Raw genomic sequence first — 72,089 nt, forward strand, 5'->3', positions numbered from 1 at the left:
TTTAGTAACCTAGATACATTGCGCAGTACTAAAGCTGGAAAATGAGGACAGAGAGAGGTGCTGTTTAACAGCATGGCTGTAAACATATGAATCTGTTTATAAAATCGGAATTTGTTTTAACTTCTGTGCTGGTAACTTGGTGAGGCAAAAAGGCAAACTGTAAACACAGGCACCAGTGTAATGATAAGAAAATGGAATTCATTAAGGCCTAGAGCTGTATTGCAATCCATTTGAAATCTAAAAAGGCAGAATAATGAAGCAAGCCACAATGAGCGGCCTGTTTCTTTTTGCGTTTTATGCTGGAATCAGGCAAAATCCTAAAGAAAGCATTCACCTTCTGCAGCGGGGCAATTCGGCTGTCTCTAGGACATCATGTGTACTTCTTGTTGATTACTTGCTCTTCGGGAACAAAATCACTGCCCAGTGTTTTTCTGTTGAGGTAGTATTATTGGCTGGTATCTGATTGTTTCGCTCTTAATGTCTACAGTCTCACTCGACCCACAGAATCTCTTGACCTTTAAACGAAACTCACGTGGAGATGGAACGGACTCTGTTTCGGCCAAACTCTGCGATTCCGATTCTCGACGACCCTCGTGCACCCTGACCCTCAGCCGCCTGGTTAATGGCGGCCATTTGTGAGTTAACAACTGGAAACAAAGCAGGAAAGCAGTCAATATCGCCGACAAAGACGGTGAGTGATCCAGCAACGCCACCACAAAGCTATTTAGTTGAATAACCGCACTGTATATAACGCCGGCGGTAATGCAGTGAGTGTCACTGGGGGTAATTATCTTGTCACATTTGTACGATGCAGTGCGCCCTGCTCCTGGTTTAGACATTTAAGTCTTATCACTTCATTACACTGTGGGCTCATTTAAATGATCTTTAATTATTTATTCTGAATGCAGATAAGATCCACACTCCCTGCAACCCTGAACTGGATAAGCGGACGGGCAGGCAGATAGATGGATAGATGGATACCGCCTACAAGCTCACTTCATTATTTGAAGTACTATCCCTTTTCCTTTAGCGTTTGGTTGAAAAGGAACTTATGAGACGTGCCTTATTTATTTTGCATTATAGTTCTGCACAAGTTACATTTTTGCATAAAATGCCCCCCCCCCAAGTTGCCACATCACGCATTACAAGCCTGTCAGTGCCTTAATAACTAATTTCCATGTAGATTAAAAGGGCAGCGCTGGCCCACTGCATACGCATCTGGCCCAAGCTAATAGGATTAGCTTTGACCTCGGTGGCATGGCCTGGGGATCAACAAGTGACCGCCAGGACGAGTGACAAACGGGACACTTCTGATCCGAAGATAATTCGCTGGATGGAAAGACAGAAACAGTTACGAAATTGTCCTGCGGTTTCCTGAACCTTATTTGTTACAGGAATGGTTATTATTTGAACGGGGCCCTTTGTCCTTAAGTGAATACGAGAACTGGAACGCCAGCCCGCGAGACGCCGTGCTGCTTCGCACGCTACGCGTTTCAGAGGCACCTCACAAAAACTCCTGGCGCCTTCTTTACGCTCAGGCCACACGGATCTGGCCGGAAGAAAGTAAATGTAAAGAAACTACTTGGCTTAACCTCACCGGTCGACATGGCAACGGCGGCTCCCACTCATTTGTATGCGGGTGTCATATAAAGCACCTCGAACGCTTTAAAAAACACACACGCAGGTCTGCCGAGTGTAAATAGCCATCTTTCGCTGAAAGATACATGACAGCAGCTACATATTTGTATAATGTGGTTACGATGACGTGCTTGGAAACAATTAGACATTGTTTCCTGCAAACTATGTTGGGAAGCAGATTTCTTTCAAAGCTTTAAGTAGGATACAAATTTTTCTTTGTTCTTTCCGCCTGGGGCAAAAAAAAGCCTCTCATATACCGAACGGCGTCTCAGGAAGAACAGCTATTGCTGCCGGAAAATGCCGCCGACAGGAATCTCGCCCCGGATTTGCTGTGATGGCTTGATCGAGCGCTTTGATGATACTGTCCTCTCGGGTGATTATGGATGATTTAGTCTCTGCCTGTGTTTTCTGTCTCTTTTTGATGCCAGGCAGTCCCAAATGGCCTAATTTGATGTGTTTATGGCTCACTTGAAAATTTATGGATTGCCCCCCCTCCCCAAAAGCTGGTGGATTGTCTTACAATCCCTAAGATATACAGTACTTACTATGGTCCAAGGACCATCTTGGAAATTCATTACTCAACAAATGAGGCAAGAACATAATGGCATTTCCCCAGTGATAGCCAGTTAATGGCCTGTTTATATGACCTATACAGCTAGAGTAATCGGTAAATGCAGATTTATTGTCGACCCCATGTTCGGTGTTGTAGCCCCAATCATATTTTTTTTAATTCATAAAAAGAGTATAAAATCTGTGCTGAAATTTTGGGTAGGACATTTTTCTGGCTTAAATGCGTCGTCAGCAGTTAAGTAACTTCCACACAATCCTAAGATTATTTGTGTTTTGTGAAAATTTTACATGTCATTTATTTAGCAGACATGTCTGTCCAAAGCGATGTCCGACTGAATAAAGTTGTGGGACAGAGATCTGGTTCCGGCAATCTCCAGCAGCTGGAATTAAGGGCTTCGCTCAAGGGCCCAATGCTGATATGATTGTTCTGCCCTGCATGGTATTCGAACCCACGAGCCTCTGGACACAGACACAGACCTCTGACCTACACAGGTGTGTACGTCTTTAAAAAAGGAGAGCATGATAGGATGTGTGTAAAAACACATTCCAGTGTACCTGTTGTTATACTTGCACAAATGGCAAATAAAACATCATTTCATTTTCATTTGATTGCCTGCCACTGCTGTTTGTGGTATTTATTGATTTTATGATGCAGTTTGTATTTATTCTGCAACCTAGTGCACTAGAGTACCTTGCAGGGAAAGGGCCATTTATATGTAAGAATTGGTAAAGATCATCTGAGGGCTAAAAGGGAAACTAATTAAAACAAGGAACAGTCCCGATCCCACAGCCCAGATTTCATGGAACATCTAACGAGTGCTCAGTTCCCCGGGGATCAATTCCCTTTCTGGCCGAGATAAACAGGAGGCATTTAGCTCCTGATGTGTGAACATAATGTTTCCTGCCTTGTAAAAGCTGCATTTGTCAGTGCCACAGCGCTTTATTCTGCAGATAATTGTGGCCTATTATCAAATAAGGGCCGCCTGGAGATTTCCTCTGGAAAAGAGAGCGCCTGTGAGTGGAATGCAGGCTTCTATCAGTGTGAAAATAAAGAGGCGGTCTTGTTTTAATAGGCTAGCTAGGCCGCTCTTAAAGCGATACGTCCTATAAGCTAAATATATACTTTCCTTAATAACTGTAAAACCACACTTTCTTTTTTTAGATTCACTTAAGCGAGCATTAGTCTATGATTAATATGAATTTGAAGTTGTCTGCTTCAAGGCTTCGTTTCAGTTCAGGTTTAAGGTTTTTGGACTGAAAAACATGGTTTTCTCTAAGAAAATAAATGCGATGGAGAATAAGATATTCAAAGTTTTTTGATGATTTTGCTTATGTTCATTTCACACCATTGACACTACAAAAATAGGTAAACAGTGTGAGTTTGCAATGTCATTCACATATTTTCCTCAGATTATTAAATAAATACTTTTATTTCATAATAAGTTGTATACACAATCTGCATTGTGTACTCAAAAAGCCAGCTCCAGTTTGCTGAATTGTGGTATTTACTTCCTGCACACCCCACACAGTTAGTCATCTAGTGATGGAGGGAGGGTAGAGCTGGGGGCTGTGGTTTGTTCATATTTGTTCAGATCTAATATTAAATGAGTCTAATGTGGTGCACCAAGCATTTAAGAAGAGGAATCACTAATATTCACATGTTTGCCTTAGGTTACAATATTGGAGTTCAGTAGTATGACATACAATAATGGGAAACTGTTAAAAATGAACAACCCCATCATAATAACACAATTCATGGTTCTTTATGCCATTTTAGACTTCAAAGTAAAGTAATTAATTGTGATTATAGCTCATATTTGACATTTAGATACCTTTAATGCATTTGCGGAAATGAGTAACTGTTTTCTCCAAGGTAATGTAATGTATCATTAGCTGCATGCATTCGCATCAACAACTAGTGACATCCAGCTGACCCTGATTGGACTGGGCACATCATTAGGGTCTAAAAAGTATCAGCTGGCTGGTTGGTGGGTTGAAATTGAGGGTGTGTCTGAAGTCAAATACCTACATAGTATGTACTCAGTTTTGTTAGAAATCAAGTACCGCTAATGTAGTACATACTATATATACGAACAGTACGCACTTGTACATATGGCAGTTGCCAACTTGCACATACTTGACCTGGATGTTTACCAATGATGTAGCTTGCTCCCCCCAAAAGTTAAAAACTGTTATAAACTATCAACAAAAAATAGATGTTCTAAATAACTTATGTAGCTGGGTATTGTTTTATACTTAAATTTGTACAGAGCCAGCACTTCATCCACCGTCTTGGCACAAATTTCTGAGCAAGCAATGTTCTTCGTCTTTGGTTGCAGCTCTAGTAGTCCTGTGGGTTAGTATAGCATCCACTAATTGCACACTTTGGAATTCCGCAGAATGGAATACGTTATCTAGATATTGTCTCAAGGATACTGGTCAATTTGCATACTACATTTCACCAACTATATAACATACACGTACAGGCGATCCCTGGAGAATGTCTCATACTTATGAACGGATTGTCACAAAGACTATTATTTTAGAAAATTCAGGTTAAATACAATGGCTCGTAATAACCAATGCATGTGCTATTTTGTGGATGTCATGAAAACATTGTGAGGCTTCAGCAGTTGGTCAGCTCGAGGTACAGTACAGTACCATATACAGTTATGTTTATTATTACTGCATAATTACTATTATTGCTATGTACTGTATTATTTTCTGCTCATACCTACAAATTTGATTTAAGGAACGAATCATGTTCGTAACCTGGGGACTGCCTGTATTTGATTTCAGATGCACCCTGAGCTTAGTATTTTAAATCTCTTCAGAACTTTTTTTATGATCCTTAAGTGGTATCGTCCAATTTTAGTTTTATCGTTTTTAAAGGACTTTATTAGTGACTAGCTTTGAGGTCCCATGAGGTCCATCACCGCACAATGTGCCATGAATCAATCAGATGAAGGTTGTTTCCATGCTTTTACTGCTCCCTTACATGTAGTTAAGTGGTAACCATCTCTCAAGTAGAAAATAAACCAAAGTCTTTATTTGTGATGCCCATCATTTACTATACGTAGTATTATAAAAATCTAGCTACAACATCTCACATCAGCTTCAATGTAAAAGCACAGTACAGATGTTACTCTTGCAAATGTGACTATGATTCTACCATTCACATAATTATACCAGTATATCATAATTTATGGTACAATCCTACCCTGGTATTTAAACAGGGATTTGATTAGGCCAACAGTTTTATGTAGTTTTTATAATTGCTTGAGCTTTTGAACTGACCGTTCCTAATTCTTTAACCATGCAGGAAAAATAGTGCTTAAGCATAAACTTATGTGAAAAACAACTATTTGAAGCACAATGGGCATGTCTGACCATTACCTTCACCCCATACCATTGGCCAATTCATCTGTCATTCACCCTTGAGGAGGCAGACCACAGTACATTCTTCTCTAACAGGACAGATCACAATTTTTTCTTCTAAAAGTCCTAATATCTAGGGTTTCTGGACTCGTATTGGGTAGTATTGAGATATTTCATTCACTGTGTTCATGCACACAACCCCTTTCCTTCTGTCTTCTTATGCTAAGATGAAGTCAAAGAAATTGATGTATTTAGCATCTTTGAATTGGGGAAAGAGATTTTCTTTTTAATTTTTCAAAGAAAAATTCTTTTGCAAACTCAACTCAGTGATGCAACAAGCATCTATTTGAACTAAAATGGCACCATGTAGATCTTTTGCATTATCAGTTTTGTATCAATAAGTGGTAGGCCGATAAAGAACTTAACAGCAAATTGTGCGTGAATTTTGAAGAACAACATAGGTGACAAATGTTATGCATGGTGCCATAGATGTCCACAGTGTGTCTTAGTAATTTTTGTTTTAAATAGTGTTTTTTCCCCCCAGCGTTCACCCCAATTGAGTCATTTCCAGGTCTGTAAACACCGCTGTCTGGATCACTTCCACGGCTGCCTGGATGCCTCAGAGGCAGGGTCACTTTGAATTAAACATCCGTAATGAAACTGAACGCAAAGAGGAAATTATGCAAACTGTAATGCAAGGAAAGAAAGAGGTTAATAGGATTTTCTGTTGTTAAAAAGGGCCTGGACTCTAATCCATGCTGGAGGGGTGGCTGAATACAAGTAAAAACACATCTTCCTAAGTTATTGTGGCTTAGTGATAGGATGCAGGAGACTCCAGTTTCTATATAAAACAACAAAGGAAAAAGTCTTGGGTGTTTAATGTTCCAAATTAAGTTTGTCAATAAAAGAGACTTTGTAGAGGAGGGGTTTGCTGAAAACAAATGTGGTTTTTGAAATTTTGGGAGGAAAAAATGGTGAGATTGATCTGTCCTATCAGAGAAGCCTGTACTGTGGTCCGCCCACTCAACGATGAATGACGAATGAAGTGGCCAGTGGCAGGGGGTCAGTGTAATGGACAGACATGCCCACTATGGTTCAATTAGTCCATTTTCATATAGAAAAATGGTTTGTGCTTAAACATTAATGTTTCCCTCATAATTAAAGAATTAGGAAAGGTCAATTCAAAAGGTCAAGCAATTATAAAAACTGCTGACACTGCTGTCCTGCCCAACTCCCTGTTTCATGGCAGGGCTGCACCTTGAATTATGGGATGCTACAATAATTATGTGACTGTTAAAAATCTTAGTCACATTTGAATGAAAAACATGTGCTGCGTTCTTATGTTGAGGCTGATGTGGGATATTGTGACTTGTGAAATAAATCTAGCAACCCAATAAATATCTGCCCTTCTGGAGATTGCAGGTTTTGCAGAATGTGGATCATTTCATGTATCTTTCTTTTCCCATTATCCTAATGGACAAATGGACAAAACATTAAATGTAAGGGTCCCATGCATAACCACCTTGATCCCTGAATGTACAATCTCAAAGACCTTGATATTTTTTTAATATAAGGAATCCTGTAAACTGGAGGAAATTAGCTAGAAAGGTCCAAAAACTAACGGTGAATTTAAGCCAGAAACTACATCTGCTGTGAAGGCTGGTGAACCGTAATGAAGCAGTGACTGAAAAACGTGCCTGTCAGTTCATCCTCTCTTCTAGAATTTTCTTCTGCTGACCGTGCCACAGTGCAGGAGGATGGAGGCTTATCTCTCGTCATGCTTTTTATCTGCGGATTCTCGCTGAGCGTTTTCCGTCCAGCACCAAGCCTGGGAAGCGACTACGACAGCATGAAGGGAATCCTGCAGATTTGAAGCACAGCTCTATGCACTGCATGTACATGTGATAACACGCCTTTCCAAGCCATTTCTACCCAGCCAATTAGGAAACAGCGTTTTTATTGAAAGCAACTGCAGCTCCAACTGCAAGAATCATTTTATTTCTGATTGGCCAAAGTCATTCTCATAATTAGGTGCAAATAAGTATTCTAAAACTATGTTTGAAGAATTGCATTCCAATTGCATGCCTGCCTGTTGCATCATTTAAACGGTTGAAGTTAAAGGTCTGTGGCTGGATGTACCGGCTGGGTCTCCCAAGCTACAGAACTGGGTTTATGCAGGACAGCAGGAGCACCTCTGATTCTGGAGCTGTAGTAGGAAGTGGGGAGATAGAACCTGAAGTGCTGTTTGTCAGTTAGGATGTCCAGAATAATTGTACTCATGAGAACAAAGTGGTCTGTATACATTAATAGTGTTTAAGTGAACTGTACACAGTAATAGTGTTTGTAAGTAATCTATATGTGTAAAAATGTTTATAAATAGTTTATATCTGTAAATAGTATTTGTGAGTACTCTAGATGCATTAATAGTATATGTAAGTGGTCTGTACATGTAAATAGTATTTGTGAGTACTCTAGATGCATTAATAGTATGTGTAAGTGGTCTGTACATGTAAATAGTGTTTATCATAGGAGTTTCATGGACCAGCAAATTGTTTTGTTATCGGTAGAATTTAAATTTAAAAATGGATGCAGATCTATGAGGCTGTGTTTTTCCATCTCTTTTTTAGATTCCATTAGCTCCAGGTTATTATGGTTTTTAGAATGATTTATTCACATTTAATTAAGAGGCCGACCCTTTGCTCTCAAACACTGACCCATGAATCCATATATTTTCCCTAAGCACTGTAAGTTAAGCTTGACCAAAGGGATGGGAGACGATGTAACACACTGAGTGTGGTTTACTGGTGATGTAACTTTGCTCTGATCCTGTGTGGCATTCACTTCATTTCTACTCTTTCGTTTGTAACCCCTACTTGTCTTTTTCATTTCTGCTTACTCATCTTGCAGAAGTGTTTTCCTCTGCCTGCTGAGGAATTTACTGCTTGAATGAATCACATTTTCCTTAGGTGACTCTTTTAAAGCTGTCTGTGGTGTCAAAAACTAACACTTGACAGATTCTGTGACTATAACCCAAGAGCTACTACTGTAGGTTTCTATGCTGTTTGCTAAGCACAATAACACTATAATCTGAAGAACTGAGTTGAGTCAGATCAAGCATGGTGAATTTACATGGGGAACATGACCAGACATGGGTGACATCATTGAGACCAGAAGGGGTCGGAAACAGAACCTAAGCAGGGGCTGTTTAGTCTTGATCGAGCCCTCTGAAACCTTCAATAGTGAGACAGAAAAGCCACCATGGATGGTGCAACCAGTGTGCTGAAAGTCAAACCAGTAAAGGTAGCATCCCTGTGGAGGTTGACAAAAACAGACTATGAGCATTTTCTGTCCAGACTAGGACTTCACTCCAAGATCAAGGGTTTTCAGAGTCAAAGTACCACAGAAATTCTGCAAGCTCCTGATTGACCCTCTCTGTCTGCCTATTTGACTTGAGGATGAAATTCTGATGAAAGGCTCACCAATAACCTCAGAAGATTCCCGAATTCTTTCCACTAGGGGTGTAAACCATTGTCCCCAAGGCAATTTTGATTTGATTATGATTATTGAGGGAATTATTCAGTACATTGGAAGGTTTTCATTTCTATCAAGATTTGATTCCATTAATTCAGTGGTTCTCAGTTCTGTTCCTGGCGCCCCTCCCCCCAGAATGTTTTCATTCCAATCCACACTGCTTTCAGCCTGCCACATTCATTATTAAGGACCCCATTAATCCAGTGGTTCATAATTCTGTTCCTGGCGCCCCTCCCCTCAGGATGATTTCATCCTGCCACATTCATTATTAAGGACCATATAAGTCTAATTAAGGTGGGGTTGGAATGAAAACATTCTGGTGGGGGGGGGTGGGGGGGGGACATGAACATGATTGAGAACCACCACATGCATTGATTATTTTATTTTTTTATGACCTAAAATAACACATTTATAACATCACTGAAAAAAAATTCACAAATATTACCATGGGAACTTAATTACATACTACAGATGGAATATAAAGAAAGCAGAATCTCTGAACATTTTTATTATTGTTATTAAACAGGGAGAACAAGCCAGTGTTAAACTGTCAATTGGCCAACCATTGAGCTGTGCAGAAAAAAATCAAACAAATTAAAGGAAGTGCTACCTGATGGGTGGGGGGGGGGAGGAGTTTGCTGACAGATTAGTGGAATGATGTTACATTGTTTTTTAATCTGTGGAAAATGAAGGTCAATTATAAACATGTCCTCTTCTAAGTGATGAATGAACAGATGAAATCCCTCATCCTCCACTGCAGAAAATGGCTGATCATCCAATGTAATCATCTCCATTATTTTAGTAGTTGAGTAACTCTGGTGCTGTTAAGAAATATTGGCCAAGATCTTAATCTTTATCTTAATCTTTAGAGCTCTGCACTACAAAACAGGAGCAAGTTTCCCAAAAGTGTCCTACTGCAAAGATCATCAGGTAGTGCTTCCTTTTATGAATATTAATTAACTTTCCTCTGCCATCCAACCATTCAGAAAATTGTGTCCTGGCACTGCGATGTCATGCATCTAACGGTGGTATGTGAACACAAACGTGTGAACCCCGGAAATAGTAGCATCATTATTTTACTCCCAAAAATTGATTCTGACTTTACAGATCAATGCATTGAGCCGCCACCTTAATAACCGATTCATCGTGATGCATCGATGCATCTCTGATCCCCTAGTTTCCACAGTCAAACAGCAGACTGGGGATCCTTCTCAGAGGCAACGTGTGCTGGAATACCATGAATCTGAGCAACTTGCTAGATCAGGATGTTCACCAGTGCTGAAGGTACACCAGTCCTGAGATGTCCTACTATGCCTGGATAAGGCCACCATTGTAACACAGCACAGCTGATGCTCAGTCCGTCATCTGCAAGAGAAAGCATGTGGATGTATTTTGCCATCCTTCTTAGAGGCCATAGAAAGCACTTCCCAGACTCCTATATATGAAAGATCTGTCTGTATCACAAATGGGTTTAGGGTATCGCAAAGAAAACAATATCTTCAAGTCCAGGAAGGCAGCTTGCGCCTCTGAAGTCTAGAGGATACCCCTGGGTGACCCGTGAGTGAAAGCCATTATGAGCTCCCCCACCAAAGCTTCTAATAAAAATGGCAGTAAAAATTGGCAAGCTCCGTGAATGGTTGGACCTGTTTTAAAGTGGTTAGCTATGGCCAGCTGGTAATGGCCAGGACCTTGGCTGGGTCTATAGGGATTGCAGGGGAGATGTGATATCCCCTGAATTAAACATGGCAAGCATGGAACCTTCCAATTTATTTCTCCAATTTAGCAAACATTCTGGAGTAGTCTGGAAAGTACGGGAAAGACACGTTAGACATGTTCCTCTGGTGAGAGGATTAAGACAATGACTAGGTAGACAAAGACAAACTGAGTATATCTCTGTGGGGTGTTGACAAGACCAAAGGGCATGACAAGGTACTCTTAGTGACCACCATGGATGTTAAAAGCTGTTTTTCTCTCATCATTCTCCCTAATACACTATAGATTGTATGCATTTCACAAGTTGAGCTCAGTAAAGATGATTCCAGAGTACTTCTAAAGGAATAAAGGCTAGGGGCAGGGGATAATGATTCTTGGAGTTTGGAGTTCTGGGCATTGGGCGTGCAGATGTTCTGTGGAGCCATAGCAAAGACACTTCTGATCTTCACTACTGATCACTCACATATATCTCTCCTCCCTGGTCAGACAGGAACATGTCAGTTGCATGATTTCTCAGCTGGTTGTGAAGGAGGTGGTACTGTAGGAATGTCTAGTGAAACTGTGCCCCCTCTACAGGCTGTAGGCTAAATTTCTCCCTCTCTGCCTCTCCTGAATGCGATTGTCTCCTTTATAATGGACATGAACATGGAACATGGCAGGAAAGACCATAGTGTCCCTAGTATTCTGAATTCGATGGCATACTCCAGCACTGAACATACTCCTTCATGCAAGCTCATCAGTGATCTTACAGCCTCTTAGCTACTTCCAGATGTGTTCACAGAATATCTGTGAAGGTGTTGAGGGTGTTACACAGGGGTAACCGCTGCTCCCAGACCCGGCCTCTCACTCACATGGAAGCAGAGATTACCACAACTCAAAAACTAGTGAAGATGGACTCAGAAACCCCATTCACATTCCACAGTAGTGCAAATATGCAAAGATGATATGCCCCTTATGTGAATTATGGAAGGAGGAGTGAAAAGCCAAGGTGGACCAAGCCTTTAGGACATCAAGGAGCATGAAGGTTACAGTTTGGAATTCACAGAGACTTCACCAGTTGATACCTCCAAGCTTGTTTTGTGAGAATTCTGAAAGCAATGGTTCAGAGGAAAGTGGGCATATTGAAAGTGAAAACAGGAAACTGTAAACCAAATGTTACATGATTTTACATATGATTGTCTAAATTTTGCGACCTATTTTTGGTATTACTCACAAATGGGAGCATTACAGTTGTGTGTTACTACTGTTTACCTATTTAGATGCCCATCTTCACCATTTTAACATGATTTAACAAGCCTTACAGTTACTTCAGCAGTTTTTGTACATTTATGTTTTACACTTAAAGTAGTCCCTTTCGATAGCTGTTCAAGAAAATACGCACGTAATGAGGATTTATTGACTGGTTGAACATATTGAATTACTGAATGACTGATTCAGCAACAGATTTACTGACTAATTTATTAGTTGATTGATTGATTAACTGAATCACTTATTGAGCGATTAATTATGAAGCATGAGCAAGGGGGGTAAATCAGAAGTGTGAATCGGTGTGGATGAACATTGATTTCCAATTATTCTGACTCTGACACATTCTTCGGGAACTGCGAGGAAGGTGCTGCGTATCAAAAAATCTGCTAACCGTAGCAATAACATGCATCACACAACTGAGGTGGCGATAGTTAGACAGTAGCAGGACATTTTCCCTTGACCTGTATCCCTCCCCTGTCTCCTGAGTCACAGACACACAGACCCGCACACACACAGACTCCTTTCACACTTATTTGGCTGGCCCTCAGCTCTTTGAAATTTAGGTCACCTTTTTTCGACCTACCCCATGTCACACATGGGATTTAAGGTGGCCCAGAAGTACTCAGCTCTGCTTGTGTGATTAAGGAAAAGGCACATGTGCTCTGGTTCAAAGCTGGGTGTGGCAAATATCAACACGGTAATATGTTAATACACCTTTAAATTGTTAAGAATACTTTGTGTGAAGGGCATTTCCCATTCTTTGCACGGAAATGTATCAGTTCTTAAATAAAAATAATTAATGGGGTTGGTAGAGTTCATTTAGAAATGTATTCCAGTATGATTACTAAATGCTTGTTAAAAATGTAGTCAATAACATATCCAATAATCACAATATTTAATGAACCTAATCTGATTACTTTCAGTTATTTGTGGATCTCAATGCCATAAATTGTACTGGACTGTGATTTTGTTTCCTGTTTCTACTTTAAAGTCCAAATAGTGGCAAAATTTCCACACAGTGAACACAATATCAAAATGCAGTTTGATTTTGTACATATTTTGAATACCTAAGGCCGTTCATGTCTTTTGTTATTCCCCAAATCTGGATATGCAACTAACCTAGCAAGGTGTACTGACAAGATTAAAGCTTTTTTCTACAAGAAGAACCAGTTATATATATATATATATATATATATATATATATATATATATATATATATATATATATATATAGTGTGTGTGTTGATATTTATCAAACAACAAAATTGGGCGCTTGGGGAAACAGCAGCCATGCTAAAACTTAACATGTGTGGTTCTGATTAAGGCAGCCCTGCGGCACCCAATCGCCCTCCAGGGCCACCATCATATTTTGCTGCTTTTGTTCCTGGGCTGTCTTAAAACTAGAAATCCTTCAAAAGGGGGAAGGAAAGATCTTGAGACCTCCCTCAAACCGGCACCATCTTGGTCCTCTGTTATCTCATGCTGCCTTATAAATTTAAAACCCGGCTCCTGAATAACCTATATCTTACTTCTGTCCATATCACTGGCCTCTTTGCATTAAAATATCCATGGCTCTCCTTGGCTTTCATCCCTAAAGGCTTTACACTGGCACAGGTCACTGCTCCCTCAGTAGATCTGCGGACCCTTTCCTGAGTGGCCACTTTGGGAGGGGTTTTGAATGTTTAAGTTTTATCCTAGATATTTGACAGCTGCTCTGCCACTTTCAGAGCCCCCCTGCCGCCTTCAAAGTGGAAAAACTCAGCTGGGGGCTCTTAGTTGTTCTTCCACTACACAAACCTTCTTTGTTCCTTTGAGGTCTTCATGACTTACCATGTGAATCTGACCTTCTGACATGGTGTGGAAAATCCTTTGGCCAGATCCAGTTTTAACACATGGTTGCTGGATTCTTGACGATGTTAGTAAGACTTTCAACACCAGAAGACAAAAGGACTATCTATCTCGGGATCAGTATTGTCAAAACATAAGCAAGCTGGAAAGCTTTTAGTTTAAGCCAAAGTCAGTTCAAAAGATAAATGGACTTTTACTGTGATACTGTCCATATACAGCTATACAGTGGCCCAAAATGGTGTCCCCCCAGGACTGCAGTGTGACATTCAGACAGCAACTGCCAATAATAATAATAATAGTAATAATAAGTGGGCTTTATTGTCATACCATGCATATACAGGTATACAGTAACATGAAATTATGCTCCCCCAGGATCGCAGTGTGACATTCAGATAATTAGGGACAAGGGGAGTGTTTCAAAGCGAGAATACATAGGCATTGATGTATTTAAATGACAATAAACAATACAGCAGCATTAAATGGTACAATGTGTAGTGTCATATGACTAACAATAAATAGAAATATCACAATAAAGAAAAGTGACCAGTGTGGGTGGCGGAGGGGGGGTATTCCTGAGGGTGGGTAGGTGGTAAGGAGTAGCAGCATTTCAGCAAAATGAGCAACGTCTGTGAATTGTTCTTTGGAGTATATAAAATAAATATCAGTCAATAATTGTACGGATAAGTTTATTCATTGCTTTTTGACTGAAATTAAAGTAAGAAGCATTGCCTTCAGGATTAATTTCTTGGGCTCTTCTCTGTTGACTTGGTAATTAAAAGTCAATTCTGGGATTAACTCCAAGATATTTGAAATTGAACATTCTTATTCCAAATAGCAGCTGCCCCTTCTGGGAAATGCGGAGTCTTATTCAAGGACATGAAGTCAAATGTATGACGACCCAAAAGGGCCAAATGTGAGATGGCAACACGTGTCAATGTGTTGCACAAATAAATATGATGATATGATCTTGCCTATAGATTTATGTACATGGCCTGTCCTGGTAGGTGTATCTCTTCTAACATGAATGGGGGAATGTTTAAGACCTCCTTTCATTTTCTGTTGGGTCTGCATTTAACACCGTAGAAAATATGAAACTGGTTTCTTTGCCAACAGTCTAATTACATCCGAATTACTTCAATGTTCCCTGTGGCTTTAACTTACACAGGAGCACGGGAGAAAATTGCATGTTCTGCTCTGGTAGCTATGCTTTTGGATAAGATACAGACAACAATTTTTTTGAGTGTAAAACTGGAAATGCGGCTCATATTTTTTACCGGAAAACGATGCAGGGACTTGTTACGACTCTTCGCGAGGAGACGTGTGCTGCCTTCCTTGTCAAGGCGAGTGTATTTTCTCCCATTTCAGCGTAAATGCTGCAGTTTATACACTTGTGTAAGGTGAGATGCGAGGTGAGTCATTTCTGAAAGGCAGCCAAGGTCCATAGGGTTTTTTAATTTAAATTTTTTCTCTCTCTCTGGTAGCATAATTGACTCGGATACATTTGCAGGCCTGAATATTCAATGAGGCTTGAAAATGTAGTAACCTCAAGCAATTTTCCTACAATACAGACAATAAGTGATTTTCTTGTTTAATGAGGATACATTTAATAAAAACCTTGTTTAACCTCACATGCAGAGAAAAAAAAATCAGACTCAAGAAAGCTAGATTCAGCATAAACAAATTTTAATACAGTCCTTGCAGAGAGTGCACCAAAAGGGTCCAGCGTAATTTTAGCTCTGAACGTTATATTCCTTCATTATGCAGTCTGCAGATAAATCTCATTGACAGGAGAAGAGCAGGGTTATTGAACAGTCAACTCTACAGATGCATAGATGGTATGCCTTATATAATACTTCATAAAATGTGGACATGGAAGGGTATACGTAAAATGGTGTACAGGGGATATATATTTAATTTGCTATGTGTAAGAAAATGTGCTTGTTGGAGAAAGGGCAGTCTGCCCTGTGCATTTCAGTTCATCCAGGATATTTGCTGAGATGGTGTGTGGCTTTGTGATCAGAAGGTTGCTGGATCATCCCTTGGTGGGCAGAGTGCTTTCACTGGTCCTCCACCCTCTTTTCTTAATTTTCTCTCAAATTGCTTTGATAAAAGTGCCCACTAAATAAACGTTAGTAAATAAATATTTTACACAACAGTCAAGACCAACCAGTTGTCCTTCCTCCAAAAAATGTAATTTTTTTAAATTTAAATCCTACCATCAACACGCCCCCCCCCCCCAAGGAGGATACCTTTATTTTTAATTTCCATTGAAAGTTCAATGCGTTAGTTGCTGCAGTGCCACACCCACCCCCATGCAATCACCATAACAATACCTAGACAGTCAAGCAGACAGACAGACTGACATGAAAAAACAAGACAGACAGGCAGACAGACATACAGGCAGACAGACAGACAGGCAGACATACAGGCAGACAGACAGACAGGCAGACATACAGGCAGACAGACAGACAGGCAGGCAGACAGACAGGCAGACAGACAGACAGGCAGACAGACAGACAGGCTTTGCAGGTAATGGGATAATGGGGGAGTTTATGTGATGTATGAAGAGTGAGATCAAAAATCAAGAAAGATTCTGGTGAAAGTTTCCTGGTCCCCAGAAGGGAAAGGTCAATTTAATAAAAATCTGTGACTGCAATGAAAAAACTAAAAATGCAAAAACCTTTGTATTTTGCTTAGTTATTTATGGGCTGGGTAGGGTTTACGGTTGTGATAGATAGCGGGTATGTTTACCCGACGTGTGTGTGTGTGTGTGTGTTGGTCAGTCTCCTATAACCATGCATGTGTCACTAATATTAATGTGAATCAGCTGGATGAGTCTTTCAGTCAAGGAAACAAACCAGTAAAAGCACAAGAAGAGCTGAAATAATTAGCCAAGCAGAGGAGCCGTTCAGTTTTAAAGTAATTTGTAAAACCTGAAGTAGCTGATACTGTCCCCCGACATCGATTTGGTGGCTGGCTTAGTCAGTGTGTGTGTGTGTGTGTGTGTCTGTGTGTAAATATGTGAGACAGAATCAGAGGGGTTCATTAATAGGCAAGTCTAATGAAATGATCACAGAGCATCGCAGAGTGTGATGTTTGGTGCTGGAGAGTAATTCATTCCATGTAGATGTATTCTTTGAGAAGGTTTAGCCGTTGCGTGATATAGTATAGTAGGATGGTTTTCTTGGCAATAACTAAGGCGACGAATATGACCTTAAAATTTTGTATTGATGGATTTGTTATTGAAAGATCTCAGAGTACATAAAGGGATGGAGACAGTGGAATGCTACAGTTCAATATCAGTATTTAACGACCCTCAATCCAAATACTAAATTCAAGATTCAAGACTTTATTATCATGTGCACAGTAAACAGTCAGTTACACTATGTCATTCTGGTCACTGGTAAAGACGAATCAAACACAAAACACAAATATAAATTAAGGTTCTTACAGTAAGACAATAAATACAAGAATAATTATGATAATAAATACATAAACACATTGTAATGTAAACATATAGTGCAGTGTAAACATGCAAGCGTTGCACTATAGTGACATGTAGTCTTTCCTCTCTTTCAAATTTTTGTTTATTTCTTTCCAAAGACATCATGGTGGGTTGGGAATAAATGGTTTTCCTGGGGCCACATATGAGGGCCAGGTCCGTCGCCTGTTGGTGCCGTCAGCGGGGTAATTAGAATAGATACAGCTAAGGCTCCAAGCGAACTCTGACAGCCAGGGAGTCAGACGAGCGTGTCTGCGTGGCCCCTCCCGTCGCTGGTGGGGGGCCCCCAGCCATTGGCCCTTTGCGACGCATCCATGCAGATCAGTTACATCAGTGCGTCACCTTAAACGTCCTCTCGCTCGGCTCGCCGCCACCTCCCGAGGCCGGGAGAAGGGCGTCGTGTCGATTCTGCTGTCCTTTCTTGGTTTGGGGTCTGTGCAGCTCCCTGATAATGCATCTTTCTGCCTGCGAGGCCCAGCCAGCAGACGGGAGCATGTTGTGACGTACCTTTGAGCTGTCACTGACTGAGCAGGAGGGAGATATGCCTAAAGGCTGCCCAGAAAAGGCCCGGATGTGCGAGCAGGACATTTAAGGTTCAGTGACTCCGGAGACTTTCCGTAATCCAGGGGTTAACCCTTTCATGCACGGTGTCTACACTCCTGCACAGCTGTTTATAGCTATTTATAGGAAATATAAAATGCAAGTGACCATTGTGTGGCCAAGCGTAATCAAGGATGGCAAAGTCTCATCTGTGCCCTCAAGAGTAAAGGCCAGGTCAGCGTGTGACATGCTGTTTGATGGAGGAAAGCAGTGGGCCAAGACGAAAGGTCACCAAGAATGCTAAGAGATGTTGTTCTGTGCCAAAAGGAGAATGCAAATGATTGAATTAACCTGCTTTGTCATGCATTATGAGTCTTTTTCATTAATTGCTCTATTTACCATCATTTTACCTATTTTACCTTCATTTATTTAGTAGGTGCTTCCATCCAAAATGAAGTACAACTCAGGTATATCAGGAGAGACACATCCAAGCACTTTGGAATGTTCTTTACCATCAGATGCCAAATGTTCCCTTTTAACCCAAAAGAACAGTCATTTGCTATCTATCTATTTTCCTTCTTCCCAAAACTTTGGCACCTATCTCCTCTTACAAGTTTTCATCTAGAATTTCCACCTCTCGAGTACTCCACCCATTAAGGAGAAGTGTGCTTGTGTTTTTCTTTGAAATTGCACCCACATCACTCTTTTTCATCCCTCTCTCTGTCAAATTTTTCCCAGAGACTTGTACGCGGAGATTTTTCAAACTGCTTCAATTCAATCAATCTTCAACATAGAACCTCCAAACTTACTGAAGACATCTAATGTGCAGCTCAAAAGTATTCAACCAACTTTCATCTGTTTAACATTAGTGCACAGTTAGTGCACACAATTACACATATTGCACGGATAGATGAACCAAATCAGTTACAGATATTGCAGCACGTGATATTGCACAGTGTACAGGACAGTCATGTAATCTGTCAGCTTTAGGTGACTGAGGTGTTATAAAGTCTGATGGCTGATGGAATGAAGGACCTGCAGAAGCATTTCTTCTTGCATGTTCGATGAAACAGTCTGGTGCAGAAGGAGCTTCGTAACACCCTCACTGTCTTGTGCAGATTGTCCATAATGGACATAAATTTGGCCAACATCCTCCTCTCAGCCCTCACCTCAGTGGAGTCCAAAGAGCAGCCCAGGACAGAACCAGCACCTCTGACCATTTTGTTCAGTCTCTTCCTGTCCCTCTCTGAGCTCCCCCATCCCCAACAGACCACTGCGTAGAATATAGCAGATGCCACTATTTTGTCGTATAAATATAAATCGTCACAGTGTATAATGACTCAAATTGCCTGGTCAGCAGAGTGATTTCACCATTGGCCCCTTGATCAAGGCCAAAAACCTGAACTGTCCCTCAGACGATGTTTTGTATGTATCTCACATCTGCTAAATACATTAATTTTTAAAAATCATTAGAAGGTAGGTAACAGAGTGAGAAAGGAAGGTCTGTGACCCAAAGGTTGTAGGTTCTGGTCCCAACCCAACAGTATATACCTTTCATAGAAAAACCTAATGAACAGTTGGGTAATTTGTGTAAGGTGCTTTGAATGAAGGCTTCTCCTTAAGTAGGTAACAATAATGGCTGCCTTTTTTGGAATTGATAGGCTGGGCGTCCTAAGGTGCCCATTGTACCCATTGTGTTCTGGTGTATTCTGGTGTATTCCGGTTTATTCTGGTATATTCTGGTGTATTCCGGTTTATTCTGGTGTATTCTGCCACGACCTTTTCTCCTGGCCGAGTTCAGAGCCTCTTCAGTGTGCATGCGCCTTGGTGTTATTATGAGCTTAGCTTATTGTGAGGCCGGCTTCAACACCAAAGTCAATATCACTACCCAGAAATGTCTTTCTTGATTACTTGTCTGAAAACCAATCTATTACTGTTGAAATGGAAGAGCTTGTTAATATAAAGGAAAGAAAAGAGAAAAACCTCGAGAAATGGAAATGGGGGGGGGTGTTCATTAAAAAGAACATAGAGATAAAAACAATTAATTCTGCATCATTTCAATCTGGTTTATATAAATGAATAACTAATCTGCCCACCCGCTCCCATAATTACCCCATTATCCTCATCATTCCCTGTAAGGGCAATATTCTAGTTCATAAAATCAAATAAATCACAGCTTTGAAGGAAGAGCTTGGCAGATGCAGAAGGGTGACTGCAGTAAGAGGAGAATGATGCCGACACAATGGTGTTTAAGAAACCTCAACGTCTGAAAGGCTGGTCATTTCTGTCGTGCTTGCTACAATCCATCCATCCATCTTATCCTGGTCAGGGAGGGCCTGGCGCCTATCCATGGCAGCACAGGGTACACCCTGGATGGGACGTTGGCAATTCAGGGATGTCAGTTAGCCAGATATAGTGTCTTTAGGCTTCAGGAGGAACCTGGAGTTCCAGGTGGAAGCCCAGGTGACACGAGGAGAACCTGCACAGCTCACACACGGAGCAGGGGGAGGCATTCAAAGTGCAGCACTGGAAATGTAAGACAGCAGGGATCTACGCTCCAAGACTATGGTGAGAACATATAAACTTTACGAAGACCTAAGACATCAATGCATACAGCAGTCTGATAAGCATTTGTCACACACATTATTAATGTTAAGGAGAGGTGCAATATTAGTTTGTCCAATGCCTATAGACTGTGGGAGAGTTAGAAGGCACATTGCTGCTCGTCCTTCATATAGGAAGACGTAGTTGCGGCTTTTTCATGAATAATTCCGGCACCGATCTTCAGAATTGTGCTCATGCATTACTTTGCTGGTGTCCGCCTCCAAGTCACCATGACACATATGGAAGGGTACTATGGAACCTATACTATGGTACTATGGAAGGGTACTGGAAAAAGATCTCCCACAGGGGTAAACGAAACAGGGTGTGTCCCTGTAGCCAGCACCGCATTATTAAAAGAGGCAAACGCGCCCCCCCCCCCCCCTTCATTACGCTGCATGGCGGCGGGGGCCTTGGTGCGGTGAGAACCCGTGGCTCGCTTCATCGGCCGCCTCACCAGAGTAATTAAGCGTGAAAGGGTTGTTCGCCTTCACGGAGGCCCGTGGCTCTGCCTGTTAGACCCCAAAAGTATTAATCTAGTGCAGTACTTTTGGTCCCATTAATGCAGACGCAGATGAGTCATCTCCGCACAAAATGAATTTCACAAATGGCCGATACACGGGCTGTATATTTCCAGCCTTTTTTTTGCATTTAATTTCCGGCCTGCGTGTTGAATTACATAGGAATGAAACCCTTTGCTTGCCCCCACCCGCTGGCATGGGGTTACTTTGAATTTTATTTGTAGTCTTGAAGAAACACTAATATCCAGGGTTATGTGTGATAAGATAGTATACAGTATGTCATTGCATTTCATTACATAATATGCTGAGCATTCTGATATTTGAGTTTAAATTAAAAAAATGATGCTGCAGTTAGTAAAGAAGCTGTTAAATAATTGAGGTTACAATCCACATTTTTAGTGAATCATGCTTTAATTTAATTTTTTAATTAAGATACACAATAATACAAAATGCTAAAAAGTCTGTATGATACACAGAAGGTTTGCAGTGAAAGGAGTGCAAAGGTGGTCTGATACTGGATGACTGTCCTAAAAGATAAGACCGTGAGAGTCGATGATTGAAATAAAGATGAAAAGGACTGAGAGGTGATAGCACTGTAAGGACAAAGGGGCGATTAAGCTGACCTTGAAAGGGCCAATAAGGGAGCTTAGCAACGCACCCATTGAACTACCGAAATATCACACTTTGATGTATGCAGTCAGGGTTGATTCGGAGACACGATATCCTGTAGTTCCCACATCCGTCCTGGAAATGGTCAGCTGGGTTCAAATCCACAAAAGCTCTTCCTTACCCCATCCACATCTCATGTCTCAGCGTGTGTCTTTCAGAGGATTGTATGAAATGCAGGATTCACCTAAGACGAAGTTGCCTCTGCAGCAGTTTACTTTGCGACTCTCTGCAGGGCAAGAGAAAAGTTGCTAGAACATCTTAATATTTCAGTTCACAGCTCTGGCAGCATGGTGAAGGGCATAGCGGCAGTGCAGACCCGGGACAAACGCTGAACAGGCTCATGGTGAAGGGCATAGCGGCAGAGCAGACCCGGACAAATGCTGAACAGGCTCATGGTGAAGGGCATAGCGGCAGAGCAGACCTGGGACAAATGCTGAACAGGCTCATGGTGAAGGGCATAGCGGCAGTGCAGACCCGGACAAATGCTGAACAGGCTCATGGTGAAGGGCATAGCGGCAGTGCAGACCCGGGACAAATGCTGAACAGGCTCATGGTGAAGGGCATAGCGGCAGAGCAGACCCGGACAAATGCTGAACAGGCTCATGGTGAAGGGAATAACGGCAGAGCAGACCCGGACAAATGCTGAAAAGGCTCATGGTGAAGGGCATAGCGGCAGAGCAGACCCGGGACAAATGCTGAACAGGCTCATGGTGAAGGGCAAAGCGGCAGTGCAGACCCGGGACAAATGCTGAACAGGCTCATGGTGAAGGGCATAGCGGCAGAGCAGACACGGGACAAATGCTAAACAGGCTCATGGTGGAGGGCAAAGCGGCAGAGCAGACCCGGGACAAATGCTGAACAGGCTCATGGTGAAGGGAATAGCGGCAGAGCAGACCCGGACAAATGCTGAACAGGCTCATGGTGAAGGGCATAGCGGCAGAGCAGACCCGAACAAATGCTGAACAGGCTCATGGTGAAGGGCATAGCGGCAGAGCAGACCCGGGACAAATGCTGAACAGGCTCATGATGAAGGGCAAAGCGGCAGAGCAGACCCGGGACAAATGCTGAACAGGCTCATGGTGAAGGGCATAGCGGCAGAGCAGGACCCGGGACAAATGCTGAACAGGCTCATGGTGAAGGGCAAAGCGGCAGAGCAGACCCGGGACAAATGCTGAACAGGCTCATGGTGAAGAACATAGCGGCAGTGCAGACCCGGACAAATGCTGAACAGGCTCATGGTGAAGGGAATAGCGGCAGAGCAGGACCCGGGACAAATGCTGAACAGGCTCATGGTGAAGGGAATAGCGGCAGAGCAGGACCCGGGACAAATGCTGAACAGGCTCATGGTGAAGGGCATAGCGGCAGAGCAGACCCGGTACAATTGCTGAACAGGCTCATGGTGAAGGGCATAGCGGCAGAGCAGGACCCGGGACAAATGCTGAACAGGCTCATGGTGAAGGGCATAGCGGCAGTGCAGACCCGGGACACATGCTGAACAGGCTCATGGTGAAGGGCATAGCGGCAGTGCAGACCCGGACAAATGCTGAACAGGCTCATGGTGAAGGGAATAGCGGCAGTGCAGACCCGGGACAAATGCTGAACAGGCTCATGGTGAAGGGCATAGCGGCAGTGCAGACCCGGGACAAATTCTGAACAGGCTCATGGTGAAGGGCATAGCGGCAGAGCAGGACCCGGGACAAATGCTGAACAGGCTCAGTTTTTCGAAGGGATACAGCAATCTTCCTGCATAACTTACATTCCCCCAAACATCACTGAAATGAAAAAAAACTATGGTTTCCCCTAATATACATGCATTATAAAATATATGTTTTATACTTAAATGTGTAAATGATCAATAACTGTAAGAATTTAATGTTTATTAAGTTTAATATCTGCTTTATATGCTGTCTTACACTCAGACACCCTCCATAACTTAATTATCATTATATACATAGTGTGATTAAGCTACTTGCTACATGTTTCATCTGCTGAGAGAAACTGCAGCAGTTATCTGGTATAAGGACACAGGCTTCACTGCTTGGTGGTCCCTGGACCATGACTGTGGAGAATCACAGTTCAAATCAGCAGCACAACAACTATCCTTAGCATAGGTGTCACAGAAAACAGACACATTCTACCAATGTAGAAATAATACTCTACATATACAGTCAGTTCTGCTCCTAGTGAGGTTTAGAAAGCACAAAACCTCCTGTGGATGTCAAATCTTCAGTACCTGCTATGTTCTCTAAGAGCGTTTCCGTTCCTGGGAGCAGGTCCCCGGCTAATTTTTAAATTACTCACTGTGCACAGCCCGAAGCGTGCAAGTCTCGCTAGACCAGCCTCGCTGACATTACTGTGCTGACAGCTCCTATACCAGGCTTCTGCAACCAGTATTTTGTTATTTATTTATATTTTATGTTTTTTGCTGGGACTGGACAATCACTTTTAACCCATAATCTTGCCGCAGGAACCTACATCAGATAGCAACTTGTTTCTGTGCAACTCAGATGACAGGATAATAGTTTGTCATTAGTCCAGAAAAACAGAGAAAGGAAAGTCGGATGGCAGCAGAAACATCCCTCCATCTTCCATACCCGCTTGCCCAGTGCAGAGTCACGGTGGACCCAAGCCCAGGAAGCAGGGAATGGGCTGCAGTTCAGCAGGTTTAGCCTCTGCGTCTGTGGCTGGAAGGTTGTGATATGAACCCAAGTTTTGCTTTCACCCCTATACTGTATGTGTGTAAGTCTTCCAAAGGAGAGCAAGATCAGATACACCAGAACTAACCCATTCCAATGCACCCATGCTTGTACAAATGGCAGATAAAGATTCATTTATTCAAAGGATCCGACTTGACAGGACTTAGGGCTATAAATTAATCTGGCCCAGTCACCTGAGACAAATAACTTAGACAAAGGGTGAGTACAAAAAAGCTGAACATTAACCCATTCTTCCATTTTTATGGGTCCATATCCAGAACAGGCTATTTGCATCATGGAGCTTATCCCATGATGCACAGGGACACCATGGATGGGGGCAGGGCACATGAACTCTTTTGGACCAGTGGTGGAAACTGAAGCACAACTAGAACCCTGGAGGTGTGAGACCACCCAATGCATCATCATGCTGTCCACCAGAAGTGTGTGCCGTTAATAACCCGATCAGGCCATTTAGCAAAGCGTAATTACACTTTATCTTAAACAGAACTCTATTGGCAGCCTTTATTGCATTTGGACATTAACTAACAAGATAATTGGTTAGTTAATTATTGTTTATGTCATCTTGCTGACTGACGGTAATGGAGAAAGTGACTTAAAAACAACAAATGTATAGTCCACCATGCATGTGCACTTTTTGACTATTGTGAGTTTTTACTATAGATGGAATTCATCCATTCTCCTGAGTCTACTGATAGTGTGTCACATCTGATTGATCAATGAAAATGAATAAAAAATGTTTTATGGAGTCATCTATGTATAGATAATTTTGTATTGCTAACGTTAACAACTTAACGTTGGTAGCTGGATAGCTAGCTAAGTGACATCATTGTTAATTGTGAATATAAAGCGAGGTTAATTTGTTGTCTTATTGACACTGACATGTCCGCCTTTCTGACAACAATCTACCACAATCCATCTACAACATTAAACCGTTACTGATGGCTTTGTAAAGATGGGTATCTATTTGTGGTGCAAAGGGTCATTACATTGTTTATGAAATAGTTTCTGAGAAAATGTGATTTTTCGTGCTCTTGAAATAATGGATTTTTCAAGATGCGTGTTTTTCATTGGACAGTGATTTTATCTATTAAAGCCAAAAACATGATATATTTCAAAAATAGATCCAACCATCCATCTTCCAACCATATTCCAGGCAGCACAGAGTAGAAGGCTGGGGCAAACCCTGGCTGAGATGCCATCACATGGCCTATACACCCATATAATTACACACTGTGAGCTATTTAGAAACGTCAAATAGCCTAACAGGATTTCACTGGATGATGGGTGGAAACCCACATGACTCAGAGAACGAGTGTACTCCACACACATAGAGGAGAGGTGCAATTTGATCCCTTAATCCTGGAGGTGTGAGCCACTGTGCCACAATTTCTAGAACTGTATTTGGTTTATTAGATTACATGGTTAATAGACGCTTTTATCCAAAGTGCTACACAACTGAAAAGGCGAGGTCGGCCAGTTCCTACAGCTACTGGGGGGGACCTTGGTCCAGAATTTCCCTCTGAGATCAATAAAGTTAATCTTAATCTTGCTCAAGGGGGCAATGAAGAAAGCACTCCACTGAGCTAGCAAAGGGATTTGAAGCAGCGACCTTACAATCACAGGCTGACTGTCTTTTTGTCTGTCTGTCGGTCTGTCTGTCTGTCTGTCGGTCTGTCTGTCTGTCAGTCTGTCTGTCTGTCTGTCTTCCAACTGTTTATCCAGGAAAGGGTTGCGGGGGAAGGATACTGTTTACAACCTTCGCTTATAGTTATTTACCTGTTAATGGCGAAATAAGTTTAACTTTCATTTTGTTATCATACAAAACATCTGCGATCATATAAAAAACACAGGAAAAGAAAATATGATAAAAAGCGTAGCCTAGTTTATCCCATATGTGAAGAGTCACATACTCAGGATCAAAGAGGAAACTCTGCTGTACACTGACTCAAGATCACAGCACTGGAACCATCTTTTGGCCTAAACCTAGCAACGATGAAATGGTTTTCATACAGAAATCCCCTTTCATGGAAAAAGTCTACCTGCTGATGTTTGGGATTGGAATTCCATGTTTAATTCATGAGTAAACGTGTGTTATTTAGGATTTCCTATAGTAGATGAAGAGTGGAGCACCCAACCAACCACAGAGCTGTTCATGGTTTAGGACATGCAGGATGTTCTTAATTCCTTATGAGAAATGGTCGCACATCACCCAGAATTTTAGGGTAAACTTCTAGAATGTTGTATACCAAATAACTGCTGCACCTAAATGCTGTATATGAATATACATTTAATTGATTGGTTGGATGGTCAGTTGGTTGAAGAAGAACAGCAATACTGGTCATTTCTAAGGCTCAACTAAAAAATCCTGTTGCCACGCTCCGGGGGCGATGTGCGGGTTAGGATGCTCTGATCAGAAGGTCGCCAGATTAAATCCCATGGTCAGCAGAGTGATTTTACTGCTGGGCCTTTGAGCAAAGCCCTTAACCCCCAATCGCTCCAGGGACTGTCTGACCTCCCTTTCAGTTGTATGGAGATTGGATAAGTGTATACTTAATAAAGTTATTGCTCAGATTTGGTTTTATAACTGCTCTATCAGGGCATCATCTTGAATCTAAGTTTTCAATGCAGGTTAATGAGTATAACAGATGTATAAATAAGTACACATCCTTACCACTTACCGTATCCTACCAGAATCTATCCACTAAAACTGCTTTATGGGTCATGTCTTCCTGGGTGCTGGGGGAGGAGGAACTGTATGACAATACTAAGCATACTAAAATAATATTCTTCAAGTTTATATACAGTAATGTGAAAGTGCTCCCTCAGTTTCTGATGAGGTTGCAAATAAGCCTACTTAGTCTGTACCTTCCTAACTTACTTTGTAGTATGAAGAAGTATGGAGCTATCAGTGTACCTGGTGATCTAAGTAGATTCAACATGTATTTAATCAATTAATTATATATCACACTGCTTAATAATAATAATAGATACTTTATTGATCCCCGTGGGGAAATTGTCTTTACGCCTCCCCCAACTTGCTCTTTGTAGAGTAAGCTGTCCACAAAGGGCAGCCACCAGTTGGGGCACCCAGGGAGCTGGGGGTTAAGGGCCTTGCTCAAGGACCCACAGATGTCCTAAGGCTGGGTTTGAACCGGCGACCTTCTGATTACAGGCACACATGCTTAGCCCACTCCAGCCAGGTTTACAAACATTTGTGAAAGAATGGGTCATGCTTAAGAGCTCACTGTGTTCAAGCATAGTTCTGTCATAAGATGCTACCTTTGTAATAAGTCAGTTTGTAATATTTCTTCCCTGATAAATATTCCACAGTGAACTGTAAGTGGTAATATTGCAAAGTGGGAGCATTTAGGAACAATGGAAACTCAGAGGGGAGATCACTGAGTGCTGAGGTGCACAGTGTGTAAAAGTCGCACTTGGTTAGGGGTTAGGCCAAGGCAATATAATCCACAGATTCGTGCTTTTTTTACTTCCAGGTTGGGTTTTTGTAATTAAGATTACAGTAATCTTGGGAAGCACAGGGCACAGCATGCACCAGCAGCACCTTCAGGCACGCTGGGTGATAAACTGCACTGGGTTTACAGCATGCACTGGCAGCACCCTCCAGTACTCTGGGTGATAAACTGCACTGTGCTTACAGGATGCACACTGGAGGATAAACTGCACTGGGTTTACAGAATACACCGGCAGCACCCTCGGTACATGGGGTGATAAACTGCACTGGGTTTACAGCATGCACTGACAGCACCCTCCAGCACATTGGGTGATAAACTGCACTGGGTTTACAGCATGCACACTGGAGGATAAACTGCACTGGGTTTACAGAATGCACTGGCATCACCCTCCGGCATGCAGGGTGATAAACTGCACTGGTTTTACAGCATGCACTGGCATCACCCTCCGGCATGCAGGGTGATAAACTGCACTGGTTTTACAGCATGCACTGGCATCACCCTCCGGCATGCAGGGTGATAAACTGCACTGGGTTTACAGCATGCACTGGCATCACCCTCCGGCATGCAGGGTGATAAACTGCACTGGTTTTACAGCATGCACTGGCATCACCCTCCAGCATGCAGGGTGATAAACTGCACTGGTTTTACAGCATGCACTGGCATCACCCTCCGGTATGCAGGGTGATAAACTGCACTGGGTTTACAGCATGCACTGGCATCACCCTCTGGCATGCAGGGTGATAAACTGCACTGGTTTTACAGCATGCACTGGCATCACCCTCCGGCATGCAGGGTGATAAACTGCACTGGGTTTACAGCATGCACACTGGAGGATAAACTGCACTGGGTTTACAGAATGCACTGGCATCACCCTCCGGCATGCAGGGTGATAAACTGCACTGGTTTTACAGCATGCACTGGCATCACCCTCCGGCATGCAGGGTGATAAACTGCACTGGTTTTACAGCATGCACTGGCATCACCCTCCGGCATGCAGGGTGATAAACTGCACTGGTTTTACAGCATGCACTGGCATCACCCTCCGGCATGCAGGGTGATAAACTGCACTGGTTTTACAGCATGCACTGGCATCACCCTCCGGCATGCAGGGTGATAAACTGCACTGGTTTTACAGCATGCACTGGCATCACCCTCCGGCATGCAGGGTGATAAACTGCACTGGTTTTACAGCATGCACTGGCATCACCCTCCGGCATGCAGGGTGATAAACTGCACTGGGTTTACAGCATGCACTGGCATCACCCTCCGGCATGCAGGGTGATAAACTGCACTGGTTTTACAGCATGCACTGGCATCACCCTCCAGCATGCAGGGTGATAAACTGCACTGGTTTTACAGCATGCACTGGCATCACCCTCCGGTATGCAGGGTGATAAACTGCACTGGGTTTACAGCATGCACTGGCATCACCCTCTGGCATGCAGGGTGATAAACTGCACTGGTTTTACAGCATGCACTGGCATCACCCTCCGGCATGCAGGGTGATAAACTGCACTGGGTTTACAGCATGCTACAGAGCTTCCTGCATTCTGTGCAAGACGCAAGAAGAGCGTACAAGCCCTGCAGTTCGGGATGCACAGCCCAGAAGCCCTGAGGCGCCGATGCCACCCACTGAGTCTCCACGTCGCGCCCATGAGATTTTCAACGTGACCCATTTCTGACACTTATAAATGAGCCACCAAATCCATGATGGCCACGTTGTGACTGATTGTTTAAAGAATAACGTGGCTACATTCAAATCAAAACCATGCCATGTATCTTTTTTAGAATATGTAGAATAATTTGCTGTGAAGTGCCGTTCTATTTTCTAAGACTTTAGATCGGCACCTTTTTTTTACATTGTGTTCTTCCTTGCTGGAGCATGTGTCAGCGCTTCCCCTCGCCTTGCGATGATTGCCTGAAATGAGCTGTTTGCAGATGACTTCCTGCTTTGTAAGCAATGCTTTGCCCTGGCTATGCACAGCTGATGCTTTCTCCTTCCTGTTTTTCTACCCAAAGATATTCCAGGCCACCCCTGTTGCCTGAATGCTTCAACTCAGCCAAAGAGCCTCGATGCCTTGTCTGGGAAGAAAAGCACACAATGTAGTTGTTCAGTTCCAAGGACAATCTTCCAGTAAGCAGGCAACACACAAAGGAATTAGGAATAAGAAAAGACAATAATGAAATGCACCCAGGACTTGATCCAGTAGCTTGTGTCACAGCATTTGAACTATTTTATTGTTTTTAATATAAAAATGACTGAGTGTGGCTGGCATGTGTCAGGCTTTGCATGTTCAGCAGTAGCCGCTCTTGGTGACTGATGGACAGGAACACATCTGAACTGGCCCCAACCTAGAACGAAAGGTCTATGGTTATGGTCACATTTGCTAGAACTGCTCCTGCCCCCAGGATTTACAATATCAGCATACTTGTACCAGTGTAGATACTGTCAGAACTGACCCTTGATATTTGTGTGCCACATGATACACAAGTGCTTAGCCAGTGGGGCTTGGTGGTTATCTTTGTTGGGGCTGGTCTGTACTGATCCAGAATAGAATGTCAGATTTATCCATGTTACAATATGCAATGCTCCTCCCATGTGATTCATTCAAAAGTGTATCAACAAGTAGTGCATAAATTGTAACCTTTCCCTCTACCTTAAGTTGCATTGGATAAAAGCATCTGATAAATGTATGTAAATTTCTGGGAAATGGGTAATTTTCCTGGTCCCAGTCTTAATCATACACAACTTTCCACATGACCCAGGCTGGCATGCTATGGTGGCAATTGGGGTGTCACTTCTGGGCTTGACAAGGGTCCACAACAAGGTTCACAAGAGAAAAGGGGAAACTGAACTCAAAAGAACCAGAAGGAAACGGGACCATGAGGGGTCTAAACAATGGCAGGCAAGTAAGACAAGAACTAATGAAGACTTGAACTAAGCACAAGGAAAGGCAGAGTAGTTACACAGAATAAGATCAAGCTTTTCAGTGGGGAGTAACTATTAGCTAACACCCTCAGGTAACAGGTGCAACACAGTCAGTAGCTGTTGTGGGAACTGAGAACAGGCAGGGATTTATATACAAAAATGGCAATGTGTAGATGAATGACAGGTTTGGACATTAACGATTCCTCAAATACAAGGGACTAGGAGCTACAAGGAACACAGGAGATACAAGGAATACAGGATATGGATACAAATTAGGGAGGGTCAACCACAAACAATGATGCTAAAGGTTAAGATAAAAACCAGGAACATGATGTATCTTGGGGGTTACAAAAAACAGTTTTCTGAGACACTAATACTCAAAATGTCCACAGTGGCACCATTGTAGAACATGGATTTTTTTTTCTTTTTTTGGGGGGATGTTCTCAGGATATGGCTTCTTCTTAGTGGTGACTTCCCCCCAACACAAGCCTATCACCATTCAATCACCCTGACCATCATTCATCAACCTCGCATCAGCATGGGACTTTGGGCTCCTGTTGGGAGATGAGGCGTCATGTTGGCTTTTGAAGCATCATGTGGCGTAATCTTGTACCAGGAGCCTTGAGGTTCAGCTTTTCTCCTTCAAGCATCCCGCTGTCCAGATGTGACCCACTGAGGTACGGAGTCCTGAAACTGATGCCTTTCATTCTTTCTCCCTTCAATTCAGCTTTTATGGATATTTCATTTCATTCTTTCAGGTAAGTATTTTCAATTAGTAGTTCTTCATCTAATTTTTGAACTCATAAAACTGTTATACAAGTTCATGTATTAAACAATCCTTTTTTGTCTGTTTCGCTCTTATTCATTAAAAAAAATCTTTTATATAACTCCCCGATTGTTTTCTTGCCTTCAGTGTCCAGTGAAGCACCATTGTTCACTGTTACCAACTTTTGCTGTAAGGTAATTTCAATTCATTTAATCAGTCTTTTGTTATGCGCTAAAGAAACCGCGTTACGTTGTTTTCCAATTACGATCATACGAGGAAAAAGAGTCCACTCTGCACAAAAAAAATATGGTTTCCCATTTCATAATTCTTAATGTGTCCAAATAACCTAAAAACAAATCCAAATGCACTCAAAGGTCTATAAGTTTCATGAGACAGAAAACAGCATAATCTATATCTCTTTATTTGTTTTCAGATAACATATATAGCATTCATGCTTTTCTTATGACACCATCTAAAGACATGTATTATATCTTTACATAGAGTATTGTACATTAGGTCAATGAAACAGTTAGAAATATACAAAACAATATTCTTTACCTAGACATAGTCTCTATTGTCATTATTACTATTGTTATTAGTTTCTCTTTTTTTTACATTTCAGAAAGATATGTGCTTAAGTTTCTGAGATCATATTATTGCAGAAAACAGCAAATAATAAGATTTATCAACATGAAGACAAAAACTTCAGAGTCATACTGACGTTCACAGTTACATGTTTTACACAGTACAGTTTTATAACATTGTTTAAGAGAGAAAACATTGTATAGTATTTTTTTTATTTTTTACAAAATTCACAGAACGTTTATTCATTGCACATTTTAGTTATATATCTTTGTAGAGAATAAAATTACTAATTTATCCAGATCCCTGTCACTTGTAGCTGCCATTGAAGCAAACTAGCATTGTCCTTATTTGAATACAATGGCAAGAATTTGTGGAATTAAAGCTTTGTGCTTTTAACTGGTGAATTAAATAAACTGGGAAAATAAATCAATTGTTGCCCTCTATACATTAATGCGTGCGAGCAAACGTGTCCATGTGTGTCTATATTTATGTTATTGTATGTGTGTGTGTGTGTATGTATTAACGTTTATTGCCAAACTATTCTATAAAATTAAAAACAGAATATAATTTCTGTAAAATCTGCCATTTGCTGCTTGCTGGTCTATCTAAGGAGCTTAAGCCACACTACTCAAAACCTGCCCACTCACACAAACAGAACATTGTTTCAAATAAACGATAAATTATTAGCTGAAGGCGTGCGCAATGTAATTTCTCTTTTTCTCGTTTCATTTTAGAGCTTTTGGTCACGTTTCCCTCTGTTCCTGAGGAATGGCACAATAGCGGGTAATGAAAAGATTAACTGAACAAAAAGGGTGGAGCGTCACTGCCTGGGTCGTAACTTTCGACCCTGTGTGTCACAGTAACGTGGAGTAGCATCCGATTCAGCGTAGCTAGATATGTTCACATCAGTATGATTTTGGTCCTTCACATGAACTTTTACGTAGAAAACATCTTAAAAATAATTCTAAAAAAACTTTAAGTCACATACAAAGTCACTTTTTTCTTTAGAAAATAAAGATTAAATTGTAACAGTCTGTGTTGATATTAATCTGATTTTGTGACAGGTACTTCACCACCCCAACTGTTCCCATAATCGCAATTTCACACTGGCCTTCATCTTAATAATAGATGCCCGAGGACTTAAAAAAAATAGTAATAATAAAAATACTTATTGTCTTGGAATAATAATTTGGCCTCACCTGTTGCACATTCCCGTAATTATCATTGCTTAATATTCTTCAGTTCCTCTATGCAATTTTTACATTGCATTTAATATTGTATTAATATAATCGTTCTGTATTTCTTTAGAATACAATCAAACAATCTATTCTAAAAGTTTTTTTTCACTATATTATTTTTAATAGCTTAATTACATTTAAATATTTAGTTAGCGTGGAAGTGTTGACACACATTAGGACTCCAGATTTAAATCAAATTAAAACCTTGTGGTTGTTATTTCATTTTAGAAAGACTTGTCTTTTGCATATGAGATACAAACTATCACTAGGACTTTGCTGGGTATTTGCCTGGTTTTTTTAACATATGAAAAATAAACTTCATAAAATTGTAATCAGGTTGGTCACATTTTGCCCCTGGAGGTAGGTGATTATATATTAGACATGGAAGTCCTTGATCATGTTCAACCATGATTACATTTTCTGCATGAAAGTTGGCCTTTTGAACCAGGGGTTAGATATAAGCCTCCTCGCTGGTCGGATTGGGGTTCTCTGGCTGCTGTTCTGGCCCGTTCTCCTGGGATTTCACGACTGCCGTGGGCTGGATCATTATCCGGAGACGCTGTAAGCACACAGACACAGCAGCTTAACTCCACTGCTGACTGCTCCATTTCTATTCCCTAATAAATTTCAGACAACTGGCAACATTAATACCTGAAACATATGGTAGCATGTACAGTGACACCACCTTCTGTGTCTTCTCAGATTCTAAGTATTCTTAGTAATATAATATGGTTATTGTTTAATCTATATTAAAATGGCTTTTTCACCTTTGATGTTTGCATGCTTGCCTTCTAAGGCATTACAGCCACTGCACTGTTTAACATGGCCGGATAATTAATCAATGTTAAAATCTCGGACTTCAGTTTGGGGAATACGAGGCTTCTCATCTTCCATGCCATACGGCCAAAGCCAAATAAAAAATCAGACGCTACCTCTTTGTAGGATCCCTTCAGTGTTAGGAACATGTAGCCCATATATCCGGGTATGAGGATCATAGAGGACAAGGCCATGCACCAACCCACACCCTGACCCCAGCCTGGGAACACGTAGTTGTTCAAGGTGAGGGGAACCATCTGAACGGCGCTGAAGAGGAACACACCCTAGAAGGCAGGCAGAAAATCAGAATGAAGGTGACACAATGCAAACAGGATGTGATGTCACAAACAAACAGGCACATGCACACTGTCATTCTATAACTGCAAATGGCAGCAGTGTTTGGAACACACGTATACCCACAGCAACAATGAGAGGGGTGAAGACCACCCAGCAGAGCTTCCACCACAGGCACGGCTTGTATCCAATCATCTCTTTGATGTTATCATAGAACTTATTGACACCTGACAGGAACAGGAAGTGTATGAGTCACATGGCTGTCTGTAATACAAATCGCAGTGCACTGACAGCCAACCAAGCGTAGCATGTACTTCATGTGGCAATATCACATTTCGTGCAACACTAAGGCACCATTCAAACACATCACAAAGTTCATGCCACTGCTGCTAAAAAAGATAAAGCAGAACTCCTGGAAACATATTTGTTATATATTTTAAATGCGTTGTATTTTGTCAAAGTAATAATGTGATTAACATTGATTGGAGAAAACTCAGGAGAGAGCATTTACGTCCATTGTTAAGCTATCTCATCTGATTAAAAACCACTATACTCCCGCACATATAATAATCTTCACTTCCCAGATAAACACTTACATTAATAAACATTTAAATATACATTATTACATAAAGCTGTATTTTTGAATGGTTCAAAAATGATGCAAAGTTATTGATTATCAACATACTTTCAAAAAGGCAAAGAAAAATACACTATATATGCGTAATTAGTTAATATTACATGGTTATATGATTATTTCATTTTAGTTAAAATACAGTTATGAACTAATTTGTCTTAGAATTTTCCTGATAAGTATAAGATCATAAAAGTCACAAGTAGCTTTGTTTCGTCTGAATTAGTTCAAGTAATGTACCGGATTCATGCTAAAGTGGTAGCATACTTGCAAGGATTCTTTCTTCACAGCTCTAATCGCTTTATTTATGATAGACAGTATGAGACCGTATCAGCAGTAAAACAGTATGTTATTACATAGCTCCTGCTGTTCTCTTCATAGGGTATAATCGCTTAGCGATCTGCTACGACATCATTTCCTGCTTGAAACCAGCTGACATAAACATGCTCCAGATCGTTACAGTAAAAGTCTTATATGGGTTTAACTGTTTAAAAGATGATTAATGCCTCCTATTTTCTTTTTATCCAACTGGGTTAGTGATCTTCCTTTGGTGTTATGAAACTGTGATTTATATACAATCTATGCAGCTGATTTTATCTGGAATTACAGGTCATATTGCAGTTTACATCTTGGGCTTAAAGAAAAAATGAGTAATCACCTGAGTGTATTATTGCAGCTTTGACTTCAAATACATTTTTAGTATTGTTAACATCTCTGTTTTTCTTGTTTACTTCATAAACAATTTGAAGCCTAGATGCATTGAACAGCGTACCGTAAAACCAGGATATGGAGATGCACTCGAAGAAGACCAGGAACAGGAGACACATTCCACTGGCGGAGTAGTAATCAAAGAGTTTGAAGACGTAGAGACCACCCTGGTCACAACATGAAAGTCACAACATGAAACAGAGAAGCTGGCTTACAATTCAAACCTTAAATATCACCTCAAACAGCTGGAATACAACTGGAGCAAGTTCTTCAGTGAAAAGCGCACATTAGAATTCCTCTTAGATTCAACAAATCATATCACGTAACCCTTATCTTATCTTATCTTATCTGTTTCAGTACTGCTCATTCTTTTGTTTGTTACAATGAGAAATCAAGAAAAGGATTAAAAAAAAAAAACGCCACCACAAATCCCGAATAATAAGCATCATGATAAGCATACTACCTTAACTATACCGCCATTTTCTTTGTGGTTTATGTTGACGTTATAGTCACATAGTTAATCGTTACGCCTGTAAATGGCTCACCAGCAGAGATAATGGTCTTCAAAGATGGGCTCAGCCATGCGGAAAGCGTGCGCTGCGATGCGCCTTACGGGGCTATCAGCAGAGAATCTGATTTTCAATTTTGCGCAATAATGGAGGCGCCGTGATGCACTCGAATGCTGTCATGTGACCGAATGGAATTGAAATGGCACAACGCGGCGCAAAATGGCTGCCGGCGTTCACCTGCGTGATGTTGGAAAGGCCGATCAAATACGACACCAGGCAGACCACTGCGATGAAGAGCTCTCTTCTTCCTCGCAGCAGTCTCGGGAACTCGTCCACTAAAGCGGTGATGAAGCCCTCTACCGTGCAGAACTGCGTTGTTAAGGCAGAGAAAACCACAGTCCAAAACAGTTATTTACAGTATATCAACCATTACATAAAAGAATTCTTTATCTACATAGTACCCTTCTTAGTCCTACAAAAAAAATGATAAGCATTTGTCACCGTGATACCAAAATCTCCAGGGCTGTATTTCCATTACAAAAATCTATAAACATTTCTGTTGATCATAGATTGTTCTGTTGTTCAAAATTCTGTATCCATGTTAAGCTGTGTGCTGTTATACATCAGAATCATTCTCTGTGTCTTACTATAACACATTTCTCATTAAAACTGGCTACAACAGTCGTCATCCGAAATATTTCATCATGTCATGCTTGTTTAATTTCATAAATTTTAATTTAATTTTTAATTTTTAAACTTGAATTTCCTTACCCGCTCTCATTTTGTCTCCCAATATTAGCCCTCTTTTACAATGCTCAATTAATTATACCTAAAAATTCTATGCTGAAGATACCAATAAATCAAATGTGGACTAAAACATAACTGTTTTTTTCCCCAAATTAATTTTAGCAATTGTTTTTACCTGACTGTCAATTCCAAGCATTAGCAACATGGAGAAAAACAGAATTGCCCAGAGTGGTGAAATTGGCAACTGTGTCACGGCTTCAGGGTAGGCCAAGAAAGCCAGGCCTGGACCTTAAAACACACAAAAGCAGGTTTTAATGAAGCTTTAGTGAACATATTGTAATATGTAGCGTTTATTCATAGATTCTATGCAGCAGAGTTCAGTATTCAGCTGCAGGACGCAGGAATCTTGAGAGAAAGGCAGGTACCTGACGCAGCCACGTCGGCTATGGGCCTTTTGGTGACGTGTGCCATGAAGCCGACGATGGAGAAGATCACGAAGCCAGCGAACATACTGGTGAACGAGTTGATGCAGCAGACGATGATGGAGTCCCTGTGAGACGAGTATTGCGAGGGTCACCTCAACGTTTCTCTCGTTTGTAAAAAACCTCAATAAAATAAAAATCGGAATAAAAACTCCGCCCTGCATGTCGTGAAGGCTTGGAGGGAGCCTTTAGATTTTATGCTGTTTCCATGGGATCCATCTACAGTGCAAGTGCAGTAAGAAACTTCTCAAAACCCCAAATGTGTGACGAAAGGTAGCTAATGTGAAATCCAGAGGGGTGAATATTGCATATAGCATCAAACGTGTGAGAATGACGTGACTGTACCTGTATACATTGTTATTGAAAGTATTGTAGCTCCCCAGTGCAATGAGCGACCCGAGGCCCAAACCATATGAGAAGAAGATTTGTGTCGCCGCGTCCAGCCACACCTAGGGACGGAAGGCAGTCATTTACCGTGGGAAACAGTACATGGGGTGTCGGGTCGGGGCTGGGCGTCGGAGCGAGTGCTACCTCAGACTCTTTCAGCTTGCTGAATTCGGGCGTGATGTAGAATAAGATGCCGTCTTTAGCTCCGGGTAGGGTGATGCCACGGATGAACAAGATGAATAGCATGAAATAGGGGTAGGTGGCTGAGAAGTACACAACCTAGGAAACAGCGAGGCTGAACCGTGAGTCAACCAAGGAAAACACACTGCTTGGTATCACGTGAATACTGTAGACTGCAGCTGCATTTAGAAGAAGAAAAATATATCTATATCTATATATAAAACAGAAAAAATATATAGGTATAAAATCTGAAAATACTGAAATAATGATCTGACCTTCAGATTGTCAGACAGATGAGTGGGCAATCAATTAATTGACTGATTTATAATGTGGCCTCTTACTACTGAGTCAGTTATTTATGTGAGGTCTGACAATGGAAATAGTGTGTAGGAGATGATTTAGAGGCTGTGAAAATCTAGCACTTAAAATATGTTTATTTAAGCCAAATATAGCTCACAAATGCATTTTAAACTTGAGGATGTACCATATTTTTTTTTTTGCCAACCACTGCAGACATGCATTTTACATATTTAAACCATTTTTCATCATTATTAGTCATTAATATTCACATGTACTGCTTTGAAGGATAAATTACAAAGGGAAATAGATGACTGATGCTTAAAAAAAAAAAAAAACACTTACCTTTCCGGTCCAGCTAACACCCTTCCAGATACAGAAGTAAACCAGAACCCACGCGATTGCCAGCGTTATCGCGAGGGGCAGTCGAATGTGTCCGGGCTTCTCCAGCCCGTCAGTCAGCTGGTGAACGTTGCGTCTGGTATGAATGTAATAACAGATTACACCCTCACCCGAGTATATAGATTAGGCTCTATAATATAAACATGCATAATGTATAATGCCATATTAATGCAGATGTCAATGAGAAAAAAAAACAATAGCTTACTCCCAAAATTCCACAACGGCACTGGTAAGATTGGTGGTGTTTACAATGCTGTAGTTTGAGTAACATCTGTCAGTATTCCAAGGATTGTTACATGATTTCCATGGCAGATCCTACAAAATGATAGGATAATGGATTTTTTTCCTTCTTTCATTTTCATGCTTTGGAAAATGCCGTATTTTACAATGAAATTTCCCCTCTTTCTTTTGGAAAGCAATGGTGTGATTTTTTTTTTTTTTTGAAGGATCATTATTTTGGAGATACTTACTGTGGTGAAAGAGTTATACAGGTAGTAAATTGCCCAGGCAATAATTACAATGTAGTAAATATTTAGCCAGAAAGAAAGCACGGCAGCAGCCAGGCCAACACCTACAGGTATGCAAATAAAATAAAAAAAGCATTAGAAAAATGCAAATTGACGCAACAGATATTTGGCGAAATAACTGCGCCGACATGTAAAGTGTCTCCCAATAATCAACTCCTCTTGAGGGTCGCGGTTTGCTAAATTTTGTCTATATAAAACATATTCCAATAAAAAATACATGTATGTTTTTGTATAAATGTGAACGTTAATACATTTGATTGCAAAATAATCCACTGTCATGCCGCACATCTGAATAACGTGCCTTTCCGTCGAAATCGCAGGGTCAATACCTTTGAACATGGGGGCGAGTTTCCAGACTCCAAGGCCGCCAATGGATGTGTACTGACCAAGGGAGCATTCAAGGAGAAACAGGGGGACTCCGGCAAATATCAGGGTCAAAAAATAGGGAATCAAGAAGGCCCCTAGACAGGAAGTAAAAAGCGGAAATATGGAGATAAGTATGGGGGGAAAATGCATCATTCTCATACACACAACATGTACCCTAATAATCCATTTGCAAAAAAAATTGAGAAGCATGACTGAAGTGCAAAGGTGTCGAAGCGCAAGTGTGCGGTTTTTGCGAACTGGAAAGCAGAATTAATGGGGGGGGGGAACTCATTTTCGGCCATCGTGTAGGGCTAAATGTTCGCATTAGACGTTTTCAAAGTCCTTTTTCTTCTAAGAAGTGCAAAATGCCAATGAATGTCGTTTACCTCCACCGTTTTTCCCACACAGATAAGGGAATCTCCAGACATTGCCCAGTCCAATAGCGTACCCAACACAGGACAGGAGAAAGTCAAATTTCCCACCCCACGTTTCTCTGTCTGGTATATCCTTCTTCTTCTGAACTTTAACCACTAAGGTTTTGGGTTTGTCGTTTGTAGTGGGCGCTTCGTTCACTTCTGTGAGGACATGTCCATCCGAAGCTTTAGTGCCATTTGTCGCCATGTCTCTGGCTTTTGCGCTGGTCCTGACGGGCGGACGGGAGAGTTCAGCACCGGTCCACGTAGACAGCAGCTTCGCGGTTCTGGGACCAATCGCCGGGGGTGAAACGGAAGACGGGGCTGGTCCGGCTGACACTGACGATGGCAAACCTGAGAGCAGAAACAAGCGCATCTGTCATTCCCTGCATGGCAAATACGCTCCAAGCGCACAGATGTTGATAAACAGCACCAACTATTATACAAATACGTAAGAAAAAGATATTGAAATTAAGATAAAATGTTAGTGATGCTTGATTAATAATATAATTAATTGCTGGGTCAAAACTCATTTCACCAAATTTCGCACCAACGTATCCAGGTACGTGTTAGTGTTATATATGTATTGCCAAGCAGCAAACTTAAACGGGCAATTCGGCAATTAATAGTTATTGTGCTATGTAGATTAGGAATTAAACGTGATTTATTTTGAAACGAAGCGCAACTAAAACAGGTTTATTATAGCCTAAAGCAAACAATTTATTAGAATTACTTACGAAAAGCGTTGTTGTCTATGTTTTAATCTAATTCACATTAACATAATCACAAATCATTTAAAGCTTTTAAAATAAACACGTTATTCCCATTTAATCGTTAAGTTTTTGAACATGAAATTTTTTTCTGAAAATGCATAAAGAAGGTCCCGATGCATTCTTACTCAAAACAGCCAAAGTCTCGAAAACAAAACTGGCGCACAAATCCTTTGCGCGGAGTCCTGTATTACCCTCTGCACACAAATGCATTTAGCCACATTTAACGAACTCATTTGTGTTGCAATATACTAATCGCACACCCACTCCTTCTCGCTTGGATTTGATAAATATTCGCTAAACATAAAGTGTAATCTCATTTTCGGTTCACGTTTATTCCGTACACGTTGCATTGCCAGTTAAAACAGACAATTATTACTACTTGGGCTTGATCAGTAGATGGTTAAATAATAAATCTCAAAGTAGTCATAGTAGTATAGGTAGTCAGTGGAGCGGTTTTTGATAAAACCATTATCAGTTGCCGTGAAAGTGCGATCCTTTCTTCTAAAGAAAACAATGCAGGCTACTCACAGTATTAATTGGCGTCTGTCAAAATTTTTGGCGACAGAAGCATTCGTAGATCCCTATTGAAGTTACACGCTTTTTAGTTTCTCCAGAGCTAATAAAAGAAAGTTCTTTCCAGCAAAAATCCGCTATCCTGAGGGAAATGGTGAGCAAATGCCTCCTTCGGCGGTGCTGTCCAAAGTGTGTGGTGCTGAAGGAAGGGGGAGGAAACACGGCAGGAAGGAGCCGCTTCGCCTTGTGCAGCCGCCTAACATCAACAAGCAGAGACGCTACATGCAGCACAAATCCCCACTCTCATCTACATAGCGTCAATGTCATCTGAAAGTCGACCCTCCCCGTGTACAACATTTCCACCACTGAGATCCTTGTGGGTTTGAGACTGGAGCATCTTGCTGTCTTGGGGTTTTTATATGGCTTGGTTTTTTCACCTATTTGTGTGTTTTTTTTTCCGGGTGATTGATTGAGGCCACTTACAGTCGGGGGATACTGTATGCAATATGAATTAATACATCACTAAGCTGCTTGGGCCAAATATCATAAAGTTTTCCTGCTGTCCACATCCTCTGTATTATAACAGGGCACAATATGGACCAAACTTCGAATAAAACCAGGGAGTAGCCCTGTACACTGTATCTCGCGTATTATAATCAATTACTCGCCATTAGTAAAAGCAACAAACAATAATATAAATACAATTAAATATGTCTAATTATATTTAGGAAATGAAAACTATGTAAGGATATATGTATAATGTCCTTTAGTTCAAGAAGTATTGTGTTCTGTTGCCTGTATCCCATCCTCCCCCCTCCCCACCAAAAAAACAAGGCATGGGGACAAACACACACACACACACACACACACACACACAGAGCACAGTTCACCCTTTGTTGAAAATGCATCAAGAAACAACGGACCGCAGAGAATAGGGTTTTCTGGAGGAAACCTTTGCCTAATTTTCTGCACAAAAATCAACAATTGCAAGCTGGCAGATGCCGGGGCGATGCCAATCGTGCTCTTGTTCCTGGTGAAACGTGATAAGTGAGCCTGTCAATAAGTGAAGTCTGAGGGTGTGAGATAAATTGAAAACTGCAGCCATAAGCTTCTTAGCTTGCTGTCTGCAGAAATAAAACGTCCTTGTGAACGAAGTTAAATGAACACACTTTAGAACTGAAATTCTATATTGAGATAAATTAATAGCTTCTCACTGGGGGATTAGACAAGGAAGGTCCATACAGCAGGTTTGGATGTCATCCTGAAAATGAACTGCTGCAAAAAAACAACAGTGAGATCCAGAGAATGCTAAAGAGTGCTGCACTTCGACCTTAAGCTGAAGGCTGGGGCTTCACTGTGTGTAAAATGTCCGTCACACGTAGATTTCTTGATGCTAAAACATGTGGAACAATCAGATCTAAACTAACCTCTGTTTTCTGGAGTCTTCTCTGTGATACATGGGCACAAGCTCCTTAAGATAGCATAATGTTCACTTGACATGTGTTCTTTATGTTATCTTAATTCCTTAACTGTGAATTGCTAAACATATTTCTCCTACCTACCTTCTACCAGTGACAGAAATGTCTTGCTGGCTGGCTGTCATGGATCATGATGGAAGTCTGGCAGCAAGGTTCATTCGTGATGCAAAGTGCAATCAGTAAATTCTAATCAGGCTTGTGGGAAGAGGGGAAAAAAAAGCCTTAATGGATAAAAGTTTTCATAGCCGGGATCATCTGAAGGCATGTGGAGTAAGAGGATGGAATGACAGCAGATGGTGAACCAATGAGGGGTGAACTAACCTACTAAATGATACAAAATGAAATTTAGCATTTAAGCTCCCATCTGCTTTACTCTCCCTGGGGGCATGGAGTGTCGGACGTGCCACGTGCCCGTGGACCTGCAGTGAGCCCCTGGCAGTTGTCGGTGGCGCATATGACTAGTCAACTGAGTGCCGCAACTCGCGATTGCATAAGCTGGAAATTGCAGAGCGGGGCTCCCAGTTAGCAATCAGATATGATACATTATTCATCCTGATGGATCAAAGACCAGCAGTGCAACATTTTCCAGCTCTGTAGATATAGCACGGGATGGAAAATGTTTTTTTAGCATTTACAAGTGGCTAGCAACCAAACCGATTCTGGCTAACATGCTGTTGGAACAGTGAGAAAATAATGCTAGATAAACACTGGCAGAAGTTATACCTCAAAGCTTGAGTGTAGTCGAAGCCTGTCTTTATTGTACTGTCACACTTAATTGTGTGTTAAGCAACAGACCTGCAACAGAAGTGCATTTGTTATTCAATGGTCACGGCAACAGAGAATGGAGATTGCATGAAGACAACCAAAAATCACCGTAATCCGAACAAAAATCTTTCGCTTTTTTTTTTCGTTTGCTGTTCCTAGCTTTTCCACCTGAGTTTAACACGTACATAGCAGTGTCACCTGTACTTTGAGCTGTAAATCTGAGCTGAACAGCTTCTCTGTCACAAAGGTTAGCACTACTGAAATAGCTGAGGACTGACGAAATAGGCAAGATCCAGTTTTATGCATATTCAACCAAAGAAGTTTCTACTGCATCTTTCTACTTTCTGCCCAGCTAAACCTGTACTATTTTCATAAACGGGGCAGTGAAATGTGAGGAGAGCGAGTTGCAATGGCGCTTGCAGTGGTACAGTACATCAGAACCTCTTAACTCTGCCGTGGGATGATTTCATTGCAGCCCACTAAACAGCAGTATGGGAATATTGCACGACAAGGAGGCTTGAGCTACTGAGAGCCAAATTCTGTCTTCTTCCTAAGGAAAAAAAAAAAACAGAGCTTTGGTTTCTGAACTATTTATGTGTCACTTGAAGGCGCAGAATGTGGTCACCCTTCATTTGCAGGGCAGTCAGGTACGCCACTGCCAGTTCTCCAGAAGGTGCTCAATGCCCAGTTTCCGCTCTCCGTGAAAAGGCTCAAGACAAACTGGCGTGCCTGTTGCTGGGCGATAGCAAAGCTACTCAGGAGCACTTCAATAGGGGGAAAACAGGGGGAGAAAGCCAAAGTAAAATACCTACATTTAAACAGCCTATATCACTGAAACAGTGCATCCGAACAGTATATATTACCCAAAGGTTGGCTTTTAATAATTCCTAGAAATTCAAATTGCATTTCTTATTATGAATGAAAAAGTCCCCCAAAAAAGGCACAATGCAAAGACTTAAGCATCTGTTTTCTATCTTCAAATGCTTCTGCAAATCCAAATGTTACCAGTCTGGTGTGAAATAGCCCCAGAAGCCAGTGGTGGAGGTTTCAGGTCCGCAGAGTACAAATCCAGACCAAGATTTTGTTTCAACCAACCAGCTGAGTATAAAGAGCCACAGTCACAGAGTACTCAGCTGGCTGGTTGAAACAAAATCTTGGTGTGGATTTGTGCTCTCCGGACCTGAAACCTCCACCTCTGGCAGAAGCTCAATGTTAGTACATGCTATCGCTCACCTGACGAAGGGCACAGGCCCCGACTGCAAAGCTAGCCGAGGCTACCAATAAATACTCCGATAAATAAAGTTGAGCGGGGCGATGTTTGCGTCTTCCACAGCCAAATATGCTTGCTCGTGGGTTTAATCTGGTTTTTGAAACCCCACAGATGGGTTATGGTCCCAAGTGTAGGTCTGCCTACTTAAATATTACTGTGGGACACTAGTAATGCTAAAAAAGCATCTGTCAGATGCTGCCACTTCCACCGAAACGCAGCCGCTCTCTCTCCTATGATTTTTTTTTTCGTTCATGAATAAACTGATTAACACTGCGGTGAGTCATTAACATGGTAATTACAAACAATCTACATATTCAATTTTTAACCATAGTGTGGGATCATTCGTGCCCAGATGTAAAAAGCCAAACGAGGATAAAACGGGTCCATTTTGATCATTCATAATGCGACATTGTGGCTGAATTTACTTCCAGAGAGTATCAGAGGCGACATGTCTGTGAGTGAAGAGTGCCATGTAAGGTTTAGGAATGATGGTCCGTGGTATCACAGTGTTTAGAATCTGTAGTATTTTTAAGATGACCTTGGTATTTGATATTTACCTGTATATGTTTGTAAGGCCGTCTACTAAAGGAGCATTAAATGAAAATTACATTACTACACATCTTTAAGGAGAGGAGGGCGAGAAAATGAAAGTTCTGTCAGCATAAGTCAGAAATACAGCTTCTTGGAGAATCCGCCCAATTTTAGATGTTACAGTGGGAAATTTTAATACTGTTTTGACTCCTTGTTAACATTTTAAAGCAAGTGTGTAAATGAATTTGGAATAAATGTCAGATTATTGGATTGGGGTTGTCTAGTGAGTTTCTACAAATTAACACATGTTCATTTTTATTATTGTATATCAGAGGTAAGAGAAATTGAATTCAATTTAACTAAGTACTTACCTACAGAGTATAGACATGTGCTGCAATCTTTTCGTCTTGATGATCGTTCATCTGCTACTCTATTTATCTACAGATGCAGGATAATCCACCAAATGAGACTAACTGCATTTTGGTATAAAATGTCATGCCCATTTTGCTTTGTCACATGTTTTGTTGCCTGATATGTAGATTATGGTGTTTAGCTTGGGATACTGTCTTACTGTTCATTATATTTTCACAGATCTAAGGATTCATGGTAGATCACAAACTAGACAGGTGCTACGGGAGCAGGTGAGCTGACTGATCAGGCAGATATAATGCTTAAAAACACAAAAAAAAACACATTTTATTGACTTCAGAGACAAAGGTGAGTGTCTTTCTTGATGATACAATAGTAATTCTTTTGTAGCTGATACTGTGAGATGGTAGGCTTAGGGCACATAGGCTGGAAGAGAAATGAGAATTTGGCAAATGCAATAGATACATATAAAGCTTTTCTCTGACAAAAATGCTGACACTGCTAGATAGTCATCGCTATTTTGGAGAAGAATGATGGGCACAGATGAAATGTTGCCATTCCACACATTACCTGAACTGGCTAATCACTGGCTAATCTGGATCATTCACTGAAAAGGTAATATTTCAATTAGAATATTCTGTATTCATTAGCATGTACTTGATGGCAACACAGTCATATATTGTGTGCAGTTTTTGGGACGACTGTGTGGAAAGATGGGATCATAATTGTCACAGCACCGCATGTATAGATATGAGTTCCAGTTCCTCTTAATAATTTATTTCGTGGACTCTTTCCTAATTAGATTTTTACACTACTATACATATAACTGATAAGATTGTGATTTGTGAAACTTTAATTACCTACTTAAATATTTACTTATGTATTAAAAATCTTCACAGTCAATTGGAGTTAATGGCTTTATGGGATATTCAGTCCTCCGAACGCTGTCTTAGCTGCCCGCCCTGGACTCTGCGCACACACGTGCTTTCCTGAAGAGGTATGCATTATGTGGGGCAGCAGATGGTGGAGGCTATTCGGGAGGTGGCCTCGTCGCCAGGAGGTGTCGGGTTCAAATCCCAGGAGGGGCGCTGTTTTTGTGCCATTCCGGCTAGGCACTTAACCTTGAGGAGCCACTGTAAATTTTTAACCGGATGAATGTTCGGAGCTGGACAGCATCAGCTATGCAGGACGTGCGAGGCGTCACGCCCGTGTCCGCTACGCGTGGCGTATCTGTAAACGCAGAGCATGCAGAAGGAAAAGGCGTAATATCCTAATAAACTGTGTCACAACGTGTGAAAAAGAGGTAGCACCATTGACCGGGCTCTGCCTCCTGACTGAGGTGTTGCATTTAATACAACAGTGTTAGGCCTCAGGCATGAAGGCAGATACTATAGTTCCATAAACTGTAGATTTGTTGCTAGGCAACAGGGCAGGCACCCTGCTCTCTCTCTGTATTTTGCTTCTTGTGTGTGTGGGGTGGCGGGGGGGGAGGATCAGCAGCAGCCTTTGAAAAGGGGCTTCATTAAGTTTTATAGCAACTGTAATGAGTACTCTGATATGGGTTGTGGGGTTAATTTGAATTAGATGGCCAATAATGCTTTATATTTTGCACTATTAATTTATGACTTGCACAAGTTTTCATTCCAGTTGCATTAATCTCTTCCTAAGGGTTTATGCAGACTGTGTGTTTATCTTGGAAAATTTTCAGGCCAAAACCACTCAGGCCCTTCCCTGAGTGTAGCTGAGGCTGATTGGGGAAACACACAATAGCTGAGGTCCTGGTCTGAAGGCTGATTGGTGAAAATCACTGCAGCTAGAGTCCTCACTTGAAGGCTGATTGGTGAAAAACTACGAGGCTGAGGTCCAGATCAGAAGGCAATTAGGTGAAGAACACTGTAGCTGAGGTCCTGGTCTGAAAGATGCTTGGTGAAATCACCACACTGCTAATTTAACTAACAGACATTCAGATGTTACAGTGGGAAGTTTTAATAGTGTGCTAGCTTCAGTTAAAAGTAAGTCTGTAAATAAAATTTATTGGCATATAATTGCTTATAGTTTGATCATTTAGCTGTTTACAATGAAAAACCAAAAAAAAGGTAACACTTTACTTATGGACATGTTTTTAGTAATTTTTAAACACATTCATAACAAATAATAATGCATAAAGCATTATAAACATGATAATATGTGTTAAAAAGGCATAACACATTATAGTCACTTGTATTATGCATTATGAATGCTTTATGAAGCTCTCATCTAAAATGCACTATAGATACTTTTATAATGCATTATAATGGTCGGTATAAGCATTTAGGATGTTTTGTACGGCATTATATATATATGTATATATATGCATTATAAATATTATAAATCATGGCCATAAGTAAAATGGTAAAATCATTGTACATCTAACACAGTATTTTATGAAAAAATAAAAGGTCTTATTCTCCCTTTATTTGAAGTATGACAAATACTACTGCCTGTTTGCTAAATGTATCATAAATAGTGTGTATGACGTTATGATTGTTAATGTTCTTTATGTGTCCATATTACTTTGTTGAAAATAATACCAATAATAAAGTGAGCAGAAACGGAACAGGAGCCATAAATGTTTCTGCTGCATGGGTGTCTCCTACAGACCGGTCAGTGACCTGCAGTTTGCCAACTGGCAGCAAGGAGAAACATCTGCTGACTGTGGTATGATAGGGACCCGAACTGAACCAACTGAAGTCAAAAGGAATGCAAGTGATTCAGTGCATGTTTCATTACCTCATGTGAGGAGAACATGACAGAGGAGAATGGTCAAGGTCAACAGTGAGGCCTATATTAACTGTTAATTCCAAAGCTGTAGGCCAGAGGAGGAAACCTAGCTAGGGAAGAGTTTAGGTCAAAGATAACCTTCATTTTCATAAATGTTAGAAGGGCTTTGAGATAAGCTTCCTATCAGGCTCTGCATTTAGATTTGTTCAATCCAAAAATAGCTAATAGAGATATTAGGTAGCCAAATGAGCAAAGCAGACTTCTGTCACCTGAATTTTTCTGTTGGAGTTAACACATAGACTTATGTGACAGACTGAGTTACTTAGTGACTGTACAAAACGCATATCAACTATGCCGATATCTCTCTTAATTATTCTTTCTCAAATAACTCTTATATTTTATTTGATGCATTTAATTTTATTGATACAAAAAGTGAAGTAGTGGTAACGTAAAAATCCAGGAAAAAAATCTAGCCTTCATCTCCTTTTAAAAATGAAACATACAGAGTGTTAAACTTTTTCATCTTTAAAGTTAAATTAAGTCAGTCTTAAAATAATATTCATTTGGTTACTTTTTTCCCGCAAGATAACGAAGATCAGAACCTCAATATTAATTAAAATTGGTGATTACAAGGTAGAATCGCACTTCTGAAAAAACCGTAAGATTTACATTTGCGTAAAGACTTTATTATACTATATATTAAGAGCTAGTAAAGTATTTGTACAAGCTGGCCTGTGATCGGAAGGTCGCTGGTTTAAATCCCAGGGCTGGCAGAGTGATGTCACCATTGGGCCCCTGGGCAAGGCTCTTAACCCCCAATTGCTCCAGGAACAGTCTGACCCAGCTCTCCCCCCAAAAAAGCATCTGCTAAACACCTAATAAATGGAAAAAGTCAGTTCTGCAGGAGTAAAAATCCTTCCCATTACAGTGTTTTATTCAGAAAGTTAAAGGTTCATTTGCCACCTAAATCGGCATGTCTATAGTTCTATATTATGCCATAAGGAACCCATTAGTGACGGCACAGTTAATTTCTTCCAGAGGGAATGTGTCCACTCCGCTCTTCTTGAGTGTGCGCTCTGGGTTATGGTCTGCATTGCAGACCCTTCATTCATCACTGTCTCATTATGATTACCTGAGCAGGTGCTCGATGTTTTCTACTTATATACATTTGGTCTGGGTAATTAGGCATGCTACAGGCTAATTTGACCACTTTCTCAAGTCAAATCCTCAGGGACGGGAACCACGGCCGATTGGGACAAACGAGTGGCTCAGGGCTGCACGAGACAGAAACCGATGAAATGCTTAGACATGCAGAGGATTTCAGAAAAACCAGGGGAACATGTGACGTACATTCCTGCGAACATTTTGTGAATATGGGGGTCTGAGGACACACAGAAACAACAGCAAAAAAAATTCAATGGCATTTCATTCATATATGAATTAAATGACATCATCAGAACAACCACAACAGCAATAATAATATGATCCTGACCAGGATAAGTGGTTAGAAGATGCATGAGTGGATAACAACAATACCAGACATAAATATATAAAATTAATTATACTATCATTTTGTATTTGTGTTGTAGGTTATATCCACAAATGACTATAACCAGTAATGAACCTTCTTCTTGCACCATTTGCTTGTCAATGCCATGATACCTGCGAAATGCAGTCTGTATAAGTAATACTGCGGAGGATTAAATGCTAGAATGTCAATCAAGTGTTAATTTTAGGCTGAATTTTAGCTAAAGCTGAGGTTCGTAATCAGCTAGATCCGCATTCCAGAGACTATTTCAAGTGGCTGCACCATTTTTTTTTTCTCTTTTCGGAAAGCAGGTGCCTGCAATCTCCTCTCTTCATACCGTCTCAATAATCCCCTATTCACCCGCATCACTATGGAAACTGGCTGGGTGGCTTTCCAGCTGACTTACACCGTTTCTGTACATCGCAGCCGCTAAATGTCCCAAAAATGTTTTGCAAACGTTCGCTCTGGCCTGATTTCTACAGATGCAATTCTAGGAAAAAAATTTATATGTGGAAAATGTGAATAAATGATTGCGATAGAGATAAAATTTTACATTAACGCGTAATTTGGAGTATCTTTCAGTTGAAAACTGTCGTGTACACAAAGTATATAATACTGCATGTAATAATGTGCACCATTTCAATATCGTGTTTTTTCAGCATGACAGTATTTAAATATCCAATTAGACATACCAATGGGCCTCAGAGATAGCTTGTCACCGCATTACCAGGCATATTTTTAGCCATGTGTTTATGAAGCATCTTCCTTGAATATTTTAAAGAAACCAGCTGCTCACAGAATTGCTCTGTTTAGGGTGCAGAGTATAATTAATAAAAGAGCATTAATTGCTTAATCCGTTTCAAAATTAAGTTCAACGCCATGATAAGAGGAGCATTCAGTCTATTGTTATGTTTGCGGCTTTGATTAATTTGGTTTTCTAAACTGCTCTTCAGTGTTGTCTGAAGACCAAAGGGGATAATGAATCTCTCCTGCCCATGGATCACATTAAAAATCTGTATAATTAAGTCCACACGTGTTCATTCATAACAGACGTCCACAGGATCAGCACCAAAGATCTATAATGTTACGGCACATGCTTTGGCAGCAATAGTCTCTCGGGGTGAGACGTCACGGTGGTGAATACTTACTGTAGAGTGTGAATTGAGCGACGTGGAGTGAATATCGACGCCTGAAGCGGGGGACCCGGTGCGTGCCGCTGAACGGACACATGGAAGACTCGATGGGCTAAAATGGAAAACCTGCTGAAGGAGATGGCGCGTGCTGCCATCAACCCAGTGTGATCTCGTCCCATAATTTGGAAAATCACTGAGAGCTGTTAAAAACAGCATTAGGCTGCTGCTGACATTTCCCGTAACAGGAGGGAGACAAAGGCGCCCCGCTTTCCAGCTGCTAAAGCGGCGTTCACTAAAAAAGTCACTTATATGCGATAAATTAATTTTCATTGTAAATCGCTTTGAGGTCAGGCCTCAACAACAGGACATGTTGGATTCTGAGGAATAGAATAAAAATTATTTGCCACCAATCCTGTTACACAGAAAAGAATTCTATTTAAATGTTGTTATAAAATAAAAGAACAATGTTCTGTGTTTTTCGCAATCCTCGATATCTGCAGCATGATACAGAACACAGATGGATACCTTAATTTTTAAAATGATACCAAAATATGCAACCAAACATTTTTTCCTTATCACATTCCAAGTGTGGATGACCAATGTACAAACAACCCATAACTGTTACGACGTCTAAACAAGCCACAACCCAAATGCAGGCTGTATTCCAATAGATCCCATGTCTGGGTGTTTATTAGAGCTAGAGCACACAGGGCAGGTTCACACAACAATGACCGAATAGGGATTAGAGGACTGAGAGACACTAATATACATGACTAACAAAGAAGCAAACACAAGGCAGCTGTGACCGGTCAACAGGAGGGCAGGAACAGGAAGTAAGACTAACGAGCCCCAGGCGTGGTTAGAGCCACACCCGAGGGGAAACGAGGGGATCAGGCAGGCAGAATGGGCTGGACATGACAGTATCCCCCGGCCAAAGGTGTGTACTCAGTGCAGGCCAGGGACGGGACCCAAGGGACCGGATGAGAGGACAGGCACAAGGGGCCTAGACGTGGGGCAGAACCAGGTGAACAAGACAGGGTTGCACACCAGACGGGAAGACTCTAGGGACCAAGGACCTAGGGAGACAAAAAAAAAAAGAACAGGAACAGGACTAGGCAGACTGAACAGGGAAACATTGCACCAAAGGGATAAGGGCTGTCAAGGGAACTGAACGAACCAGGGCAGGACCAAGGGCAACCAAGGGGGTGACACACACACCCAACAACACAGGACACCAGATGAATGCCCATTCAGGACAAGATTCAAAAACCCATTGAAGACCATGGAACAGAAAGGGTAGAGACAAAGAATGCAGGGATAGCAAACAGGACATACCAAACAGAGCGGAGAGCTGGAGGGACAACAAAGACTGAGACAGAGAGACAAGCAAGAGCCAACCAGGGTATGGACCAGGGGGAAACAATAACTTCACAGGATAAGAGGGGAAAAACCAGGGCACAGCAAACAGGAACAAGGTCAGGAAGGGTGGTTCCTTTGGGAACCTCCAGGTGCTGGGCGCCGGCTCAGGGATGTGGGACTTCCTGGGCTCTGGAGGGCTAGGACCAGGTAGTGCTGAGAGGTCAATAGAACTGGGTGGCGTTGAGGGAACCGCTGAGCTACAACCAGGGGGTTCTGTAGGACTCACAGGGTAGGAATCAGGGCAGGAATCAGGGAAAGAGCTGCTGGATACTGAGGGACCTGTAGGGTAAGAGCCAAGACTGGGGAAGGAACTGGAACCAGAGAGCCTTGAGGGGTCTGCAAGGCAGGAGGGTCTAGAAGGGCCTGCAGGGCGGGAGAGTGCAGAGGGGCCTGAATGACAGGAGCCTGAAGTGGGGTGATGACCACGGATGGTGTGTCCCCATCTCCCTCTTTGGGAGACAAAGACCCGACCTGCTCTGCTTTTGGCTATCCATCGGGGCCAGTCACCCCTTTGAGGACCCTGCTCAATGTGGCTAGGGTCCGGGACAGGGCTCCGCAAGGCAGGACTCAGGGCAATGCCCACAGCATCCCACTTCAGGTCGTCTAGAGGAATGTCTTCTCTGGGACGGAGGTGCTTGAGCAAAGGCTAGCAGCCGCTGGAACATCAGGTGCAGGGCTGGCAGTGACCATCAGGTAGCAACAGCAAGGTGAGGGTCTGGAAGGCCATCGGTAACCTTGCGGTGGGCATAGGTGTGCAGTCTGGCCGGAGCAAGGCATACACCAGGCAAGGGGCTAGGCGGTGAAGCAGGCCTTTCCTCGCAGGACCTCACTGCACCCCTCCCCCTATGACCTCCTCTTTGAGGGTCCTGGTAACGTCGACAGGGGCCACAGGGAGGAGGTGTCGACCTGGACTCTGGGTCCATGACAGGGGCTGAGCAGATGGCTGGGAGAGAGGCATGTTCTGACGATGAGATACCAGCCGCAGGTGGGTCCATAGCCAGTGAGGTGGCTGCAGGTGAACAAGGGGAAGCCGGCTGAGAGGCCACAGGTGAGCAAGGGGAAGCTGGCCAGGGGGCTGCAGGTGAGCAGGCAAGAGCCGTCTGGACAGTGATGACCTCAGGCGAGCAGGCAGGTGGCCGTCTGGGTGGTGACAGCCTCAGGGGAGTCCCAGGCCAACGAGCCGACAGCCGCATAAAGGGCAGCCTCAGGCTGTCCAGGAGCTGTCTGGACGATGGCTGCAGGCAGGCAGCTGGGAGCATTCTGGTAGAAGTAGACGGGACTTCTGGCAACTACATGGCAGGAGCAGGCAGAACAAGGGTGGAGTGGCCCTCCTGAGCGACTGCGAGGAGAGATCCACTGCCAGTGGGCGCAGCATGGTGGGACCCTGGGTGGGACCCTGGGGCCGCAAACAAGGCAAACAAGGAACCTCGGGCAGTGTGCAAGGAGTCGTGTCTTTCCCCTACCAGTGCAAGATGAGCAAAGCCCCAGCTATCCCACTGGTCGCCGAGGAAGTGGAGGTTGGGGAGATCGCTTTCAGCCCTTCCCCAATCTGGAGCAGCAGAGCAACCGCATTTGGAGACTTTTGAAGCTGGGGATCTCTGAGGAGCCCCTGCAGAACCCTGGGGAGTGTGTGAAAGGCATATTCCACTTCATTCCAGTCCGAAGCATGTGTGATGGCTGACAAAGGAATGGCCACAGGTTCCTCTCAGGTGCTGGGCCAATACCACCATTGGTTACAGAGGTAGGTGTTCTCAGGAATCAGCCGAGGAACAAAAATAAGTGATTCCTCTGGTCGAACCAGAGAAAAGTTGAGGGGTCTTCACGGTTTGGCCATTCTGTCACAACGTTTAACAAGGCACGACCCAAATAGAGGCTGTATTCCAATAGATCCCACGTAGGGGTGTTTATTAAAGCACACAGGGCAGGTTCACACACACTGACATACAACCACGGCTGAACGGGAATCACAGGACTGAGAGATACTAATATACATGACTAACAAAGGAGCCAACACAAGGCAGCTGTGACCGGTTAACAGGAAGGGAGGAACAAGAGGTAAGACCAATGAGCCCCAGGCGCAGTTAGAGCCACGCCTGAGGGGAAACGAGGGGATTAGACAGGTGTGACAGGCTGGAAGTGACAATAATCTATCATTGCTACTTATACAAGTTCATATTTTAAGTATATGTGTCTACCATTTGGACTCCATGAAGACCCAGGAACATTTTTTTGCCGATCATGTGCAGTGTTCTCCAACAACGGGCCTGCCTGATGATACTCTAGATACTCTGCATCCCAAAGCATATTGAATTGTATGGTTAGTATATTTGCATCTTATCTTGGGTGTTCCCCTAGCTTGGGTGATGTGTGCTTATTGAGGAGGCTCCAGGCCCCCTGTGGTCCGGTACTGGATAAGCAGGTTGAAGATGGATGGGTAGGTGTATGGATGTTTCACATTTCATTAGGAACTTTTTCACGTTTCCACAACTCATAGACTATAAATAAACCATACTGTACATGCACAGAAAAAAGCTGGAATGAAAGGATTCTGTAAATTGTCAAGTCAAGCTAAGAATTAATTTACTTATCAAGAGTCAGATTAGTTTCACTTTACACATTACCTTTCCCATAAAGGCTACACATCACAGAAAATTAATATGCAAACAGTTTCCAATAGATATTTACACAAAACTGCACTCTTCAGTCGCAATTTTAGCTAAACTGCTATTTAGGCTGTAGGACGAAAGTCCCAGAGCCAGACGCAATACTATCTACAGCACAAAGGATAAAACAAAACAAAAACAATACCCTTTGAAGTGGGACAGACTGTGCTTCAAAATGCGCTGCACAGTTTATTTTTAGATGATAACAGTAAAAATAATGTCTGCCCATAAATAATGTTTTTTCAATTTAATTTTTACTTTAATTCGACAAATATTAAATACTGTCTCCCACTTTGGGGTTGTGGGTCTAAATCTAACCCCACTTTGTGTGCAGGTTTGCGTGTTCTTTGCGTGTTCTTTGCGTGTTGAGTGGGTCTTTTGCTTCTCTGGTTCCTCCAATGGTCCACAGCAGTCTGGTAATTTGTAATCCCTAAATGTGCATGTGTGGCTTGTAATAGACTGGGATCCAGTCACTGCCCTTCTTCCCGGTGCTGCCTGGGGTAGGTCCCCACCCCGTGACCGTAACCAGGATACGTGGTTGGAGGATGGTTGTTTCGATTGATGTGTGGTTAACAGTTTTAATTAAAAGCATGATGAGGTATAAGGTGAGAAAACACGGTTTTGACATTTGCAGTGTTTTTGGTGCTGGGGGTTTTAGCTAATGCGATAATGGATGCATGTGTGTTGCATAAGTGAGGATTTCGCCTTCAGGTACTTAATAAGTGCATTAGCAAAAAAAAACGGAAACTACATGCTAACTTTGCTTCAAGGGGTGTGTGAAATTGTATAACATAAAGAATTTTTTGGAAGTGGGCTATTGAAGGAAATGTAGGGTTTTCGCTGGTATATAAATGGATAAGCATAGTTATATAACAGATGTTTAGATTCAGTGGCAATTAACATGGCTAAATATTGTGCTGTTACTTTTGCATTTAAAAAGATTTTTTTAACCCACAGCCCTGCTCTAGATATGTGGGGGGAGGATAGATGGGTGGAGAGATGGATGGATGGATGGATGGATGGACAGATGCATGGACTGTTCAATGAAATGTAAAATGTTTGAAGCCCCTATGGTATCTTACATGTCTTGCAGTAAAAAGTTTCAGCAAAGCTTCCAGAAACATCTGTCACCAGGTTCATGCATTGATAAACTATAGCTGACAATTCAGACTACATTGTAAATTGTGGCTATATGCAGAATTACATGTGTCTATCATTCGTATGCAGCCGTGCACTTTCTGGAGTTTAGCAGGCTATTGTACTCATATTATTCCCGGCTTTGTTGATATAGCAATTCCCCCCATCAGAAATGGTGAAACGGAATTAGAGGAGGAGGCCTTTAACAGACTGAAGAAGGCACATCTTTAAATACCTCTAATGCCACAGTAAGCTACAGAACCAGACTTGACATTTGCAGGAATCCCTTTCATGGTTAGGATGGTTTTTACAGATCATGGTACGCTTCTGCAATGTAATGAAAATCTTATTCAGTGAGGAGTGAGTCAAATGCAGTATGCTCAACTCACAATCCATTGAAAGGTTACATTTCTTAAGAGAAAAAAAGGTTTTTTGTGTAATTTCATTTACATTTTAGGTGAATGTGATTGGTGCATGTTTCACATGGTTGATTACAACATAATTATGAAGCAAAAGCATTTCAGAACATCAGAGCCATGTGTTTTTTTCTGTTAAAAACATCAAAATGTGTTTAACATTGATGATTCAATTTGCTAATAAGTACTATTGTTACTTAAACAACACTGGAAATAGCTCTCAGATTCCTCATTAATAGAATATTTCCATGAACAAGAGTTATATGCAGTTTCAGTGTCAGTGCTTCCTAATTCAGGTTTCAGTTTTGCTAATGTCAGATCTGCTCAGGATTTATTTATATTCTCGTGCCTGAATTTATTTATAGTCTTGCACTCTGGTTCTGTTTCGTTCTGGTGCTGCTGGAAATGGGCAGAGTGTGCATTTTGACTGGGCCTGTTCCCAGGTCCCCAAAACAATTGTTTCCTCCAACATCTGTGAAAGCGTTGACTGGAAGCCAAGAGAGTCTTTTGTGCCATCGCTGGGAATGTAAATCTGTACTCCGTCATTTGCATTCCGAGACATCAAATGGGACACTACTGCAAAAAGAGAGAACCAAATTGAGCAAGCAATTCAGTCACCCATGCTGTGATCGCAGACACCATCAATAGGCATGCAATCTGCATTTTTCCTTACATTCTGTTATAACACACATAGGAAATTTTACACAGATGGAGTTTATTGCATGTGTTAAGCCTGTTGTTTGAGTCAAAGCAGCAAAGTTCTCCACCTTATGCCAAAGCGCAGAGCAGCCTGGGTATGTTTGACTAAGTGATGTTTGACTCACTCTGCAAAGGCTAATGAATGGAATGAAATGAGCTGAGGTAGAAATACATTAATCCATTCACCTGTTATCTAAAATGCTGCAACACTGTCATAATTCTATTTATTGAATTCCCCGGCCTTCTGGGAATGCACATGATGTTAGCATTGGTCCACCGCCAAAAAAAGAGCAGTTTTGAGACTTGATGCCTTTAAGATGATAACTCAATAAACGTTTGATGGATTTAAAAAAAAAAAAAAACTTTGCAGGGGCATTGTATGGGTATTGTATGGGCATTATATGGGTGTTGAACTCGAGCTGATTAAATTTTGAGACAGATCGCCGTAAAACTGAAGTGACGCTGCTAAGTGGCAGCAAAGGGAAGAGTGAAAGCAGATGATATTTGATCCTATGAATGTGATGAGTCAAAAAGTATTTGAAGAATCTTATTACTGCTTCACAAAAACATGATATGGATGGTGATCAACACCTGGTTTCATGTTCAGGCAAATTGATCCCAAAATGAAGCGTCAGCACTATATGGCAGTAAAGGATAGAAATGGCAGCTGTAGAAGATTCTTGGTCTTATGAACACAGTAACTCTAAAAGTACTATACGGATCTTGTCCAAACTATGCAGGCATGTTGTAGGAATGACAAACATGAAGTGCTCAAATGTTGAGACAGACTGCCTCAAAACACAAACACTGCTGCAGTGATAGCAAAAACTTTTTTTGATCTTGTCAGCATGATAATTCAAAAATTATTTAACCAATCTTTTCTAGACTTTGCAGGCACATTGTGTGGGTGAAATTTGACAAATTTTGAGATAATTCGCACCAAGAATGAAGCAACAGTGGTTAGTGACACCAAAGAGAAGGATTAGATGATTAAATGCTTATTCTCATGAACTGGATAAATATATTAATCAGTATTTACTCTACATATCCTATTTGATCTTTGATGAGTCTTATGACTACTTCACAAAAAAATTATATGGATGATACTTTATACATAAAAATGCACATTTGATCAGAACGAAAATTATAATTGCAATGACAGAGGGCAGCAAAATTAGAACTGCCAGCAGAGGGCAGCCAAGAGTGAAAACGACGCTGCAGCCGCCATCTTGTAAACCAAGATCTACTGTGGGTCATTGTACAGGTGAGTAATTTTAAAACTTTGTTGAGCGAGATGATTCTCTGAATATTCTTTCAAATTTCAAATTGATTTTTGATTGCTAGCCTCCCCATCTGACAAATTCTATCCATAGCAGTGCAGTAGCTGGTAGGCAAAATGGGTTGTGGGGAGCTCAACAAGATTTATTGTGAGGGAATTTAATCGTGTCACTTTTTTGGAGACGTGGGGAGAGTTACATTAGTTACATGTACATCGTGCACATATAGTACTTTGATGTTCTTTGTACTATTATCATACTATACAATATCTATCTATCTATCTATCAAACATCATGGTGTTCATGGTAATGTTGGAGCAGTACCACTATGATGAAAAACAATTGCTAAAGTCCATGGTTTTGTTTCAACCAACCAGTTTTGTTTCAACCAACCAGTTGACTGTGACTCTTTATGCTATGTTGGTTGAAACAAAACCTTGGTCTGGATTTGTACTTTCGGGACCTCAATTTTCCACCTATGCTTAGACGATCCCCTTGGAAATGCAGAATTAAAAAAACCTTGTACCGCATCCATCCCTTTAAATAACATTTTACTCTACTGAGGCCATGGTAATCTTGATCCTATAAGACACATCCAAGTGTATTTTTTTTGTTCACAGGACACCCATCAACACTCAAAGTTCCCTGACATGGTTACACACTAAGGACAGTTTGTATAATTACTTGTTTGTCAGCCTGTAGGTCACTGGTTAAGTTTTATATTTGCTGTGGGACTGGTTATTCTGCACCTTATTATGGTTGTGATTGGGCAGGAGAGTTGGCTGTCAGACCATTAATTTGTTTCTTTATGGGATATATTCATAGGCTTACTTGTGTGATGGCGCTGCCTCTCACTCTGATTGACTGACTATTTCCTGACAAAAGAGCATGCAGAAGAATTGAATCGTCAAGAGAATCTGGCCAGAGACTGAAATGAGACTCTTAGAGCCCCCAGTTTCACTTCACATACATCAAAATTGTGTTGGTTGTAAGAGAAATTTTACCTTTTAAATTTTACTTCCTGTATTTACATTTTAACTCCTTTTACTCCACACACCTCAGTGAAATCCAAAGATATTTAATGCTTTTTATTCTCCTTTTTGTTTTTGGTTATTTTTATATGTGTGAATATCCCTTTTATTTAAAAAGGTGATTGTTTTAAGGATTCAAAAAATTCAAAAGGTTATTTGTCATTCGTACTAGTAGAAGTACTAAGTACAATGAGATCCTTACTTGAGTGTTTCCTGTATACTGGGCAACTAATTTAACTGCAAGGTCACTGGACACTCTTTATTTTTTCAGTACATTAGAAAGATGTTTTTAATGTTGATTTTTCTGTTCCCCATAAATCACGTCTGTGTATTTCCTCTCAGACAGCGATGAATGAAAAATACAATAAAAAATAAAATAAAAGCGTTCTGTAAAAACCCCCCTTCGCCACACGGCTCTGTTTACTGACACGACAGAGAAATCGTTCACAGTAGGTCTCCCTCTCGGCAGACTTTCAGAAATCAACAGAAAATGGCTCATCAAAGGCTTCCTCTGGGAGCCCCAGGGCCCGACGCAGCCTGCCTGAATCTCAGCCATGTCTGTACGACTCAAGCTGCTGGTACAGAAAACAAAACTCTTTCAGAATTTAGGGTAAACATCACAAATCTACTATATTACAGTCTCAGGCAGAAGGGTCCTTGCTTCTTTCAGAAGTACAATGGACAATGATTAGGCAGCATCATTAATTGCCCAAAACAAAACATTACTATTAATAATTGTTCAATGATCATCGAATGTGGGGTCTTTGGGGGTCCTGGAGCCAATCCCATGAAGCACAGGGATCACAGTTGCAGCTCCAGTTAACCTAACTGCATGTGATTGGCCAATATGGACAAACTAGAGTACTTAAACTCTACAATGCTAGGGGGGTTGGGGGGGGGGGTTCTAATCTACTCAGATTCTGGATGTTTGTGGAAACAGAGCTACCCACTGGGTCTCTGTGTTCCCCTGTATTAGTGTTATTGCTGGGCCATTTTTTAGTCATATTTTTTGTTTTACACAAAGATTAGCTTGAAAACAGCATTCAGAGACCTTGGTAACTGGCGAGCTGATGAAAAATTATTGTAATGAGGTCATGGAAGACCTGCCCCAGGGCAAAGACAGGTGTTTACTGCAATCTGGACCAGAAGTCAAAGAGGAACACCAACTACAGTAAGTGTCAAACACAGCAGAAGTGTGAAGCCAGGCATTGTAGAGAGTGAGTGTCACAAAGTCCTCAATGTCGATAACTTTCCCATCCACTGTGCGGGACAAAAATATATATATATGGATACAACTATTTACATGTCATCCACAAAAAAAAATACTCATGTTGTGCTAGCTTCAATGAGCTAGCTTAAATGTGCTAGCTTAAAATAACTGCTTAAATGGCTCTTATTCAACAAAGAGCTTTTAAACTACATTAATTCCCACCTTCTATAGCCTGCAGTTAGTGTTTAATATTTGCCTTTTAATTTCCAAAGAAATTTTTCCTCATGGCTACTGGGCAGATGTGTTTTCTCCAACATAAAGGCCGAATTTCCTTGGATTAAGTGATTGTGGAGATCGGCCTTGTGAAGGAGAAAATGAGCAGCCTGAAGCCTGAATGATCCTCAGCAATAGCACAGTATTTCTTCAGGGGATTTATTAATTCGCTTTTTTTGCTAAAATTCCGATAATATTAAATAAAATTTTAACTTAATTCCTCTGCACTACTGAACACAACACAAGATATGGCACAATTTTAACATATTAATAGTCAGGTTATTTATGCTGATAATATTTTAGGTTAAGCGGTTTGCTTGACAAAAGCTATGGCATTTACATATGCCAACCTCACTAACGCCCTCAAATGCAGGCCAGGGTGCTGCTGGCAGACTGGACATCAATGCCAGCCTTGCAGCTCTGAAGGACAGACTCTCATGGAAGACACACTACAAATGTCAGGAGCCTCTCGGTTTCACGCTGTGGCCGCGGATGCCCCAGGTACGCGGGCGGCTCAGAGAGCTGTCAAGCAGAAGGTCGGCTCCCCCAACGACTACCAAACAAATCCTGACTGGCAGTACTCACATTCATCATCAACACACCTTTAATGAAGATACTTATACAAGGTTTAGGTTAAGTTGGGCTGTCAGTATTAAGCAGGAATGAGGTCAGTACTGACAGCCTAAATCACTATGCTTCTGTAAAACTTTCATTCCAGCGACAGAAAGGGTATGGTGTACATGTTAGGCACCTTTGCTCACAGTATTTAAAGTAGTTGTCATTTTTGTTCAGGTATGCAGATTTAGTTTAGGTTCAGGTTGAGTCCCCTTTCCAAGACCACAAGAGCAGTTTCCAAGCAGGGCCGGTAACTTTCCAGTTAGAGGTTCCCGTCCCTTTATCGCCATCCCACTTGCTGCCCCCAAAGGTGGTTCACCAGACTAGGTGTGAAATAGAGGCCAAGGACAATCAGGCATGATGGGGGGGGGGGCGTAGAGGAATCTAATTTGCCTGGTTCGATGATTGCGCATCGTGTGCGATTTTTGCTCCAGACGAGGATGCAAAGGTTTAATTACGCTTTATTCTTCGGAGACCATTCCCAGACAGAATTCGAAAAGGAGCATTTAGGTGCAATCAAAGCGTGCCTTCTGTCTCGAAACAACGGGGAAGACGATTGGCTGAAAGGTGTTGTGTGTCTCGTCTTAATTGCCGAGGATGCTGGCGGTGGCATGCTACCATTTGTCACCATGCAAACGAAATACCGATGTATGAATACGAAAGTATTTTCAACGTCAATGAGGAAATGCTTTAGAATTTCACCAGTACAGTCTCTAAACCTTGTTTACAGGAAGATACTGAAAACATCCCATCCTTCCATTTCCATGGGTAGGAATCGTACACTTCCAGTGGGTCTGTCGCCTATCCTAGGATGCACAGGGACACCCTGGATGGAATGCGTGGTACACACATCCTGTTTGGATTGTGGAAGGAAACTGGAGCCCCCATTAAAAAATCCACAAAGAGAGGAACAACGTGCAAACTCTAAAGTTCAAAAACAGAGCCAGGGGCGAGATTAAACCTGCACCCTTATAAGTGCGAGGCTACCCTGCTACCCAATGAGTCACGACGGCAACTCTGTGAAAATTCAGTTATTTAAAACTTCCATCCATCTATCTTCCATAGCCACAAATCCAGCACAGGGTAATAGCATAATTAAAAACATTTTTTTTAATTCTGGGGCATTAAACATACCATATAACAGACAACCATGCAAAATATTTCTACTCTCTTTTCAAAAGGAACGCATTCGCATTGACCTCTGACCTCTTGACTCCAAAGGGCTATCTCCTTGAACAGCTGTTGAAAATGTCCCATCATCAGTGGAACTGAAGGCTTTAAAAAATGCTATTAGGTACAGTGTTATTTATGGGCCATTTTAACAAACCATTGTGCTGGTGTCCGGACCCTACATCTGATGTCTGTTAATGCAGATAATCCCTTTGCATGGTTTGATTTAGCAGATCGTTGGGTTTTTTAACAGCTGGGATCCCAAGCAGCTGACTGTTAGCATCTGTGCCCCACTGATAGTTTTTCTTCACAAACACAATTAAAAATATATGGTCTGGATTATTACCATCTGCTTATCTAGGCTTTGCTCTCACTACAGATGTGCCTACTGAGACTGACATGAAGCTTTCTGTTTTAAGCTAAAGCACGAAACAAACGCTGTCCTTCATCTGATCCATGAAGAGCCAAATCAATGTAAAAATATAACACGTAATAGCACAAGGAAAATAGTTCTCTTTAAGTTGAATTATGAATTAAGATGTCTTACATTTTAATTTTAATAAAAAGTATTGGCATATTAAGTAGACACGCTAATTCATCACATGTAAATATGCAGTCAGATATAAGTACTCATTTGATATTTAAAAAAAAACTGGATAATGTTTCTGATTTAGACTTTAAGAATAGTGTTAATAAGTATGTTGGTCACCAGTGCTTTCAGAAACTGTTTTCCTAAACTGTTATGTTGTTTTCTTATTTCTAAATGGATTTAATAGGTTCTTCTTTTGGCATTAAACATCACTCATAATGGTAATGTGCAAATACGTCTTGTAGGAATTTCTTGCATAGTTATCAAAAAGAAAAACCTGAAATCACCCCAGAATGAGTGCAGATGCATCCTATGTCTGTTGATCATCATTGCACAGGCCACGGGGCTTGATTGTAGCCCATCTGCAGCAAATTGACTTAACTGGACATGATTCAGAAGGACACATGCTTGCCTTTATAAGGTTTCATGTTTCAGAGTGCATGGCAAAATAAAACCTAATGACAAGTCTAAAAATGATCCTGTAGAGATTTGCGATAGGATTGTGTCACTGCATAGATCTGGAAAAGGGGAGTGGCCTCCGACTGTGGAACGGCTGCGGGTGTCCAGATTTTCAATTCTCAAAATTTCTATCAAAAACATATTAAAAATAAAATGATTACAGTTAAAAATGACTTATAGTAATAACTTTATTATAGTAATACACACGTTTTCTGCCAATAAAAGTAAAATTGAGTGAAATTTACCATCTCGATTTGGTTGCTAGTTGGACTGTGCACTTCCTGTTTGTTTACATGAATAATGTAACAATCATCACACAAAGTATGCTGATATTGGCATTTGTATATCTGGAAGGATCCAAAGAGCAATATCCACCATAAGCCTTTAGTCTAAAAACAAGCTCAAATGCTCAAAGACAGAAAAAAAAACTAGCCCTGTAAATGCTGTATTCATGACGTCATCAGTGTTCATCCATGGATTTCCGCATGTTAGGTAGCTCTCAGCCTACTGAACAAAATGAGCCATACGGACCAATCGGTTTGGTTTTTACTGAATGGCAAGGGTTTCCAGCCAGCCAGCTTGTAACATGGGGACTACCGTCCCTCCCTTTTGACAGACCTCTCGGCCACTCTCGCCGCGCTTGGAATGACTTAAAATTTAGGGTACAAAGCCAGGAATGGAATTAAGCAGAAAAAATGTAATTAAACAACACAGGTATGGCACTTTTTATACCTTTATTTGTTGGTTTCAAGACTGGGCAAACTGGATGTGCTGACAGAGGGGTCGCTAAACTAATTCAGACACAATGTATATCGATTGTTGCCAAGTGGCCAAGAGTTTTCAAAATAATGTTTTTAACTGAGGACTCCGAAATACTTATAATGCCAAGAGAAGTCCACGTTCGCATGCCTGTGAGTGTCAGTTTGTTTACATTTCAAGTTTGTTTATCCATGTGAGTAAAACCTTAGCAAATTGCTTTGTGTTTGATTAGCATCTTGTGACTGTCAGGATCTAAACTAGACCATGTGCATGTCTGTGCAAAGTGTTTGGATGTTTTAAGCATTTTATGTTGGGAAGGTTTGATCTATTTTGCTATTTTTAAATAGGGGACACAGGCATAGTGTGTTGGAGGTTTCCTGGGTGACGTCCTTCATTATTAACCAGAAGAAGACTAGAACCGCCAAAATGCTTACTAGATCTGGCTGTCTGGCCAAAGTGAGAATTCAGACAAGAAAGCTCTTAGTCGGGGTCAATAATCAATAAATTGTACTTGGTTAAAATTTGAGATGTATTTTGCTGGAAAAAAACATTTGGAGGCTCTTCTACCTTTTGCAACATGGAGTTTGGCAGTGCAGTCATTCCACCAACTGCACTTCATTATGCAAATGATCTCCCATGATGCTGAGCTCTAAGCTGGAGGGAACAAACGGATACTTGCGGAATTATCTAGCCTGGGTTTTTCCTAACATTTACAGGCCTAGTGGCATTCCTTCTGGGCTGTTGTTATGTTTCTTTTGTAGCAGGATCCAGCAAGAAAGGCACAGTTGTTTATTGTAGTACATCTAATTGGTTAGCTTTGGTGCCCTTTTTTGTTTGATTAGCTTAGCTATCTTGAGGCATAGCTCGCGGTGGCATGACCACCATATCAACGTGATGAAATTATTCATAGATGCTCTTTCTTTTTGGTACTGACATGTCTTCCAGGGTGTACCCCATCCTTGTGCCCAGTGCTGCCTGGGGTAGGGTCCAGCCAGGAGACTCTGACCAGGAGACTCTGGCTGGAGGAGGGGTGTTTATGGTTATTCAGCTTTTGGTTCTAGATCTGGGTTTTTGTCACCTCTTCTCTTCTCTTCTCTTCTCTTCTCTTCTCTTCTCTTCTCTTATAAAAGGGGTTTTTGTAGGATAAACAGCAGAAAAGTAGGGGAAAAGGTTATGTATCCTCTTCTAAAATCTTCATATATAGACAACAATGGTATGAATTGTGTTGCCAATGTGTAATTGGAGATGGAAGATATCAAATCCAGCCTTACTCTACAGAGGAACGTCAACCTCGCCGATGTTTTCAGAGGAAGCTGAGTAGCTAGCTTCCTCAAGGGCGCGAGAAGGCTGCAGCCAACCTGGGACAATCACAGCATCGTAATCACGATCAATACTATAAACACATAATTCTAATTGTATTTCAACCCATACTCATGTTAATGTATTGACCTCATTCATTTCACCTGAGGGATTTTTATAGGAACCAACACCCAAAAAAAATAAACAGGTCTAAACATTTTTTCAGTTTCAGAACTATGATTGAAGAACTGAAAAGTGGGGTATCAATAAAAGAATAAATAAATAGAGAATTTATATTTGTGCCATGGCTGTTATAAAACAAAGACCCTCGTCGTCTGACCTGCCCAAGGCACTACATGTAACTGCGAATCGCTTATTAACGCTGACGAGATGTGGCATCCCTCTCAGGTCTCCTCAGAGTGCCATGTTATCACGGGCGAGTACAGCGCCGCCGTTTTGTAGTGCAAGCTGGAGCAGATGCCCGCCCGCATGGGGGGTCTGTTTCAGCCGTGTTTGGGGGACCGAGGCTCACCGAGGCTGTAGCTAGCGCAGGTCTTCTAAGGGCACGTCATTCCTCATCAAACTGCCCTGAGAAAACGGAGGCTTGTGTGCAAACTATGTTTATCGTTATACCGTGAATATACTGTAGTGCGTGCTTAACATCTATCTGTTGTTAACTCTGAAGCTCAGTTAAAGTTCAACATGGTAAAAAAAAATTCTGTTTCTTTTTTTTGTTGCTTTTTTGTTTTTTAAAAACAAAGAACAAAGGGAAATATAAATCTCGTGACGCAAATACAAATGATAAGATTATAGATTTAGGAAAATGCTGCTCTTCAGTTGTTTCCTTGCAGACATTGGATTCTAACGAATCATAGAAATTTTATAATGACTACGAATTCCAATTTTTGTATGGCAGGAAATAAAACCATTTTAGAGGATTGTCAGATAAAGGATTATCAAGAAGTATTTGAAGATATTCAGCATTGGGAATTTAATGCATTAATATTTTATGATTAATTTGTGAAGTCTCGCACCTCCAGGGCTGGGGTCCGGCTCCCATGCCTGTGCTACACACGTTGATTTTGCAAAATTTTCTCTCCCTTGTGGTTTGGCATACTGGCATCATATAATTATCCATAGTGTGTGTGCCCTGCCACAGACTGGCATCCTGTCCAGGGTGAACCCCTGCCCTGTGCTTCTGGGAATATGCTCCCTGTAACACTGTAGTTGGAAGATGGGTGTGTAAATACAGTTTTAGTTATTTTTGTTATTAAAAACATATTTTTAAGCATTTCAAAAAATGAACCACAAAGAACAGTGCTCTGACTCCGAGAGTGACACTGCCACCTCACAGCTGAATGTTTTATTCATTGCATGCAGCTGTTTAAGAGACCATTACAATGACAAATGTGGCATTATGTAAAATTAGATTTAACACTATTTAATACTTTCTTTATTAGTACTGAAGCATCAATGATGATAATATTTTGTTTTCTTTGGTAATTCACAGTGTCGACTTGCTGTCAGCAAATTTATATTTTCATTTTCCATCCTCGCATAACCGACCGAAACCCCCCCCCCCCCCCCCCACATCCCTGTTAATTATGAGCCGTAGGATTGATGAGCGTAATTAAAATATGCGACCAGCTTCCTTTATTTAGAAGCCTGCGCACAAAACGCAAAGCAGTCTGGCGCTTGTTTCTGTAACATACGTTTGGATATTCTCGAAACTGCTCTTTCCACCTTTGATTTCGAGTGTTTTGGAAAGCGTAATATAAATGTAATATTAATTCACTCATTTGATGTCGGTTACAGGAGCATGTGATGATGTACGGTGGGAGGAGTCCTGCATCCAAAGCCGTCATGTGCCAGTGTTCTGACGAGTTGAACTACCCATCGAAACGTACTATCGAGCCTTTCTGCGCATGTGCAGTTCCACCGTTAGGGGGTTAGGGTTAGGGTTAGGGCTATCGATTAACACTACGGTAGCCTAACTTGACAAAGTAGCTCAACTCGACAGAACACCGGCATCAGCGAAAGGTTAACGTTGCTGTTTCTGACAGTCCTGTCCTGTGTGCCTTTAGTCATTCAACTCGTAAACGGGGAGTGAAGTATGAGGGAAAATAAGTCATTTTAACACGAGTGTGATGGCAGAATCATCTCAGAGAGCATCTCACGGGGACAATATGGAACGTGCTGTATATAGAAGCTTTTCAAGCAAAGAAAAATATTAAGGTCTTTCAAGATATTTGTGACCTGCACAGCTACATTGGTACATCTTGCTGTGAAATGTGCAGACACATCAGCTGGGTCACAGAGCATTTCCCATAATGCATCATCTACACGATTGTTCAAATGTTGAAACTACCAACATTATAGTGGGGAATCTGCTAATAGGACACAAGCAAAGGTGCCCGCTGGTCTAGGCTCTTATACAGCTCTTCCAGCTTAATTAAACCATCCCTTGTGTAATACAATAAGATTAATTACGCTCTGCTGGACATAACTTCTTGGTCACAGTAACATGTTACTAGGAAGCAAATACCAGTTGAAGTTACAGGGCTGTTATTTGATTCGCTAACATTTATTTCTTTTTAAATACCATTAACTAATCTCACAATATATTTTCTGATTGCTGCAGAAAGAAACTACTGCTGTTTCAAGTACAAGTGTTGGTTTCCAGTTTTATTATTGCATATGTTTGGAGGAATACATCAAAATTCTGATGCCACAGTTACAGGACACGCAGTAGTGAGATACAGGACAGACAGCAGTAAGTTACAGGACAGGCAGCAGTAAGTTACAGGACAGACAGCAGTAAGTTACAAAAGTGACAGCAGTAAAGTATGGGACAAACAGCCTTAGTGATACTGAGAGTAATGAGCTTCATTCATGAGATTCTTTCCACGAACAGAGTAACATAGACAAACCAAAAGGGAGTATGTCTCTCAAGAGGTATAATACACCAGAAATCCCCATGTTTGTTTGAGAGATATGAGAAATAAATAAATAATTTGCCGTCTGTGGGGCAGCAGTGGGCCAAGTGTGCAAAGAAGTGCTCCAAGCCAAGTGCTCTTATGAAACAGGGCCTTCCCAGCATGCCTGCGCACTGCGTTCACCTCGACCCAGATAACCTCGGTGTGACTCCTCTCGTCTTGCTTGACTCTCCAGCCCCTGGTCAGGCGGCAGTGGAGGGGGGCTTTGGAGCTGTTACATAACAGTGCCATCAGATCACGAAAGTCGGAGTGATAAATCGCTACAAATGAGTGTTTGCATAAAAATACTCGATGACCCTCCCGGTCTCCACAATAACATGAGCTGATGCATGCAGGAGCTGCCACAGGTAGCTTCTACTTAACGGGTTTCCTGAAATCAGTACCAAGTCCATCAAAACAGTCCATTTGCATGCCTGAAGTGATGCTTTGACATGATAGGAGTCACTTACTGTACCTCAATGTGAGAGCTAACTGTTATCTGTATGTACATTTTTAGGTAGCTATGGTGTTTCTTCTGCTTAAAGACATATGCATATTTCAGAAAGTTACAAAAAAATAAAACTTGAATTTGTCGCATGCCAAGCATTACTCCACGCACATGAAGTGATGAGTAGATTTGGGTGTTGGTGAGTGTTAACACAGTGTGTGCATATGTATGTGTGTGCGTGGGTTTGCATAGATCACATTTAGGGACCAAAATGTCCCCAAAGTGTGGTAAACCCTGTCACTTCATTCCTTTTGGGAACATTTTTCAGGTCTCAAATTGGATAACCTTAATTTTATAAAAAGATGTGAATGCAATCAAGAAAGTAAGTGTGTGTGTGTGTGTGGGGGGGGGGGGGGTTATATATTGTATATATTACATTGTAGGGTCTAAATCAACCCACAATGTGGTAAAAACTTGCTATTTTGACATGTAGGGACATTTTTTCAGTCCTCAGAAGGGGGAAATCAATTTTATAGAAATCTGTGAATGCAATCTGTAAAATATAAAATTGTATAGTTACTTACAGTATGGTTAAGGTTAGGGCTGGGTAAAGGTTAAGGTTGTCATACTTGTGATTATGTGATTATGCCCATACAATTGAATCAATAGTCCTCCCAAAAATATAGATACCTAGTGTGTGTGTCTGAAAGAGCGAGAGAAGAAAAAAAAACAAATATTTTACAGTCACTGGCCACTTTATAAGGTACACCTGTTCCACTGCTTGTTCAAGTAAATATCTGAATCAGCCAACCATATGTCAGTAGCACATTGTATATAATCATCAGGTCAGGAGCTTCAGTTAATGTTTACATCAAACACCAGAATGGGAAAGAAAGGTGATTTAAGTGACTTTCAGCATGGCATGTTTGTTGGTGCCACACGGGCTTGCTATGGCAGGGCATGGCGCAGGCAGAAAACAAGTGACAATCCATAGAGTGTCTCACAAGAAAAAGGGGTTTATTTCCAAGAACTGAACACAAAGGGATAAACCACAAAATGAAGGGACAACGAGGGATCAAGAACTCAATGGGAGAAATAACAACTAAAAAGAAGCACAAAAATAAACATACTCGGGAACGGAGCAAAAACTGAGAGCAGGACTAGGGAACATCAACATAGCTCAAACATTTACACACATCTAAGCACACGCATTTAACAACATGAACAGGATGAGGGCAGGCACTTAAATACATACTGACAACAAGGGCTAACATGGGGCAGGTGTGGACCATAACAAAATCAACCAAACAGTGCAGGCATGGGACAACAAGAAACGGGTGGATAAATTACAATTAACAAACACAGAAACTAGGAAACCTAAACCCAAAATTAAAAGAGGCATCAGCAGGGTAAACCTAAAACAAGGGCACATAGCAAAGACAGTAACAGGTGCAAAGGAAACAGTAAACCAATAAATAACTCTTGACTGGAGGGTTTCAGCCTCTGTGTGAGTGCAGAGAGTAGAGAAACACACTAGGGGTTGAAGAGCTACAAGACAGAGAGGGGGAAACAGGATGAGCAGCGACACCTGCTGGCCAAAAGGGGACAAGCCACATAGGACAGGGTTGCACAGGCACTGACCCTGACAGGGCTGGGAGTATTTCAGAAACTGCTGATCTACTGGGATTTTTACGCACAAGGGTTTACAGAAACTTTGCTGAAAAAGAAAAAGCATCCAGAAAGCAGCAGATCTCTGAGCAAAAATGCCTTGTTGATGCAACAGTAAGCAACAGTAAGCATTCGTTTGAACCAAGGTGTGCAGAAGAGCATCTCTGAACACACAACGCGTCAAAATTGAAAGCAGATGGGCTACACCAGAAGACCACACAGAGTCCTGCTCTTATCAGGAAACTGAGGCTACAGTGGCCACAGGCTGACCAAAATTGGACAATACAAGGCTGGAAAAACGTGGCCTGGTCAGATGAGTCTCAATTTCTGCTGCAACAATCAGATGGTAAGGTCAGAATTTGGTGTAAATAACATGAAAGCATGGATCCATCCTGCCTTGTATCAACAATTCAGTCGGGTGGTGATATAATGGTGTGGGAGATATTCTCTTGGCACATTTTGGGCCTCTTACTACCAAATGATTATCATTTAAATGCCACAGTCTACCTAAGTATTGTTGCTGACCATGTCCATATCTTTATGACCATAGTGTACCCAGCTTCTAATGGCTACTTCCAGCAGGATAATGCCCCAGAGTCTCTGAGGAATGTTTCAAGCACCTTGTTTGGCCAGGTT

At 41.5% G+C, this 72,089-nt stretch overlaps 1 protein-coding gene across 1 annotated transcript; it reads right to left on the bottom strand.

Annotated features, from left to right (window-relative positions):
• Positions 1–32,049: 32,049 nt before the first annotated feature.
• slc6a1b (solute carrier family 6 member 1b) lies at positions 32,050–41,907 on the bottom strand. Its single transcript, XM_023799662.2, has 15 exons — positions 41,528–41,907; positions 40,200–40,580; positions 39,777–39,908; positions 39,391–39,491; positions 39,126–39,235; positions 38,864–38,996; positions 38,186–38,320; positions 38,000–38,103; positions 37,598–37,722; positions 37,348–37,460; positions 36,663–36,794; positions 35,981–36,083; positions 34,704–34,804; positions 34,400–34,567; positions 32,050–34,026 (listed from the first exon to the last, which is right to left on the bottom strand). The coding sequence occupies exons 2-15, from the start codon at positions 40,432–40,434 to the stop codon at positions 33,919–33,921; spliced, it is 1,800 nt and encodes a 599-aa protein (XP_023655430.1). The 5' UTR covers positions 40,435–40,580; positions 41,528–41,907; the 3' UTR covers positions 32,050–33,918.
• Between the last annotated feature and the right edge of the window lie 30,182 nt (positions 41,908–72,089).

This window comes from Paramormyrops kingsleyae, chromosome 8 (assembly GCF_048594095.1).
Source record: "Paramormyrops kingsleyae isolate MSU_618 chromosome 8, PKINGS_0.4, whole genome shotgun sequence".
NCBI lineage: Eukaryota > Metazoa > Chordata > Actinopteri > Osteoglossiformes > Mormyridae > Paramormyrops > Paramormyrops kingsleyae.

Excerpts from the sequence above, each read along its gene's own strand:
- slc6a1b (XM_023799662.2), bottom strand. The coding sequence starts at position 40,434 with ATGGCGACAAATGGCACTAAAGCTTCGGATGGACATGTCCTCACAGAA. Across the intron at positions 37,461-37,597 it reads AGCCGACGTGGCTGCGTCAG|GTCCAGGCCTGGCTTTCTTG; the intron begins GTACCTGCCTTT and ends GTGTGTTTTAAG. Across the intron at positions 34,568-34,703 it reads TCACCCCTCTCATTGTTGCT|GGTGTGTTCCTCTTCAGCGC; the intron begins GTGGGTATACGT and ends CCTGCCTTCTAG.